General features: G+C 28.0%; 3 protein-coding genes and 2 pseudogenes across 4 annotated transcripts; 2 read left to right on the top strand and 3 right to left on the bottom strand.

Annotated features, from left to right (window-relative positions):
- The first annotated feature begins 2,108 nt into the window (after positions 1 to 2,108).
- Positions 2,109 to 10,215, top strand: LOC145838401 (myosin light chain kinase, smooth muscle-like). The gene is made up of 7 exons (XM_082945987.1): positions 2,109 to 2,213; positions 3,978 to 4,181; positions 5,185 to 5,326; positions 5,686 to 5,888; positions 8,504 to 8,656; positions 8,894 to 9,035; positions 9,958 to 10,215. Exons 1-7 carry the CDS (start codon positions 2,149 to 2,151, stop codon positions 10,090 to 10,092), a joined length of 1,044 nt encoding a protein of 347 aa, XP_082802113.1. The 5' UTR covers positions 2,109 to 2,148; the 3' UTR covers positions 10,093 to 10,215.
- A 6,158-nt stretch (positions 10,216 to 16,373) lies between these two features.
- Positions 16,374 to 17,399, top strand: LOC145839211 (cell cycle control protein 50A pseudogene; annotated as a pseudogene).
- A 5,700-nt stretch (positions 17,400 to 23,099) lies between these two features.
- Positions 23,100 to 45,658, bottom strand: LOC145837772 (uncharacterized). 2 transcript variants are annotated; one of them, XM_082945215.1, is made up of 7 exons: positions 45,571 to 45,658; positions 29,265 to 29,431; positions 28,458 to 28,600; positions 27,832 to 27,921; positions 26,292 to 26,453; positions 25,005 to 25,247; positions 23,100 to 24,099 (listed from the first exon to the last, which is right to left on the bottom strand). In XM_082945215.1, exons 2-7 carry the CDS (start codon positions 29,416 to 29,418, stop codon positions 23,338 to 23,340), a joined length of 1,554 nt encoding a protein of 517 aa, XP_082801341.1. In that variant the 5' UTR covers positions 29,419 to 29,431; positions 45,571 to 45,658; the 3' UTR covers positions 23,100 to 23,337. The 2 variants fall into 2 exon arrangements, with proteins under 2 accessions (XP_082801341.1, XP_082801340.1); XM_082945214.1 differs by lacking the exon at positions 45,571 to 45,658 and having other exon boundaries at positions 29,265 to 29,481.
- On the bottom strand, positions 29,886 to 31,149 carry LOC145837773 (actin-like protein 6B). The gene has a single exon (XM_082945216.1). The coding sequence runs from the start codon at positions 31,137 to 31,139 to the stop codon at positions 29,886 to 29,888; it is 1,254 nt and encodes a 417-aa protein (XP_082801342.1). The 5' UTR covers positions 31,140 to 31,149.
- A 6,576-nt stretch (positions 45,659 to 52,234) lies between the features above and the next one.
- Positions 52,235 to 53,971, bottom strand: LOC145839210 (solute carrier family 2, facilitated glucose transporter member 5 pseudogene; annotated as a pseudogene).
- Between the last annotated feature and the right edge of the window lie 18,118 nt (positions 53,972 to 72,089).

Below are 72,089 nucleotides of genomic sequence, written 5' to 3'. Positions count from 1 at the left end.
TAATTTTATTATTTCTAAGTGCTTTTAAAAGTATATATTTACACTACATTTCAAAACAAGTTTTTATGTTCAACTTATAGTTTTTTTTTTGTAATTTTTATTTAAGTGAAAACTTAGATAAAACAATGCGATTTATTTCCAAGATTTTTTTTCTTTTATTGTTGCACCAAACTTGCAAAAGCTGCTATTGTCTTAGTTTAAATAATAATATATGTGGTTTGACCTTTTTGATACTATATAACACATAGTATGTTTATCAAGTACAATAAGCATTAATAAGACAATGTTTTGTGGTAACATTACGTTTTTTTAACACAAAAGCTTTTTTAAAACAATAAGCTGTTAATTAATGTTTTAAAAAACAAAGGTTAAATGCATGTTAGGTGTCAAAAAAAGTTTAATATTTGTCTCTATAATTACAGTAAAGTTTACATTAAATAAATGTTTTGTTACAAAAAACTTAACAAAAAAAAACTTTTTCTTTAAGTTTTACTGTTTAGCAGCGTGTGTTAAGTGTGCTTAAGTTTAAAAAGTCAATTCAGTGAAAAGTTACACCCAAGTGTTAGTTTTGATTTGATAAATGACAATACTTTGGGGAATGCACTTGAACTAATGTTTGTCGTTTTGTTTAATGCTAGCCTCTAATTTTCCGACAATTACGTTTATTTGAATTTTTGATTTAGTATGGTTTGTATATAAATATTTAATATTTAGAACTATTTTACGTTAGCCAGGCATTTTTAATTTATGAGTAAAGAATGTAAGTTTTTTTTTTTTTTAAGTTTGATTAAATTTCTGAGAAAAATTCTGACGTATTTTCAAACAAACAAACACTTTTTTCAAAGCAGTAGAATGTTGCTTTCTTTGTTTATAAATGTTTATAAACAAAAAAATTAAATTTTCCAACACACTTCAAAAAAAAATTTGATTAAAAAAAGTTACGTTCAACTTTAAACATCGACTTTATTTAACTACCACACTGATAAACAACAGGCTTAGCATTTTGTACTATGTGACGTTCATAAAGGTTGTTGCATAACTGGTTAATTGTAACTTTTGATGCAGCTAATTCGAATTTCGAACTGCGGCTGTGAACTTTTTGACTTGACCGAATAATTATCAATTATGCAGTGAACTCGCGCGCGAATTTCATTGAGCTTCATTTTTCATTAGTGTGTGTAAACAAACTCGGGATTTAGACATTTTTGTTTGGTAAATATTATTCGTACATGTTCGTTTGTTGCGAAAATAATGTTTTCGCTTAGGAAGAAATGCAAGTGTTGGGTAAAAGTTTGTGTATTTTTATTTTTCAAAAAATATTAGATCTAAAGGTTTACCAAATTTGCTTCAATACAACAAAACTTTTAATATATATTTATTATTTATTTTACATTATACAAAAGTTTAAAAAAAAAAACTTAACTTTTGTTTTCCAAAACTACTTACTGTAGTAAATATTTACTGTACTTTTATTGCAGAATATATTGATTAATTTAAATACTTACTCATTTTCAACTCTATTAGTTTTTTAAAGCTTAGTATATTGTTTGCATAGGATGTTAAATGTTAAAACATTATAATACTTTGTTATGTGTTAAGCTTACGGTTAAAACTACACTTTAAATTTACAATGTTAATTTTATAACATATGTGTTTACTTTTGTGTTTAATCTATCAAAGTTTTTGTCGTTAATATTTGTTTTTGTTGAACACATAGAAAGTTTTAGTAAACTGTATCACATGCAAAATTAATCATTAACTTGCAAATAATGTTAAATATTAGCTCAAAGTTAGTCTTGTTTTGAGTTTATAACTGCAGTATGTATTTGAATGCTTTAATTATAAGTGTGTTTTTTAAATAATTTTTAGTATTTTTTTGTTTAAATTAACATAATTTAAAAGATAAATTGAAAGAATTCTTTAGTTAATACTAACATGAATTTATTCAAAATGCAATAATATTATGACAATTATAAAGAAAGTTGGTTCAACAAAACAGCTATCATCGTTTTTTAAATATTTATTGTGTAACAGTTAATTTTAGCATTTTTGTGCTTATTAAACTAAAATAGTAAGTTTTTTATTTTTTTTTCTTTTCAGGTGTTTTGTTTTAACTATTACGTAACAAAAGTTCGTCAAATCTTGAACATGACTGTACTTCGCACAGACGCAAAAGTCACTGATCTTTACGAGTTTAAGGAAATTCTTGGAAGGTAAGTCTAGTTTGTATTTTAAAACTCTTACAAGGTTTACTCAAACCATTTTAAGAAATTTTTTAGAAATAAAATCATATAAAAAACGAAGCAATAGTTTAAGTAAAAGACTATTTGAGTGATATTTAGTAGAGAAAGTAATATAGTTACGCCAAGCTTAAAACCGCTTATATTAGATTGTCCGTGAATAAACGTGAAATAAAATTAAGATTTGTGTTTAGTTCAACTTTTACCCATAAATATTAAGTATATAAACGCACTAAAAGTTACATTTTGCTTGTATAAATATTAAAACTTAACGTGAATTACATGTTTTAAGCCTTTGTATTTTCAAAATTTTATTAAGTTTAAAAAGTACACATATTTTAAAAAGTAATCAAAACTAAAGGTGATTTATACTTTCAAAACATTGTAAACACACAAATGAAAGAACAAAAGTCAAACTTTTATACAAGCTTACTTTGAACGCATATCAAAAGCTCTTACGTTGGTCGCTTTATTGGGTGCACTTCCTAATAAATTATCAACGGCTGATGAAACGAAGTGCATTTGCGCATATTCTAACCGTCTTTAGCATTTGAGTGTTTCCAAATTGATTTCAGACTTTTGCTCTTTGTTTTTTTTGCGAGTTTGAAATGAATTTTGACCATGCAGTGAAATTGGAACAAATTTTGTGCTCAATTATTGTAATGTTAAAGGTCAGTTGTGTGGAATTATATTTTATTGTGTAACAACAAAGTTTTTATATGTGAAAATGTGCTTCTCCGTATAAATGCTAGTATCAAATTTACAGAGCTACTTTCAGTTATAATTTAAAAACTTAAAGAATTTTGGGAATATAAATATCATGGTTTTAGAGTTTTAAGAAGTTTAATTTGAATAAACTTTGTATACATACTTTTGATGTTCTAAAACTATTTATACCTAAAAAGTTCACGATTATAAAAGTACTATATTCTAAGGATACAAATTAAATAATTTTGGACTTAAAAACAATGTTAACCATATAAAGTCATTTTTTATTATTTACACAATTTACAAAAACAGTATTAAACTTTTGGAAAAGTGTTAGTTCGCATGTAAACAATTATTTTTATAACTGTTAGAAAAATTTTTATACTAAAATTAAGATTGTGTAAATACTAAGTTTTTGATATGTAATAAGTTTTTAACAGCCAAATTGTTTGCTATAGTTTAAGTTTTTTAAAATACTTGTTTGAGAATATCATTTACTTAATTTTTAATGGTTTAGTTAAAAGATTTACAAACAAAAATCAAAAAGCTTCACAGCAAACTAACTTTGTTTTTAAATTAGTAGAGGTTTAACAAGTTTTAATATTCATTTTAAACAATTAAATATACCTAAAAAATTTAATGCAAATTATAACAAAAAGTTTTACGATGATGTTGTTCAATTTTTCACTTCATTTAATTTTCTTTTAATGTGCCTGTGAAAACTTTTACAAAACAATTTTTTAACAACACCCATAAAATTTACCCCGTAAACAGCAAAATTTGTAAAGCTACACACCAAACATATTTTTTTTTAGTTACTAACTTAATTTTAATTAGTATATATATAAAACGATTAATGCAAATTACTAAAAAATCTAACTATGATGATTTTTAATTTTTCACTGATTCATGATTATTCACTGATTTCACTGATTCATGATTATTTATTTTTCTTTTTATGTACCTTTAAAAACTTGTAAAAACTTTTCCAAAACATTTTTTTTCAACAAAACTAACCCCTACAAACAGCGGAAGGTTCGGAAAAGTGTCGCTGGTCGTCGACAAGCAGTCGGGCGAGAAGTTTGCCGCCAAGCAGATGGCTTGCAGGCGCGCCACCCAGCGGAAGGAATACGAGGCGGAGATCGGGATCATGAAGGAGCTGGACCACCCGCTCCTTCTGAGCTGCAGGGAGGGGTTCTACGAGGGGAGGACCTGCACACTCGTCCTCGAACTGTTTGTTGTTTATATATTTTTATATATTTTATGAAACTTTGTTTATTACTGTTAAAATAAAAACAACTCTCATATTCACTTGAGTTCTCGAGTTTTTCAGTTAAGTTCTACTTTATACTTTTATAGTTTTTCTCGAGCTTTCAGTTTTTTTTTTTAATTTTTTCATCTGTTTATGATAAAATATAATTAGTGTTTAAAATAAATTAAAAAATTTGACTACAAGCACCTTTAAAAATTACAAACAAAATTAAATCGTTGTATAGCTTAAAGAGTATTTTTTAACAAAAAGTAAAAGTATAAGTAATCGATTTTTTTATTTTTTTAGGTTAACGATAAATAAAACAGTTTGTAAATATTGCCAGGCGGAACTTCGTTCTATTGTGTTTTGGTTATTTTATGGTTTTTGTTTCAACTGTAATCCGTTAAAAAATATTCATAATTTTTATTCCTTTTAAACTTCATATGTAATTTTTTCGTCGGTTTCTAGTCAGGATTTGAGTAAAAGCTTTTGTAGCCGCTAACTTTGTACCAAAATTGTAACATTTTTCGAGTTAAACTTATTAAGTTTTTTGAAATTAAAGTTTAAACAAGTTAAATAGTTTTTACTAAAAATATCAGTTAAAGGCTATTTAACTTAAGGCATTGAAACATTGTTTTAAACATCAAAAGCTTAAAATTCAACTTTAAGTTTAGTTTTCTAACATTTTCAGTTGAAACTATGTAACAAAGTACGAAAAATTTTATCATATGTATGTGTCATTTGTATATGTCATTTATATATGTTCATTATTAGACTTTCGTAAATAAATTTGAAAACTTTATTATCACTAAGTATTTTTTACAAAGTTCCATTTGATTCTTTTATAGCACTTTTTTTTAGTTCTTCTGTACGGAAAACTAGAAAATTAGCCAAAATACCAAGTAAATTTTAAACTTATAAAGCCACAAAAGATTATTTTTACGCCTTTTGATTTTTAATCATTGAAAATTATGTTACAAACAGAGTGACAGGGGGTGAGTTGTTTGATCGTATATCAGACGAGAAGTTTGATCTGACCGAAACCATGGCAACCAAATACCTGAGACAGATTCTGAGCGGACTGGACTACATGCACAACATAAACGTTCTCCATCTCGATCTGAAAGTTAGTTTACAAGAAAAAAATTAACAGCAATAACAAATACTTCTGTCTAACATGAACAACTTTTTGTAATAAATGTCAAAATCACAACTTAGCTTCTCAAATGTTTTAAAACGAGATCATTATCGAGTGCGCTAGAAAACTTATGACTTTGGTACAACTTTTATTAAAACCGTTTAAAAATGTCTATAGCTTTGTAGCGCGCTGATCCTTACTATTATCAACCAAAAAAATAACTTCAAAAGTTAACTTTTTTTAAGGACATTGCAAAGAACTAAAACGTTGTATACTTCATAACTACAAGCTGAAAAAAGCAGCTTACATTTGCAACTATGAAATCACATCTAATTTTTTCTCAACAGCCAGAGAATGTGTTGTGCCTGAGCAAGGACAGATTGGACGAGGTGAAGATAATAGACTTCGGGTTCGCCAGAAAGTACGACCCAAACAAACCCCTGAGGGTCATGTTCGGCACTCCGGAGTTTGTGGCCCCAGAGGTGGTCAACTACGACGCGCTGGGGAAAGGAACCGATGTTTGGAGCGTCGGCGTCATGACCTATATCATGTTAGTTTTTGACCTAAATCATGTTAGTTTTTGACCTAAATTGTGTTAGCTTGAAATAAATGGTGTTCGTTTGACCTACTTATTGTATTAGTTTGATATATATATATATATTGTTAGTTTTTCCTGGATTTAGTACTTTTGAATAGTTGTGGAGTGTAGGTGTCATGAATTATGGTTAGTTGACTTTATGTAACGTTAGTTTTGTTTACGTTGTTTAAACTAACTGATTTGTATTTTTTTATACAACGTTAATCAGGCAAAATGAAAAGCTTTGCAAACATTTAAAAATTAATACTGTCTTATATAAAACTTAAAAATTTTAAGTACTTACTTTGACTTTTAACATCCTAAATTGACCTAAATAAAGTTAGCTCTGTATAAGTTGTGGTAGTTTGACCTGTATCATCTTAAATTGACCTATTTTATTGTTTATATATATATATTATTGCCTCATTTAGCTTTGAACAAATAGTAAAATTGGTAGCGTTGTAAATTTAGATCGTTTTATCAGTTGTTTTGCTCTGTTAGATTGGCCTACATGTTTAATTTGATTTTCTTGTTAATCTTTTAATATTGTGTAAAAAAATAAGTTAAAGTCATTGTTAAAAACCTTTCTTTTTTTTTTTACTTAGAAAACATACATAAAACTGAAAATAATTTTATGTGTGTTCTCTGTTGTTGATTTAAAACCTTAGCAGTTTTAAAACTGCTCAAAAAGCATAATTTAATTTTTGTTGTGTGTTGTAAGTTTGAAAAAAATTGAGTTATTTTATTTAAACTTACTCTATTTTAAGTATGCAAGTATTTTATAAACAGTTTTAGTTTATATTTAGTTAAACGATCTCGTTTATTCAGTAAAAAACTCTTAAATTTCTCATTTCTTGTAAAAGTCATTTTATCGCATATAAACTCACTTTATCAAGCATAAGGCAACAGACAGAGTTTTAATAAGCTTGGTGTTTTTTATTCTATAAAATAGCACTTAGGTTACGAATTTTTTAATATAAAAAGTTCAAAAGCAAGGTTGTTAGCAAAGTACTAAATTTGATTTAACTCCATAAAATTTTAGGAACCATTTTTTTTATTTTTACTTTCAAGTTTTCCAACCTTTTACGTCATGTTTGATTTTGTGGCATTTTTCAAAGAAAAATAATTTTCGTTTTATCTTTCATGCATAATACTGACGTATGTTTGCTCATAGCTTAAAATTAAAGTAAACAACCCGACTCAATTTTTCCGAGATAAAAGACGAGTTTTAGGATTTATTTTCTAAACACAAACAAATAATATTTATTTTCTTCAGGAATGATTGAGTACGTGCTACTGTTAGAATAAAATTGTCGGTGTTTTAAAAGTGATTCAATTGCACGGTAATAGAAATATAAAAACTGTAAACAAATATTGTAATTTTTGTTTACAGTTTATTAAGAAACCCTTATACAACTTCAAAAAAGTTTTTTTCAAGTAGAAACCTATTATTCTGCAAAGCTGAGTTCAATGTTTACTTTTTTTATCTTGCTTAAATAAAAAACGATATCAAATAGCTATTAGCGTCATTTGCTTTCAGTTTGACGAATTTTATAATTTCGAAACAATACAAGTGTTTTATCAAATATTTACTTTTTATTCAAGCTATCATAAAAGTATTTTTAACAAGTCGCCTTGAACAAATATTATGGAAATAATTCAAAGTTAAAGGCATCATTTAACAATAAAAGTGTTAAATCACTTGTAAAAAAATAAATATTACCGTGACTTGTTGAGCATACATTTATGTTTTTTATTATTTGTTTTTGCGAAATTTGAATATTTCCAATTAAAAAAAAGATTTTTATGGATTGTTTTTAATCCGGATAAACCAAACGCTACAAAATTTTAAACATTAAAAAGTATCTACAGAAACTTCTTTTTAGTTTAAACGACAAACTTTTATTTACTTAAAAAATTTTAAAACTTTGACTGTTTTTTTTTTCTGTTTTTATGTACAATAAGCTTTATCATTCAATTTATTTTTTTTTTAATTAATTTTTTAAAAACATAAAACATTACATGTTGTATCTTACTGTTAAAACTTTAGATTTGTTTTATTTTTATTAATAGATTAATGCTTTTCTTAAATATAGTATATCTAAGTATATTTTTATATATATAATTTTTAATCATTTGGATTATATATTATTTAGAGGTTTTGAATTATTCTTAGACTTTGTATTTCGGATTAGTATGATGTGCTTAATTATTAACTATATAAAAAATTCGTTTTCTTCTTAAAAATAAAAAGACTAGTTAATGCCCGTAGAAAATTTTATAAGGTTTTTAGTTGTCATTTAATTCCCTAGTATACTAGCAAAAAAACTAGCAAACTATCCAAAATCAATTTACAAAAATTTAATTAAAAACTTCACTCAGTTAAAATCTTCAAAATGCTTTTTGATTCTTTAAAATTATTGATTATAATCAAATTTTCAATTTAATTTTCAGCTTTTTTATCAACATTAGTGCTACAAAAACTTCAACTTTCCACAAACATAACAAACAAATGTAAAATTAGCTTTGTTACCAGATTCAAAAGTCCTACTAATAAAATAAATATTAAGTTAAAATTTTTTCCACAGGGTGTCGGGCTTGTCACCGTTCATGGGCGAAAACGAGCAGGAAACCCTGAGCAACGTTTCGATGGGCGAGGTTGATTTCGACGACGAAGTTTTCGACGAAGTCTCTGAAGACGCTAAAGACTTCATCGAGCTTCTGCTGCAACCCAAAGAAAAGTTCGTATATATTCTGAATTTTTTAAATTATGCTCAGTTGGTAAAAATTAAGTAGTTAAAACGAAAAACATATATATTTAGTGTCCTTAAAACTTGTAAAATCACTATTTTAAAAAGTAGATTATAAAAGTTTATACTTGATAAATTCAAATCGTAAAATTAAAAAAAAATATATATGTTTTCACTTTTACCTAATGTACATTGGACAATGTTTTCTGACTTTTTCTCAACTGGCAGACAGAGGCCGTCTTGCAAGGAGTGTCTCGCGCATAAGTGGCTGCAGAAGTCAGTTGAGGAGGAGCACTTGAAGAGGGAACAGAAGAAATTGTCGAATGCGAGGAAGAACCTCCGCAAGTTCATCGCAAGGAGAAGGCTTCAGGTGAGTTTTAAAAAGAATGCTTTATATAATTTTTATTGATAAAAAAAAAAAGATTATGTACATACTAATATAATTTTTTTTTTCTTGTACACTAATATTGTTTTTGTTTATGCTAATTCTGTTTTTTTATGCTAGGTTTTATTTATTTATCTAAGTTTTATTTTTTACTTAAACTAATTAAGTTTTTGTTTGTACTGATTTGTTGTTGATTTTTACTACTTTTGTTTTTGTTTCTATAGAAATAATACAAGTTTGTTGTTGTTTTTTAATTAAGCAAAAGCTTAAAACGTTTTTGCTCGAGACCGGTTTAATAAAAATTTCATACCCAAAATACTACATTCAAATAATACTATATAGTGTACAAAATAAAATAAATTTTTGGATGATAAGATTATTTTTTATCTAAACTTTATAAATACAAAACTAAAATTTGTAGTACTTAACTTAGCTATAGTTTAGTTCGTAAGCCATTAAGTTAGTTTAATTCTAATTGAAATTAACAACATTTTACAACATATGCCTCTGCAACCAAAAACCTAATAAGTTATTTTGTTGACAAAATAACTTTTCAATTAATTAAAATTATTTGTAACAAAAGTGTAAAAAAGAGGGGTGCTTTTCAATTAGTCAATTGTTGTATAAAAACAAAGCTCTTTTTGGATCAAGTTTAAGTTAATTTTAACTAAAAGTTTCATTTGCACGTAGTTTGAAGAAATTAATGTTTTATTTATCTTAAATCAACCTAGAAAATTAACTTCTACACCGAAAAACACAAGCTTGGATGAAACTTTGTTTACCAAGTCTTCAAACTAAACAGAGCTCGATAACTGGCATCACTCAAAACTAATAAACTTATACCAAAAACACAAAACTGCATGAATTTAAATTTTCATCTTTAAATAGTATTTTTATTACGTCACAGAGATCAATGACGGCTGTGCGCGCGATCGCCCGCCTCTCAATCAGCATGAAGAGGGCGTCCATGGAGAGCAACTCCTCGAGCAGGGGATCCCCCGCCGTTGACACTCCAGAAAAAATTAAGGAGGAAGTTTTTTAATCGCGCGGCGGCGCAAGGGAGAGTAAATTTGTTTTTTTGTCTGCATCTGGTGCTTTTTACACTTTCTACATGCTTTATCTTTTTCAGTGGTCTTTTGCTATGATTTATAAATTTTAATTATTTTACCCAAAAAAAGTACGGTTTGTATATTATATTTTGTATAAATACTTGAAAATATTTAGTTTTATTTTTAAATCATCAAAACAATTATAATAATGAAGTTTGATTAGTAGAAAAAAAGTTCAAGTTTTGAAAAATCTCAATGTTTGTATTTTGTTTCCAAATGTGCAGTACTTTATTTTGCTTTTGTATATTACTTTTAAAAAATTTTGAATTGATCCAATAAGGATTTTTTGATCAAGTTATTTTCATACCGTTCTAAGTTTAAAACTATTTTGAACTGTTAAACTCACTTTTGCACTAATAACTTTTTGATTAAAAGTTTTAACATGGTTAAATCAGTGTTTCTTAAAAACATCAATATATTTGTTTATTTTTATTATAACTTCCGCTTTTGCTTTCTTTAAATGAACTTTTGAACTTCTGTGCTTTTAATATACTACCAATTTTGTTTGGAATAAGTTTTAAAAACTTTGAAAAAATAAGTTTTCAAAGTTTTTTATACTTTCTTGTGTTTTTTATTTGTATCCTTAACTTTCGCAATAAAGTTTGTCTTGCCTTTCTATAAAAGTCTGTAAAAAAAAAGTTACAACAAAGTTGTTCGTTTATAAACAGTTTTAATAACAATAGTATAAAGCAAAAAAGTTAACAATGCAAAGTTTTATCATGATATTTTTTAAGTAATTAATATGATATTTATTATTCATTTAGTAAAACAAAAAAGCTTTAAACGTTACTAAGTGTAGTAATATTATGTAAACAAAATATTTTTTCATTATCAAATACACCGTTATAACTCTTTAGAATCAAGATTTAATTGATTTGGCTCTAGTTTATTTGATTTTTCTTAGCTGAATAAAAATTAAACGTAGCAAAAAAACTAAGTTTATACAATCTAAAAAGTAGTAAGATAACTGGAAAACTGTTCAAATAAGAAAACACTCTAGAGAAATACTGAATAAGTAAGGACGGCGACTAGCTAAATTTTAAGGTAATTGAAAGATGTAGTGCAATTTTTAAACATTACTTGCTGAAAATTTAAGCTGAGGTATTAAGTCCATCTACAAAACATGTGCTTAATAAAAAAATCAGCCACAAGGTATGTTTTTTAAAAGCAAGCTCACGTTTTTCTATGCTATAAACGCAATTTTTAGAATTTTAGCAAAAAATTTTTTTATTATTTTACAAGTTTGTATAAACTAAACTTACGTCATAATAAACAATTTAAAACGTTGGAAATAAAAGGAAAAAGTTGCTGTAATTCTGTTTTACTCCGTTTGTCTTGTTTGTCATATTTGTCCGTTTTCTCGTTTGTTTCGTCCAAAGTCAAGCGGCTTCAAAAAAAAAAGATGAACAGAAAAAGCGTCAGTGTGTCCGACTCCGATTCGGACGCGCTGCACAGGGAAATCGAAGAGAACCGGCGCCGGTACAAGCAGATAATCCAGGAGAACCTGCTGATGAACAAGAACCTCAAGTACGCGCCGGAAAACGAGCGGTACTGGCTGGGCAAGAGGACGGCCAAGCTGGACCTGAGCTCGTGCTGCCGCCCGCCGATCCGGGAGTACTCGGACCTGATCACTTCCAGGGGCTACGTCGCCAACAGGAACAGCTTTCCGGGCCGGTGGGGAGCTCCGTACGACTACACCAGGTACCTGCCGCCCATCGAGAGGAAGAGTCGCCCCGCGGAAGAGAGGGAGCGCAAGCAGAGCGCGAAGAAGCAAAGCAGCGTGAAGAAGCAAAGCAGCGTGAAGCGCAAGAAGACCGTAGATGAGAATTAGAGGAGGGAAATATTTTGAGAAGTGAAGAAAGAATTTTTTTTGTTGAGCTAGACTTGGAAAAGTATTGGTTTGCGTTTTCAGAGAGTTTATAGAGTTTCACTGATAAAAGAATAATGCATTTCTACTATAATAAATGTGCTGCTTGACTTCAAACACTTGTTTTTATTTTTACTAACAATGTTTTAGTTGAAAATACATAAGTTATAGCTTTGGTTTAAGATTATTGTGTGTTTTAAGCTACTATAAAAAAAAGTTCTAGTTGTAATGGTTTAATTTTAATATCAAAAGTAGTTTACAGACTAAGCAAAAAAAACGTTTTTTAGTACTTAATAAACTCGGTATTTCTTTAGATAAACAAAATTTCTAATGAAAAAAATGGAAATTTTTTAAGCAGAAAATTTGTTTATTTAAACTTCTAAAACAACTTAAAACAATCATAAACAATCTGCAGGTTTCCAAGTAAAAACATAAAGTCTTTATCCGAGTTTTATGCAAAGTTTCAAGTAAATATAAAGCAAACTATAATTACAGTTTAAATCTGTAATAAAACCTATGAAACTTATACTGTACATTTTAAGAAATTTACCTGTTTTCATAAAACCTAAAGTTTTTCAATTGAATTAAAACGCAATATAGTTACTTTTTAATGAATTTTTGTTTTTTACCTTAGAACTCAATAGCTAAGTTGCAAACAGCAAGCTTTGAAACTATGTAGAGTAATTTTCAAATAATACTTAAAATTTTAATTGATACAATTTGACAAAATCTCAAACTAAAAAGATATTTTAATTCTCAACTTCGGTATGACAACAACTAATAAATTTTAAAATAGATTTTTTAATTCAGTTTTTGTTTCTTAGCTCAAATGGTTAACAAAACGTTCAAAACAGATGCAAAGCTTTTATGTTAAAAAGGAACCAGTACTTTAAAGTTTTAAAAAAAAAATTAATCAAAATTTTTTTTTATGTGTCTTTAGGGATATAAGTTAACCGAAACTTTTTACAACATAAAAGTCTATAAATAGTAGCATTCAAAAATTTTTAAACTATGTTATGAATTTATTTCAATTTTTTTGGTAGCTAATTTGTAATCAAGTTTGAAGAAAACTTTGCAATCAAAAACTGTTTAGGCTTTAAATACTTATTTGTCAAGTTTGAGTCTTCTAGTTTAGCAAAAGTGTATGTTTTTTTTTGATAAAATAATAAAATTATTTACGCATTATTGTAACATAAAAAAAAACATCAATATACATTGTTTTTAAATTTAAACTTTTTTTGGCAAGTTTAAGTCTTTAAGTTTAGCAAAAGCATATGTACTTTTTTTTGAAGGAATAATTAAATTATTTACGCATTATTGTAACATAAAAAAGAAATTAATATACATTGTTTTTAAATTTAAACTTTTTTGTCAAGTTTAAGTCTCTTCTAGTTTAGCAAAAGTGTATGTACTTTTTTTGTGAAAAATAATAAAATTATTTACACATTATTGTAACATGAAAAGAAAAATTAGTATAAATTGTTTTTAAATTTAACATGTATTTATGGCTATAACTATGCGCTTTATTGTTAAAGGCTAAACGATGTTTTTACGTACTTAAAAAAGCTCGTAAAACATTTTTGAAAAAGTTTTTAGTATAAATCTTTTATAAAGCAATTTGAAAAAAAATCATTGTGATTTAATTTTTGACAAATTTTTATGACATAACGAGTTTGTTACAGATTAAGTTGATACAAAACAATATTCGGAAAGAAAAAAGCTGTTTTTTTGTTGCAATAAGTAAAAACTAATAATAAACTTTAATTTGTTTATTTTTTTTTTTTTTTGTTTTAGTTGATAGGTTTTTTATTTTGAAGTAGTATTTTGTAGATTAATTCATAGTTTATGTATTTAACTGGAGTTGAATTGCTTTTACCACAACACTAAATAAGATTATAAATTACTTTATGCGTTTTCTTAACACTTAATCTGTTTTTAGTTTTGTTTTTTTTTATAAATACTGTTTAAGTTTGTATATATAAAAAACAAAAACATAGTATAAAATCATGTAAAGCCTTAAGAACAACTTAAAACTATTTGTTTTAAATGAATCAAATCTCAAGTTAACAAACTTTTAACTTAAATGTGTAAAATTATAAATTTTTTATTACTACGTTATACTTTAAGCTCTAGTTTAGCATCTTTACAATAATTAAGTTAGATTTTATATATTCTTTTCTTTGAACGCCTAAGTTGTGTTGTAGAAATTCTTTAACAGGAACTTAAATAAGTGTCATTAACGTAAAATTTAGACTTTTTTCTATTGGACGGATAGTCGTTTTTTATTTTGGAACAGCTATTGTTTTTTTTTTACTAAAAACAAAGCGAGTTTTAGTTTATTTATTTTTAATTATTTACTTATATTACTGCTATAAATACAGAAACAAAATATGTTAAGCAGTTATAAAAACAATTCTTTTCCAATAAAATACTTATATTGCAAGTTCTGGAAAATACCTGTAGATTCGAAATAAGCACTTTTTAATCTTTCTTAATTTGCACGTTTTTTCAAAGTATTAAGTTTCTAGCAAGTTATAAAATGATATATTTTTTTGACTTTATAATTAGAACAAAAATGTTGGAAAATTATTATCATTTCTTTAATTTTTATAATTTATCCCTTTTTTCTTTAATAGTTGCTATAATCATTATGAATTTTAATATTTTATGTAAATCGGTACACAGTTACTTAAACATAATATACTAATCTAAAAAAAAAGTATTTATAGCTATTTTTCTGAAAACCCTGCATAAATTTACTATTTTCGTAATTTTTCGTAGTAGCAAAGTTAATTTAATGTCTTTGTTAATATTAACTTTGCTAATGCCTATTTTTGTTTTTGTTCGTTAATTAGAAGTTAAAGTTAAAATTGAGCTTTTATTCCTTACATTTTAGTTAAGTAGTAGATTGAAAAAAAAGAAAACAATGAATAATACTAGGTATTGAGAAAAAAACAAATTTAAGCTTTGTGTTTCGGTTTTTTGTCAGTCTACATTTTTATTATATTTCTTAGTTTTTTTTTCCCTGCATAAAGCATTTCATGTAAAAGTTTGTATGCTGTTTCTAATAAAATTTTGAAACCATAGCCTTATACTCATGCCATGCTTGCTTCAAACTTTAAACTTACCTGCTTAAACAGCTAAATAAATTTATTTATGTACAAGTTTTTTCAGAGTTCAGTTTCAGAACTGTATTTTTTTCAGAGTTCTATCTGTAGATAAAATGCAGTAGAAAAACGATTAATTAGTAAACAGCTCTGTGTTAAATGTATGTAATTATTTTTACACTCTTTAATGACATTTGTTCTTCATAATGAACTTATAATTGTCTTTTTTTTTTGTTAGATAATTTTGTGTTAAATATTTGCATCAATAATATTCTACCTATGCTTACTATTTGTTTTATTCAAGTTTATTACTTAGATAATTTATAAGAAATATATAGTCAAAATGTAAGTTTTTGTTCTACTATAATAAAAATTTAAGTAGCTCAAGTTTTCCAAGCAAATAGTGTTTAGCTTCTATGGCCTTTTTTTCACACTAGTCCATTAACAATTTAAAGCTTTCAATTTTTCTTAAGTCACATCTGTTTTCTAAAAAGATACAAACTTACATATGTTTCTGTTTATTAAATCAAGATAACTTTGTTTGTTTACAAAAGTTTTATAGAGTGTTTTTTTTTTGAAAAGTGTCTATGTAACATTTCTAATTTAACAACTAAAATGTGTTTGTAGTTTTTTGCATGATCTTTAAAATAATTATTTATAAACTTTCCAGTAATTTAATAAAAACTATTTTTTTTTTCATTTAAGTTAAAACAAAATTAAAATAATATTTACTTTTCCAGAGTTGCCAAAAAACTGGAATCCTAAATAAACCTGGAATTTGAAAATTTAGACTAAAAAAACAGAAAAAACCTAGAATTTTGGAAACTTTGAAAAAAAAAAACCTGGAGTTCCAAACAAAAATCTTTAAAAATCCAGAAAACATGTTCTTTTTACACCCTTATTTTTACATGCAAAGTAATGAAACTTCTATAGGAAACAATAAACTTATTGTACAGTTAGTTTTGTATCTTTTAAACTCTTTTATTAAAAACTAAATTTAAAGTAGCTTATCTTTTAATATTTGTTTACTCTTTAAGACAGTTTTTCAAATTTAAGTTTAATTTTATACAAAAATCGACCAAAAAACTTGTTTTTTAAACCTGGAAGAAATTTACAGAAAACTTTTGGCAACCCTGATTTTACAAGAGCTTATAGTTAAACACTTTGCTGTTAATAACTTACTTTTTAACTTTGCCACACTAAAACGCTTACTTTTTCAGAATTTTTAATAAACCGTCCAATGTTCCGTCAGAAATACACGACGATCAGGAACCACCTCAAAGGCGAAAGCCACGCTCAGGGCCGGGACAACACCGCCTTCAAGCAGCAGAAGCTGTCCTCCTGGCAGCTCGTGTGGGGCCACAAGTCCGTCATCTTCCTGTTCCTCTTCGTGGGGCTTTCCCTTTTGACGGTGGGCGCGGTCGCCCTCCACTCCCACTACAACATATGGGAGGTTACGGTTGACTACACGGACTGCGTTGATGTGCACTCGGGCGTGAAGTGCAGCTCCATGAACGCGTCATGCACATGCAAAGTGGAATTTGATGTTGAAAGGGACATTAACGAGACGGTTTACGTGTATTATGGTTTGGACCACTTTTACCAGAACCTTATGCAGTACGTCAAGGCCAAGGACAACAGCCAGCTGCTAGGCAACGAGGTGGAAGCGTTGTCAAATGAGTGCAGCCCCTTTAAAAATGACACTCAAGGGAGGCCCATCGCCCCGTGCGGGCCAATAGCTAACAGCATGTTCAACGACACTTTTGTGATAGAGGGTGTCCCGATGTCCAGAAAGAACATTTCTTGGGAGCTTGACCGCGATGTGAAGTACAACAACCCTGAACCTAAAAACGACACCAAAACGGCGTTTTCCGAATTCGCCAAGCCACCCAGCTGGAGCAAAAGGGTCGAAGAGTTGGACCCCAGTAACCATAACAACACCGGGTACAATAACGAGGACCTTCAGGTCTGGATGCGAACTGCGGCCTTCCCCAGATTCCAGAAGCTCTACGGGAGATTGAACGATTTGGCCAAGGGAAGTTACACCGTGGAGGTTTCTTACAATTACCCGGTTACAGAGCTCAATGCGAGAAAAAAAATTGTTTTGACCACCCTGGGCATTCTGGGCGGCAAGAACTCGTTTCCAGGGACCTTTTGCGTTTTCATCGGGGCGTTCTGCATTGTGGTGGTGTTTTCGCTGCTGCTGGCAATGAAGTATGCGCCCAGCAGACCGGACAACTACAGGAAGTTTGAAGCTGACTTTTAGAAATGCAACAACGCCCTTGACACAATTTTTGTGCAGTGTTTGATTATTTTTTTGAAGATTTTTTTTTATGCTAACAAGGTACTTTTAAAACCGTAAGATAATAGAGTTTATTTTTACAAAAATTTAAGAGAACAAATAAAGTTTAAGCTTACCTTTTATAAATTTAAACTAACCTTAAAGTTTTTTATGACAATTTTTTCATACTTGTTGAAAAACTATAATGGGCTTTTTTAAATAATGTTTTTTTAACTATTTTATTGATTAAGCTTTTGCTCATATTTTAATTTATTTTTAACATTTTTTTTTATAAGTTATCTAATTTTATATACAACTAACACTTCCATGCCTATTATGGCGAAGTATAATAAATGTTAACTTGCCAAAGTCTAAAATAAACAAGCAACTAATCCTATTATATTAGGTTAAATATGTTTAGAACATGCTGTTATTGTCTAATTTGTTTAAATAACTTACAGTCAACTAAAAATAATGTTAAACAAACAACACAGTTGTATGCAAATAACTTGTGTTTGTTTATAGTATTTAAATTTTATATGACTAATTTTGTAATAGCTAAAATCCAGATAAGTAAAACATTGAGAAACTTAAACCATTAGTGGGAATTAAGTTTTTAGAGAGAACTTGACTTAGTAGCAAAATATAATAGTAGTACTTTAATTTTGTCACAAGTTTAGAATAACAAAAAACTGTTAATTGACTTGTTGTATGAATTTATTTATCATTGCACTTTATTTTTAAAGTAACAACGTTTAGTTTAGGAATAGTAAGAAAACTGAGTTGTTGTACTTAGCAACTGTGTATTTAGACAAAATCTTAACTGTTTTTTTAGGTTTAATATCAGTATGGTTGTTTAGCAAAAACACTTTAGAACATGTATTTTGAACAAACACTTTTCAAAAGTGTTATAAAGTTAAGTCCTCATAAGTATGTGGTAGTTTTTTAATTTGCATTTAACTTGAAAACTAAAACTTCGAACTAACAGTTTTTTTTTTATTTCGAAGAATATTATATCAATTTATAAATTTTAATTTCAATGTGAGCTTATGTTAGAGTTAATAAAGTAAAGCAAATAACTTTATTAGTTACAGAGTTGCCACTTTACCTGATACCTGGAAAAACCTGGAATTTGACAATTTAGGCTGAAATAACCCGGAAAAACCTGGAATTTGAGAAATTTTGAAAAAAACTTGGAAAAACCTGGAATTTTTATCAAAAAACCTGGAAAAACCTGGAATTTTTAATTATTTTAACATTTTCAGTTGTAAAATTTTGATTTGACACAAAAAATCTATCATATAAATAAGATTATTGTCATTATCAAGTTTTTTTTATTAAAAAACACATTTAAGGTGACTTTACAGTATCTTTTCAATATTTTTATACTATTTAACACACAGTATCTTAAATAAAAATTAACTTGAAACTAAAAATAGACTCAAAAATGTGTACTTTTAAAAACCTGGAAGAAATTTGGAAAACCTGGAAAAAAATTTGAAAAAACGAGTGGCAACCCTGTAGTTATCTAATAACTTTTGTTTTAAACTCTCTTAATTTAAAACAAAAAATATAGTTAAAATTGTTAAATTATCAAAAAAAAGAAAAAGAAGTAATTTGAATCGGATACTTTAGCTAATATTTAAAAAGTTAGTATCAAAAATTATTAAAATTTAGTTGTGAATTATTTTTGAAATGGGGATGCGTCAAATATGCACGGAGACATTTTTGCACAAAATTTTTGCAGAGAGTTATAAATATAAAATAAAAAGTAGGTTAAACATTAAATAAAAAATTACCTACTAAGGGTCAGAGGTAACAGTGATAGTAGAAAAAATAACAAAAAGAAAAAATATATTTATCAAAAAAGTCGAATAGGAGTTAAGTTGACAGTGATAATAGAACTAAACAACTAATAATAAGAAATAAAAAACAAAAAACATTTTTTAAAAGTACCGACCTATAGTTAGGATTAGGGTAACAGTCGTAGTTTAATAAATTTTAGTAAAAAAAAAAGTTACCAACCAAGGGTTAGGTTTTAGGTGCAACAGTGTATAATATTTCACATGAATTTGATTAAAAAAATAAATAAATTTTCAACCCGTGCAAAAATGTCTTTGAACAAAACATATTTCGTGCAAAAGTCACCCTTCAGGCATATTTGACACCTAACCATTTGAATACACACAATTCTTAAATTTCATGATAATGTTAAATATGAATTTAGTTAATGTTTAAAATTAGATTTAAGAACTTGTAAAGCTTTCTGAAAAATAACAATTTTTAGTTATTAAAAACAACAGTTTAAAAGATAAATAATAAAGACTTGTTTAGTTACATTAACCATAGCTAATACCTACAGAATTAGTATGGTTACATTAGATTAAAAATAATTTAAAGCGTTTATAACTTTAATTAAGTTAATTACTCATAATGTTAAGATTAAAAAAGTGTCCATTATATGTCAAATAATTTTCTTAAAAACTGTTTAAAGGCGTCACTTCATTTTTTTGGTTGAACTTCAAAGTAGTTTTATTTTTTATTTACCATAAAAATTACATCAACTTTGTAGGATTTTGATTAAAAGACAAACAGCAGACTTATTTTTCTTCCATGTTATTTTACAAGTCTTATAAAATTTCTTATGATATAGTTTACTCCCTTCAATTTAAAAAAGAAAAAAACAATAGTTTATATTCTGTTAAGTTATTAGTTTATCACAAAAGTACTGTATAAAAAACCTTAATTAACTTAAATCCCCTTAGTTATTTATTTAGTAAGTCTTTTGAAAGTCAAAAATACTAACTTTAAATTACCTTAAAACAACACTTCTTGATTTTAAGCTTAAAAGTGATTTAAAAACTTCTGTTTGTTTTCTATAAACTACTAACTTTTTTTCTTTGTTTACAAAAAAGAGCACTGTATACTTAAATTTAAGTACAATTTACTTTTTTAATGTCATTAGTTTTAACCATTTACTTTGGAAAAAAGATAAACAACTAACCTATGCTTGAAAAAATATACGTTTTATTTAATGTTTTGGTCAAACGATTTTGACTGAAAGTAGTAAGTAATGTAAAAAAAAAACATATTTAAGAAATATTTTATTGTTCATTTCGTGTTATAACTTTGAGTTATTCTACAATATTACTTAAACTATTTTGTCTTCAAGTCTTTGTTAAATTTAAGCCTTACATTGGGTTTTCATAGTATAAAGCCGTAGTAGAGTCTTTTAAATGCTTTTAAACTTTGTTTATAGTAACAAAAAAATTACTAAACTAAAACTTTTACTAAAAAGCTGTAGAAACAAAATAGTTTTTTATATCAAAAGTTTTTATAACAAATAGTTTTTTATAACAACAGCAACTGGTAAACAGCTAAGAGAAAAATCTAGTATAAAGAATACACTTTTTAAGGTTTAGACTCCTTAAAACTTATTTTGTGACGATTAAACGTGGTAGTAATAAAATAAACAAACGTAAAAGAAAAATAATTTATAGCAATTTTGACAAAGGAAAAAAGGACAACTTCATACAATTTGATTAAAGTTTCAGTGTTTTTGTAGTAAACTAATCATATATTCTGTTTGACATTCAAAGTTAAATAACTTAATTTTCAGATGATGCAAAAACCTCTAGTAAGTCAAATATTTCTTTGTAATTATCTTCAAGTAATAAGTTACAAATGGCTACAAATCTAAAGCAACAAAATTTTATTCACGTCCTAATAAATGTAAAAACGAAGTTTTCCCTATTGATATTTTAATCAATAACACTAAAATATCAACAACTGAAGTTTTTGAATATTTAGTAATATATCTCTGAAAATTTAAAATTAAATGAACACGTAAAATGTTTATAAAAAGTCGAACAAATTTCATCTTATCAACTATTTAAAAGTTTTAAAACTAATTCAGCTACTATTTTGACAAAACTACTTAAAACACACATTCATCCTGAGTACAATACCCAAATTTTATCCCCTATTCTAAAAAAGAGATTAATAAAATGGAGTCTATACAAAGAAGTTTTACCCGTTTTATTTGTATTCGTTGTACCATTTCCATCAATGATAGCCGTGTTAAACATGGGTTAGTATCTCTAGTTCTAGAATGGGGTTTTGATTTATTAACTCTTCATAAAACTATGGCAAGTATAAGGTTTTTTTAAATCTGTTCCAAAACATTCTGGACTGGAAAAAAAGAGCAAAACTTTTTTTTTTCGTGTTTTGCTTGTATAAAAAGTTTATATTATTTCTTATATATACATGGGCTAGCTTGATGTGACAAAAGCTAATTTTTAGTCACTATGGCTTTTTATAACTAAATTGGCTCACCAAGTACAAATTAGGTAAAAGTGCTGTTTAGTTCTACAAAAGTCATCAGGTAAAGCTGGAAAGACGACCTTTGGTTAGTAATTTAAGAAAAGCTTAATATGTCAACTTTTACTTAAGCTAAAAGGAATAATTAAATGTCCTATTATTCTAGAAATAATCATATTTAGAATTAACTGGGCAAAATATCACGAAACTTGATAAAAGTAATTAATATTACACAAAATATTACTATACCTCACATAACATTTAAACCAAAACAGTTTTAGTTTCTGAATTTTTCATATTTTAGCAGTGCTTTTTTTTTTATTACTGCATTTGAATTGATAAAAATATTCCGAAACGAACTGCTTCAATCATGTAAGCTACCCAAGCATGTGATGTCAAGTCGCTTAAATTTTCAGACATATTTATTTTTACAATGCAAACATAAAACTACTTTAAGTTGCATTTTAACAAAAAAATACATTTGAGCCAGTTGACCAGGACAAGTTTTATGAATAACAGTTTTACGATTACCAACAAACGGTTATGAAATTAGATCACTTATATTATCCTAATGTATCAACTTATTTATGTATTTAAGTTTTAAATACACAAACACTAATTAAATATTACCTTACTTTTACTTTTAACCACAAAAACTAATTTTAAAGTGCTAGTGTGCGTTAAAAATATTTAGTAAGAAACACAAAACAAAAAATAGTTTATTACCAAAAATGAGATAGAAATCACCAAAATGATTGGAAATTGAAAAAAATAGCTCACAGATAGTAAAAAGAATAATATATTTAAATCAGAATCTTAAGTCGCAAAAAAAATTGTCAAAGCTAATACTAAATAAAATATTCAGGAAATGGCATCCTAAGTCACCGTAGGAAAAAGTATTTATGATTCGGGAAAAATTAAAAACAAAAAAATGTATGTACACTTGCACATAAAAGACGTATTGCTAAACATCAATGTAAATATACTAGAGTAAAATTTTTTTGATAGTCAAGTAAATTTAATGCGGAAGCAGTTTTACACGAAAACCAAAACACCAAATTGCATTTGAGTAAAATAAAAACAACGACTCTCAAGATGTGGAAATGTTCCAACAAAGTACTTCATTTTGAAAAGTATAGACATGTCAAGTGTAAGCGTAAATCAATTCAAAAACTAGCAACAAAACTTAATTCAAGACAAAAAAAAGTTAGCTGACAGTGATCACGCTGAAAAACTAAAAACATTATAATAAATACATTATTTAAGGTAAAACTAAATGCATTATATAGAGCTTGCAAAAGTTTTAAAAATATTTCAGAAAAAACATTATATAATATAAAACTAAATGCATTAGATAGAGCTTACAAAATTTTTGAACACATTAAAAAAAAAACATTATTTAAGATAAAACTAAATGCATTATGCAAAGCCGGTGGGTACAGTTTGCTTGAAACAAAACACATACAGACACTTCCAAGCGAAATTTAACGGCATGATTCGAAAAACAAACAACACACGCACACAGAACTGAAAACTCAGTGAAGCTGACTTTCTGTCTGAAAAGTCGCGTGAACGAGCGTGAAAACGTTTGCAGATGTCATTTTCATGAAACCCAACTTAACATGTAATTTTCCCCGGTGGCGAAGTTGGCGTCGTTTTCTGGGCAAAGCGCCGAACAGAACCGATGTTCGTCCGGGTACGCAGACAAGAACGGGTCTTGGCGCTCGGGAACGAAATTTTTCGCGTCGTCTTTTGTTTTGTAAGCGTCGTTCTTTGCATAGGTGCTCACAATCTCAAACTGCTGCAAGTCACGTTCATCTTGGGTTTGAAGCCTCAGTTTCTTAGCAACGGGCGGTTGCATGGCAACAATGTCAGCGAACGAGGTTGGTTTTCTCTTGTTGGGCTGAAGAGCTGCCTGAATTGGCAGCGGTTGCAGCTTTGAAAATTTTTCCTGAAAAGCATGGGATTCAGGTGCGTACACTGAGGATAAACCGTCAAGGTAAATTTGAGATGCGTCGAAAGTCGGTTGTTGGTCCAAGAATACTACTTCGTGCGGTTTGGGAAATGGATCAGTTTGATTATGATAGAGCTCACACTGATCAAGATCGACTATCTCGTTTTCATTAGACTCGACCTCGACTATTTCGTGCATCATTTTGACATTCACAACTTGGCTGACAACTTTTTGCTGGCAAAAGCGGGCATTTTCGTTAACAACTTGATGGCGTTTGAATAGACCTTTGCTTGGCTGCGGAAGAACTTTTTCCTGAACCCAGTTTCCCTTCTGCAGTCTCCTCGCCTCGTCCAAGCTGTCTGCTTCCACTTCTACGGTCAATGGAGCATTCTTGTGCTTGTACTTGATCACCTGTGTGAAAATACAACTGATTCACAAACTGCGCACATTTTACTACAAATTAGTTATTTATTTTTACTTCAATGTCACTATGCCCTCATCCTTTATTTCAACGCCCGATATATTTATACCTTAAACATATTATCAAATATTCCTAATTTTAGAACCCATAGCCTTGAACCCATAAATGCTATTTCTTATAGACTTAAAAGTCTTAATTTTAACTGTTGCCCTTTGTAACTTTATTTTTTCATCCACAACAACCTACGGTGGTCTTCAAACCCTTACTTTTTTAAACTTTATCTAAAACGACAGCCTGTGCAAATATAGCTTGTTCTCATTATATTAATTATAATATATTCAATAAAAATAAAATTTAATTTTCCTCCAAGTACTCAGTTTAAAGCTAGAAATAATTAAAGAGGTGAGTAGTTAAGCGGGAGGTTACTGCACTTACTCAAGCTCATACTACAAAATAACATCCTAAATTGTTAATTATGCATACTAAATTGTCTTTATTTGAAACAAATATTCAAATGTTTAGCTAGCCAAAACCTTAGAACTTAGCCTGAATATTAATCAATGTTAGTTGTAATCCCGACTTCTAGTAAAAACTCTCATAGATTTTACTAACTCACAAAATACAACAAACACAATTTCAAAAGTTATCTGAAAACTTAAAATTAAAAAGGATTGCCAAACTTTTTTTGAGAAACTTTTTCTGAAACGTCTATTTCTAGTTAAAAGCTAATTTTAAGGTTAAAAACTGTGCCAAGTAGTATAACAACATTGAAAATATACTGTGAAGCTACTTTAAATGTAATTTGTCAAAAAATGTTTGATGATGACAAAAAATTATCTACATGATAAATTTTTCGTGTAAAACTAAATACTTAAAACTCAAATCTAAATGCAACCTCGCTGAAGTGATACGACGCGGGCAAGTACTCGTGCAGCAGAAAGTCCCTGACGTCGTTGGCGCTGATCTTGCTAGCATGCTTCTTCCCCGCCACTCTCTTGTTCCTCAGCAGCCCGTTGATCGCCGCCTGTAGTCTGTTCAGCGTGCTGCCCGATTTCTCGTACGCTTCCACTCCAAGCTCGTCGCACACGCGGTGCATTATGCCGCGCGCGTGGTCGTCGTAATTCACGTTGGACTTGTTCTGTCATATGTGTGGTTTTGTTGGATTAGAATATTACTGGTTGTTAAAACAGATCGCTGAATATTTTCGGCAAACTTTTTCCGGGTTTTCGAACTTTTTTTTAGGTTTTCAAAATTTCTTCCAGGTTTTCGAAATTTCTTTTAGGTTTTCAAAATTTCTTCCAGGTTTTCAAAATTTCTTCTAGGTTTTCAAAATTTCTTCCAAGTTTTAAAAATTACACGTTTTAAGGTCTACTTTTAGTTTAAAATTATGATCCAGTTAAAAAACTGTGTTAAACAGCATGAAGACATTGAAAAGATATTTTAAAACTTCATTAAATGTTTTTTATAATAAAAATAATTTTTGATGATTACAAAAAATAATTATCTTTACGATAAACTTTTATGTCAAACTGAAATTTTACTACTTAACATGTAAAAATTATTTACATTTGTAGGTTTTTTAGTAATTTTTCAAAATTCAAGGATTTTTTTTATTTTCTCAAATTCCAGGTTTTTTAGACTAAATTGTCAAATTCCAGGTTTTTTGGCAACCCTAACAAAATCATACTAAAAATATATAATACAAAATATAAGCAAGCTGCTTTCAGAGTTCAATGCTTACATCGTAAGCTTTAATTCAGCCAAAAATAATTAAATTGTCTTTGCGGCTGAATGTAAACAAAAACGGTGAAATTGGATAACATTTATATTCAATGTAAGTTATTATGATTAATTAACGAATTCTGACTTAATTCAACTTCTGCCAAATGGGCTACTTAAATGAAAATGAGTTTGAGAAACCCTGACGACAAAACAATTTTATCTATACGATAAATTTATTGTGTCATATTGAAATTTTACTACTTATGTAAAAAAATTTTTATACGTCCAGGTTTTTCCAGGATTATTTAGTGATTTTCCAGGTTATTTTCAAATTTTCTTAAATTTCAGATTTTTTGCGTTGTAATGCGTTCAACTACAAATGAAACAACTCACTCTGACTGAAACCCTGACTTAATGTAAAGCGTCCAACATGTAACTGAAAACAAATGAAACAACTAACCACGCCGATCTGATGGTTCTTGTGCGAACCCGCGCAAGGAAAATCGACGACCCACTGTTCGACGCCGCACTGCTTCATCAATTCTATTCCTTTCGAGGGAAACATTTCCTTTCTCAGCTTGGCGGACATCTGCTCGCGGTGGTACTTCGTGTCCTCTTCCACCTGTGTTACGTCATAATCGTTTAACGTATCACGTTATGATTGTGTTACGTATTACGTCATAGTTAAATTTTGATCATTATTTCATGATTATACAGGATGGATACTCTTAAAAGCCAAAGAGTGCTCAGGGCAACAGCGAATGAGTGTAGATTATTATTTTTAGCATTTCTGGAAGATATTTATCTTGTGTTGAAATTTTTACAAATTCATTATTCTAAGTTTTATAATCTGTAAATGCCCGGAATCGAAACGGGTCAGCTTTGCGCAGAGTCGCTTTTGCTTGGAGTAAATTTTGCACGAGTGAAAGATTTGCACGGTAATAGTAAGCGTTTACTGACCAAGAGTGAGGGTAAGAAGTAACAGTGTAGTAAAAAAGTTTAAAATATAGTTATACAGAAAGCAATACCAATTGGCAAGGGGTGACAGTAATAGAAAAAAATAGAAAATATTTTTTTATATAAAAGAAAACAAATAAAGAAAATAAAATCTAAAATAATAAACTATTAAAAGACCCGCTTAAAAGCGTACCTTTGTGCATTTTTGAGACCTACCCACCAGGGATAAACTGTTGCATTTACACCGTAACAATAGCTAGCTTTAAACTTAATTGAACTTGAATAACTGATTAATTAGAAGTCTTGAGCAAAACATCGTTTGTATTATCACGTTACCATGAACTTTTATTCAATATTTTGCTAGAATAAACACTAAAAATAAGCTTTTTCTTGATAAAGTACGCACCTTATGATCTTTAAGTTAAAACTTTTTTCAAATAAAACACAAGTAAATAGTATAGAATTGATTTTACATGAAAAATAATAACATTTTCGAATGTCCTGTACAGTACATACATATTCTACGTCTTTAAAGTTATTATAAGGCTTGTCTTTTTTATAAAGTTTAGAACTAGCGTTATTTAGCAAATAATGGACAGGACCTTATTTTCAGCTATTTTTATGTACATGCAGCTAATCAATACAGCTAGATCATGATAAAAAAAGCGTATATAGTATATAAAAACTATAAAATCAAATAAAAGAATATCATTAGATCATGAAATTTTTAGAAATACCATATCAACTTATTCTCTTTCATTCAAAATTAACTTAAATGTGATTAGATAAAAAATTCTTAATTAAAGTTGTGTTAGTCAACATTTCTTTAGTATCAACCTCAAGAAGTCACAAGTGTATCTCAGGCTGAAAATAATTTTTGAGATGTGGTCTTCAGGTTAAGTTTATTTATATAATAGCGTATATTGGTGTTTTATAGACTTATCAAACATTTTGCCGCTGTTAAACAATTACGTTAAGATTTTCTGCAAACAGAAATAATTATATAGATCTATAAACTATTTTTTATATTTTTTCAAACATACCTTATACTGAGGAAACTTGATTATGCGGCGAATGATGATTTTTGCCGGGCATGGCTTCTGTTTGGTTCTTCCGTTCTGCATCGCTTTCTCCTGTTATAACAACAATGATGTGAATATACAAACTTTTTAAAAAGTGCAACGTATTGAACTGAGAACAATTGTTTATTAGATTAATATAAAATTTCCAATCACAAAGCTATACAAAAAAGACAAGCGAAAACAAACTTTAGCCGGTTACGACAAATTTATCTCCACAGTACTCACAAACTTATTATTGAAAACTTTACCAAACAGTTTTTGTCTCAATAGTCAATTTATGTCATAAAAATTTATCTCAGCAACATTAGGGGCATAGGGGGTCCATCTTTTTTTTTAATACTAAAATTAACATTGGCTGGCTTTTATATAAAAGCTTTGTAAAAACTACAAGCTAGTTTTTAAAGAAGTAAAAAACCTTATTTAACTTTTGAGATATTGTAATTTTTGCAAACAGTTTCCGATACAAACGTATAGAACAAAAGTTTTTTGGAGTCAATTTTCTCGGAAATTTTTAAAATTTATCTTCTCCTTCTAAGCCCCCCTATGCCCTTAATTGGCTTTGCCAGACAAACTTTATAACAAATTACCTTTTTCGGTCTCTTGAAACTCTGCTGGCCGAAATCGCACTCTTTCTCGTTCCTCTCTAACACGATGAACGGTGTCTTGTCGCAATACTTCAAGCTCTTGTTGCTCGCGCTGATCAAATCGAAAAATATCTTCTTGTTTCCAACTGAAAAAAATTTATGAAAAAATTATTTTTTTTTTAATTCAAAAGTGCAAGCTAACAGTTTGTTGATACAGATCCTAGCGAAAGTAAGTTTGCTAGCATGTATAATGAAAACAACTTGCGTAGTACTTTATCTTTTCACAATTTAGTCTTCTTTTATCAAGTTTTAACTAAGCTACAAGTTGCTTTTTACAGATTTTAAACACTCAAAATATTTTTTGAGATACACCCGGTCAAAGTCAAAGACTTAAATAGTATATGATGGTGAGGTAATTATCTCAAAAAACGTAGGAGGTATATTTTTAGTGAAATAGTCTTCTTTCGCCTTTATAGTTTGCGCCTCCCATAGGAGCCTAATGTAGTCTCCGACTTTGACCGGCTATATCTCAAAAATTATTTTGAATTATTTAATTGTAAAAAGCAACTTGTAGCTTAGTTATCATTCTTTATTATTCTTATCTATGTTTATTACACTAATAAACAATAATTAATAATATCTCAAAAAATTTACAAATGTTCCAACTCACTCTGTTTGTTTTGTATTCTGACACTAATAAACACTATAAAAAAATATAAAAGTGATAACTCACTCTGCTTGTTTTGTATCCTGACACTAATAAACACTAACTAATAATATCTTTAAAAATTCACAAAAGTTCCAACTCACTCTGCTTGTTTTGTATCCTGACGCTGATGAACCGCTCGCCGTTCGCCACACCAAACAGCCTGCACGCAGCATCCGCCTCGTCACTGCTGTTGTAAACCCCGCTGCTGTTCGCGTTGAAGTATTCCCGTATCTCGTCGCTTTTGTGCTGCTGCATCGTGTGTTTAGTGCTGTCGAAATACTGCTTTTGTTTACAACAATATTTAATTGTTAAAAACATTTAAAAATCCATCCCAAGTACTAAACAGACTATTTTACAACAAAAATAAAACTTTCATCAAGGGACAGCAAATAACATTAAAATTGTAGTTTGCAAAATAGTTTTAAAAGTTAACATAACACATTTTACTAAGTATTTTTTACAATTTCAAAAAAAATCTATGAGCCTCAAAAACATTTTGGTCAAACTATAAATCTAAAAATTAAAAGAAATGAACAAATACATAAAAGAAATATTCATATTCCAATAAAAGCATTATAAAAAAAAATTAAGATACATTTTATATATAAACCACCATTTTTCAAATAGTTCTAATCTTATCTTTGTACAAGTCATTCTACAACATCATTCACTCAAAAACTGTCAAAAAAATCAGAAAATGTTGTTTTACATTTTCAATCAAGTTAGGGGCACTTTTTGTCGACTATGGAGCTTCCATGCTCCTCATACTCCATTTTGGACACCCACAGCTGCTGGAAGGTTCCCAGCGAGGCCAGTATGGACCCTCCGATCCACGCAGAGCACTTTCTCTCCATTGACAGCTGGTGGGCGTGCAGCTTCAGCCTTATCGAGGGCGGAACGTTCCTCTGCAGCTCGTACTGAAGCCTTTCGAGGAAGCCCTGCAGCAGGGAGTTGCCTCCAGTGACAAGCACGCTGGAGTACAAGCTGGGCCTCAAGTCCACATCGCACAAGTTGACCGAGCTCTTCACGAGGTGGGAGGTGCCGTTCATGCTGTTGGCGCCCGCTCCCCTCACCAGCGACGTGTTGAACAACTGCTCCACCACCTGCATCCTCTCCACCCCGTACTCTGCGCTCGCCCCGCACGGGAAGTAAAATGGCCTCTTGTGCAGCCCCATACTCAACTCCTGTTCATTCAGCTCCTTGTCGTTCACGTATGGCACCTGCTGCACAAAATCCCTCAGCACATTTTTCACCTGGTAGTTGTGCCACGACTTGCACACCTCAGCCAGATCCGACTTCTTCTCCCAAGGGTTCTCATCGTCCCCCTTCTTCTTCACCATGTAGTGCGGGTTTATCTCCACCCCCAATTTTTCTATCATCTCCCTGCACTGGTCCATGACAAAGTTGCCGGCTAACGGCGACCTGGCAACAGACTTTTGCAGGACGTAGCCCTCATGGACTGCCACGGCGGAAGTGCACATGTGGCCACTGTCCAGCACCATGGCAGTGGACCTGCCTGTGCTATAACAAGAGAGGACAGGGGTCTTGCAGATAAAAAAGGCAGGGACGTTGAATGTCTCAAACATCAGTTCACATTGCTTCTCCCTTTTTGCTCTTTCATTCCAAGCTGGCTCGCTGAACAAGACAGGATGCCTGGAGATGTCTGTTTGCAGGCAACTGTTGAAAGTGTGCTCCATCAAGTTCTCATAGGCCTCCCAGTTCTGAATTACCCCATGCTCGTTCAAGGGCGACTCGATTTCAACTTTTGCCTGGGGGAAGCTAAGCCTGTTTGAACCTGTGATGTACTTTGACTTCTTGGTGTCCTCACTTTCTTCAAAGTTGCTTCTGACGCCCATCATGGTCGGCACGTCGTGTTTGGGTTGCTCCTCTCCAGCAAAACCAGCCCTGACAGAGTTGGTTCCCATGTCAACCACCACCGCTCCCACCTCGTCTCCTCCGTACGCTCCCTGACTCATTTTTTTTTAATATAAGTCTGAAATATACTTTCATGTAAAATAAAATTACAGGTTATAAAACCTTATTTTTACAGTAATTTTTTTAATAAACTCTTATGTTGTCATGACTAATGTGCAATCAGTTGATAGTTTTAAGAAAAATTACCAGCTTGCCAAGAGCTTCAGTACCTTAAACTTATATAAGATTTTTTTATAATGAACTATACAGAAATCAATATGAGTTATCTTCATATACCTGTAGCAGGATTTCCCAAACTTTTTTCACAAGGGCTCTTTGAATAAATTTAAAAATCGATGGCCACCTTCAATATGATTTCTCTAAGATAACCTTTAGACTTTTTTTTTCTTCATCATCAACTCCAGAATATTTAGTGTAAGTTAAAAATTTCCCAACATCTAGTTCCAAAGCTACTTTTAAAAAGGCTTAAGACCTGTTTTTACACTACATAACTAACTCCAGAATATCTTGTGTAAGTTTTAATTTGTGGTTTCATGGCCCCTTTGCAGCTTATTGGCCCTAAGAGAGCACGTAGGAAAATTCTGATCTATAGGCTAAGTACTTTAAACTTTCAAGGTACTCAAAAATATTACAGTTCATAAACTTAGAACACAATTCTAAAACTTCTACTGTTTTTTTTTTATTAACATTACAAGTATTGTTGAAAAAAGTTCTAAATTACAAGAAGACTAAACTTTCAAAGTTGCAACTTTTTGAAGAAAAAAAAAAGCATGAGTGATTATAAACTAGCCTTAATTACATCAAACTAGTCCTACTTATAAGAAATGAAAAGTAGTTAATTTAATCCAAAAACTGAAATAAAAATTACTGATCAAGCTTAGATACAAAAGTAATAACAAAAGGATTTGATAAAACTTTTTTTTAAGTAGGATTTAAAGTCTAAAATTTATAAAAAACATCCAAACTTTCCTCAGTTTTTCAAAAAAATTAATCTAGCCTGAGTTATTATGAGTAACCTTAGTGTGTGGAAATACTGCATAAAAAAATTGTTTTCAAACTAATTACTCATACATTATTACATGTAGAAAAATTTACTTTAAGAGCATAAGTTAATGATTTAAAACCATTTGACTAAATTAAAAACATTTTTCTAAGTCCTTTAGCTTATAAGCAAGCAACAAAGGGTATTGACACAATTTTGTTTTTAAGTCATAAAAAGTAGGTGACATTATTTTAGTCAAAGCAAACCAAAAAGGTACAAACACACAATTTAAGTCCTTAAGTCACAGAAAGTAGGTGACAAAGTTTAAATCAAATAAGTCACAAAGAGTATTGTCCCAGTTTTAGTTCAAAAAGTCAAAGTTGAACTGAAATTTCAAGTACACTAAGTCAAAAAAGAACTGACAAATTTCAAGTCAAAAATTTCAAAACGAAATTGACAAAGTTTAGTCCAAAAAGTCAAAGTAAAATTAACAAAATTTAGTCCACAAAGTCAAAGTAGAACTGACATGACTTAGTCCACAAAGTTAAAGTAGAACTGACAAAATTAGTCCACAAAGCCACAGTAGAACTGAAGTTTAAATAAGTCACAAAAAGTTGAGACCAATTTTAAGTCATAATAAATCATGTTAAATTTCATGTAAGGATCTAAAAAACATAATAGAAAAAGACAATATTTATAAATATCTAAAACAGAAAACACCAGTAAAATGCTGAAATTTTTTAGGAATATGTATCATAGGGGAGATAATTTAGCAGATTTTATATGCATTTAACAACTAATACATATGTCATTGTATGGCTTCTCAGTCTTACTTACCAAAACCTTTATACTAGGATTACTTTTTTGTGGCATTCTTACATTAAAACTTATAAACTAATAAAGTAAAAGAGGCATAAATATAAAACTTTGTTTTACATTTTTTTACGTAATAAAAATATCTTGTTTAACAATTTAAGAAAGCTATTAACCTACAAAATATTTAAAGTTTTTGAGAAAAATAATAGTGGTTGAGTATATCTAAATATCACTTGTTTAAAATTTCATCATTAAGTATCATAAAACTGCAAAAATCCTGTTTAATTTCTATTTAACTTACAATTTAACTTCACCCCACAATCAGTAAACAAACATGTCAATAAAAGCTATCAACTTAAAGCTAACATTTTATCAACTTTAAACATTTATTGATTGTACTTAGTCAGAAAAGCTATATAGCTCAAAAATAAACCAAACTATTTACTCACTAAGCTTTAATCATTTACTTCACAAAAAATATAAATGAAGTAAACAGATTTTTTCTATGTGAATGAAACATTCATTCACAAAAAAAAAGAAAAAAAAAGCCGTTTACTACATAGATAATCTTTTGTCAAACAAATAATGAAAGATTTGTGAGTAAACAGCTTGGTTGGTATTCCATTAGACAGCTTTTTTCTGGTCTATATAGCTTTTCTAATTTAATAAAATGGTTTAACTGCCTGAAATAATAGATTACTGGCATTTGTTTAGAACCCAGATTTACGGCTTACTTGAATTTTCACATAGATATTACTTATTATGCTTATGTTTTTAAATCAAACATAAAATTTAATATGCTTTTGGCAATGACTTTGTTTTATAATGTGAATTAGAATGTAAAGATTTTATTAACAAACTAGTTCCAGTCATTATAGAGCTTTTACTAGTTTACACTTGATTGCTCTAAACTAGACAATTAGCAAATCATAACAACAAGATTTGTAAAAACTTCATTTATGGCTACAAGCCGTTTAGGACGACTAAAGTAAAAAAAAAATTCCAGCAAATATTTCAACAGAAAAAGTTTGTTAAAGGAATTAAAAAACACAGGGTTGTCAAAAGATTTTTGTAAATTTCTTACAGGTTTTTAAGACAAGTTTTCGGACCATTTTTAGTATAAAATTAAACTTAAGGTAAAAAAAACTGTCATATGTAGTAAAAAGCATTGAAAAAATAAATACAAATTTATAACTTTTTTTGTATAGGTCTAAAATGTTTTAATTTAAATTTATTCTTAATTCTTACAAAGGATTTTTTCTATTAATGTAAGGAACATTTCTTGAATATTTGAAGTTAAATGACCAAAAATTAAGGAACTGATAGATATTAAATAAGTTTTTTTTTAGAGAAAATTGTCAACAAAAAATTTTTCCTCTATAAGTTTGTATTGAAAACTTTTTACACAACTGAAGACATCTTAAAAGTTAATAAATATTTTTTATTCTGTGAAAAATATTTTAAAGTATATAATTAGGGCTTTCATATGAGATTTAATGTTAATTTTTGTAAAAAAAAAAATTAGACCTTTTAATTACCAGTTACTTTTACACATTTTCTAAAACTGAAAATTACTTTAGAGATATAGCAGATGTATATGTAAGTCAGGCAGTTCAATGGGTACTTTACAAGAGAAACAAATTTAAATAGTAAAAAAATACAACATTAATAAAATTCTTTCTTTACCTACAGTTATAAAACAATTGTTTTCAAGTTTTCTCATTGTATTAAATTATAAACAAATCCATATTGAAACTTTTTCATCTCTATCTTTTTCTTTTTTGATTTAAGTTGTTTTTTTATTCATAAAGCAATATTTTACATTAATTATTTAAATACTAAAGCATATTTTTTCTATTGTGCAAGAAACATTTTCAGGAAACTTGAAGCATTAAGAATGAAAAAATTAAGAGGTATATCTTTACAGATTTGTTTTTAGTTTGTGTGAAATTTATCTTTGAAAAAATTTCATCCCATGTTTGTATTGGAAAACTTTTATACAACTGATTACATCTCAAAATTTATTTTTAAAACTTATTAATTGTTTGATTTTCTAAAAAAATATACTAGGGTTTTACTTCAAGCTTTGAAATGGGGTTTGAATTTAATATTAGTTTAAAAAAGTCTAAGAACCGTGTGTCCTTGATATACTTTTATAAAACTCTATTTTGTGCTCAAGTTCATTAAATTATTTTTTATTTTGTAGTATAAACACTATTAGAGCTAAACATTTATTAACTACAGTACCATTTTATAGTTTAAGTAAAATATGAAAATGTCATTTCAATGTATTGTCATTTAACTTTTTATTAGTACATCTAAAATTGATTTGTGAACTGAACCACTTTAACTTAAATTTTGGTAAAAATCATAATGACATAAAACAAAAATTGCAATGTAAAGTTCATTGCTAAACTAAAATCAATTGTAATTTAGTCCTTATAATTGGATTTAGAAGGTCTAAAATGCAACAATTCTAATACTCTTAAAAACTTTTTACCGGTAAAAAAAAAGCTAGTAAGAATGAAATATTAAAATAGTTTTTGAGTAAAAAAATAATTTAATATTGTTGTTATAAAATTTTAATTGTGATTCATGCTGCAGTTTGCCAACCCCTGTGCATTTTTTACAAGCATTAAAAATTGGTTTTGTATAAAAGCTTTGAAGTACAAATTATCAGACTTTTTTGATAGCATACATTTTAAATAACTTTTGATATACACAGGGTTCTCAAGGGCTTTTTGTAAACTTCTTCCAGGTTTTTTAAAAACAAGTAGTTTAGTCAATTTTTATTATAAAATAAAACTAAATGTAAAATGCCACCTTAAATAGATTAACAACATTGAAAAGATACCAAGAGTTTTTTTGTACACCAGGTCCTTAGACGGAACTTTTTGAGAATTTTGTTTTATTGTTCATTAAACAATATACAAGTACTGTAAAGCTACTTAAAATTTGTTTTAGCAAAAAAAGGTACAAAAAACTATGTTTATAATAATTTTTTTGTTTCTGATCTACATTTTGTTACTTTTCATGGTTTTTTAGGATTTTAAGTTATTTAGTTACAAAATTCTAGGCTTTTTTTCAATATTTCTAATATTCCAGGTTTTTTTTTCTGTCAAAGTTGTAAAAATTTTTCAAGGTTTTTTCAGAATTCCAAGCTTTTTGGCAACCCTGTATATAGATAACTACTAAAAAAGTCTGCAATACAAAAATACAAACGACAATATTTTTATTGTCTTTTTTTTTTTTTTGAATGCTTTAAAACTAACTAAATACAGGGATGCCACTGATTTTTGGCATTTAATCTTGAGGTTTTCAAATTTTTTTTTAGGTTTTTAAAAGTTTTTCAAGCCTAATTGTCAAATTCCAGGTTTTTCCAGGATTCCAAATTTTGTAGCAACCCTGTAAAAATGTTTTATTTTTTAATTTAAAGACTTCAAGTTTTAAGCAAACATTTCTTTAATACTTGTGTAAAGGTGACCACTGTATTTATTAGCATCTTCCAGTTTTTTAATTTTATAAGTTTTTAAAAGTATAATTTTCCTTATTTCAGGGTTGCCATTTGTTTATTCCAAATTTCTTTCCTGGTTTTCCTAGCTTCTTCAAGGTTTTCTTAATTTCTTCTAGGTTTTTCAAAAGCAAATCTTTTTTTGATAACTTTTAGTAGTAAGTTATTATCTAGTTAAAGAACTGCTGTTTTATTTTTTCTGCTATTTAATTTATCATTAAATTTTGCTCCTAACTTGATTGATTTTATATTAATCATTTTTAAATAGTAAAATAGCAAGTGAAACTGCTATTTTATTAAAATATATATGTATTGTAACTAATCTAAATAATAGTCTTCAAGCTTTATAAAACTTTTTTTTTAATTTTAAGAAAAAAATTAATTTGCCTGATGTATATAAAACTCATCTTGTGCTAAAATAGAAGAATGACAACATACAAAATGTGCATTGTTTAGTTTACTATATTTTTTGTTAAATTGTTATTGTTTCCATAACAGAGAAGTTAGCTAAAACTACAGATTTATAAGTCATGAAAACTAAGTACTTTAATTTTATCTATTTTATAGAAATTAAGAAAAAACTCAAACTTAAAAAACTCCAGGTTTTTCCAGGTAAAGTAGCAAACCTGTTGTTTCTTTTAAGAAAATTAAACTGAAGATTAAAAATGTGTGAAAACTATTAAAAGTTCAACACTTATTTTTACAAAAATTAACTTTGGCTTTTATATGAAAGCTTTAAGTACATACTACAAGCCAGTTTTTATAGAATTCAAAAGTATCATTTAACTTTTTTATTATTTTATATTTTGTAAAAAGTTTTCAATAAAAACGTATGGAACGCAACGTTTTTGAGGTCAAATTTCTCAGAAATTTTAAATTTCACTAAAAATTTATTTTCTCCTTCATTTTTTAAGCAATCTTCTTCAAAATTTCAGGAAATGCTCCTTATATTGTGAGAGAAAAATGCTACTTATGAATTTTAATAATTTAAAATAAAAATTTTATAACAAAATTTAAAAAAAAGTCTTTTTTTTTTAAAGGTATTTTTACATGAATATTTTAAAACCCAAAGTAACGTTTTTTTTTGTTTTTGTATAAAGATTAGACTGTGAAAGTTTGAAGAAGATTGCTTGAAAAATGTAGGATGAGATAGATTTTAAATATAATAGCTTTTTTTGCTGTTTTAGTATTCCGTTCCCATAAGGAACCCATTATGTAGCCCAACTTTGACCAGTCATATCTCAAAAAATAATTTGAATTTTTTTAATGGTAAAAAGCAACTTGAAACTTATTAAAAAGTCTATAAAATAAGATCAACCTGTAAAACATATGGCCTACCCCCCTATGGCCTTAAATTTGTTTCATAAACTTATGAATAAAATTCTAAACAACTTTTTTATGTGTTTATTATTTAATCTAAAACTGTTTTTTACGTTTAAAACTGTGTAAAATTATAGGTTGATTATGATTTTAGTTGAAAAAAACAAGTTTTTTGGAAATGATGTGTGAATGGCCAGGCCACCCTGTTTAAAAAACAAAGTTTTAACATTTTGAAAACATCTAAGAAAATTGAGATTTTAGACAAAAAAAAATCTTTAATGTTTTTTTTTATTTAAAGTTTACAAACTTTTAAGATATAAATACTAGTTATGACTTTATTGTAATATTAGAAGATAGGAAGCAATAAAGTAATAAATATGTTTATAGTGAAATAGACTTCTTTCACTTTTTAGTTTGAACCTTTTATAAAGAACATACTGAACTCACTAACTTAGATCACTTATACCTTAAATGATACTTAATTGGATTTTTGTTAAAAGGGGTGAAAAGTTTTTAACAGCTAAAATAAAACTTTATAATATAAAACCAACTTATTACAAACAAGGTATGAGACACCCACAATTTAGTCATCAAAATAGAAACAAAATAAAAACTTTTGTTATTTTTATTATTGATCATATTGAACATTAATGCAAGACTTAAGATTTTTCTATTGTTGGTTCTATATTCAAAGGTGAAGTTCCATATTCAACACTATTTAGTTTATTTTGATTTTTTGTAATAATATTGTAATGGTTTGTACAGCTAATCTTATAAACCTCTTAATTTTGGAATATAAGTTTCAAAGTATAAAAACTACTAATGACATCAAAATCAGCTGTTTTAAACAAAATACTTGTATTAACCATATTTTATTGTACACTATTTTATTTACCTTGAATTTTTTATAATATTATTCTAATATTTTGTACAGCTAATCTTTTAAACCTCTTCATTTTGGAATATAAGTTTTAAAATATAAAAACTACTTTTGATTTAAATAAACTAAATAGTGTACATTTAATAATGGTTATTACAAGTATCTTGAAAAGCCAATTATGACGTCAATAGTAGTTTTTTATTATGAAACTTATATTCCAAAATTAAGAGGTCTATTATATTAGTTGTATAAAGTATTACAAGAATATTATTACAAATATCAAAATAAATTAAATAACGTACAATAAGTAATGTTTATTACAAATATTTTGTCTTTACAGCCAATTATAATGTCTATAGTAGTTTATATTTTTTGAAACTTACATTTCAAAATTAAGAGGTTTATATGATTAGCTGTATAAAATATTACAAGAATATTATTACGAAAAATCAAAATAAATTAAATTATGATGAATATGAAACTTTGCTTTTGAATAAATAGCCAACTATAAAACCGTTTATTTAAGTTAATATTTGCCATAGGTTTCTTATCAAACTAATTACATAAAAAAATATATAGGGCTTTAACAATTAAAAAAAAATAGTATAAAAAAACTTGAGCTTTTCTGAGTTAAGTTATTAGCTTGAGAAATACCTTGTAAATACACTACACAACCTTTTATTTTATCGAGAACAGGGTATGGAAAGCAACTTATAGATAATATTAGGCACCATTTTATAAGAAATTAACCATTTTGTTAAACAGTTTTTTAATATTTTTTTACAGTTTCAATAGTTAAACCATAAGTAAAAAAGAACAGTTAAGTAAAAAAATATATATACAGATTTTATTTTGATATACAAATCCATTCATTTTAAATATAATTGGGAATTAAAAGATAAAAATGTAGACTTTAATACAAGTTGAACAACTTTAGTAAGAACAAAAAAAACTTAATTTAAGACAAAGAAAATCTATTTGTACTATGAAAAATTAATTACCTGACCCATTAATATCTAGTTTAATTAACCAAAAAAAACATAAACTATCTTTTAAACAAAAAACAATTGGTGACATTCAATTTGGAATACCCAGTGTTATTGCAGCAAAATAGTAGTATAATTTTGTTGTTAAGATAGTCAAGTTATACAATAAGGTTCCAAAAGGCTAATGACTGGAAGTTCTCTTGGTAGTCTGGTCGTTTGATGAGGGAGATGGAAACAAGCAAGGCTATCTTAGTTTGCTGTGTAAAATATCTAGGAAAATATTCTTAAAAAACAACTTATAATTAACTTGATCGTCTTTATATTAACTATATTTAGATGAGTAAGTATAATTTAGAGTTAGATAGGATAGTAAATATTGATTTTGTATGCAGTGTATGTCAAAAAGATTTTAAATCTCCAAAAACTGATTTTTTTTGTTGTGATAATTGTGAAAGATGGTTCCATTTAAGGGCATAGGGAGGATAAGTGGGTAAAACACTTTTTTCACAACTTGATCTTATTTCAAGTTTTTACTAAGCTACAAGATGCTTTTTACAGATTTTTAAAATTCAAAATAATTGTTGAGATATAGCCGGTCAGAGTCTAAGGCAACAATAGGTTTCATGAGATAAAAGTTCAGGAACTGTTCCTATTTAGAAAATTATATCAGAAAAAATCTTATAAAAATCAAAAAATAATAATTTTTTTTTGTTTTTTTGTTATAAATTTTTTATTTTTTTGTTATTAAAAGTTTTGTTTGACTGAATTTTCTAAATATTGCAAGAAACATTTCCTGAAAGTTTGAGGTAGTTATCTACAAAAAAGTAGGAGGAGATAGATTTTTAAGGATTTCTAGTTATTTGCAATTTTAGTTTGCGCCTCCCATAAGGACCCTGTTGTTGCCTCAAACTTTGACCAGCTATATCTCAAAAACAGTTTTGATTTTTTTAAGTCTGTAAAAGTCATTTTGTAGCTTAGTAAAAGCTATATAAAATAAGATTAAATTATGAAAAAAAAGTGTTTTACCCCCCCCCTCTCCCCTATGCCCTTGAATTGTTGAGGAATATCTGAACATGAGTTTAGTTTTTATACTAATAACAAAGATCCTTTTTATTGTATAGACTGTGTAAATAACCTAAGACTAGTTTATGTTGGGAGTGGTGATTTCTGCAAATCATGTTTTAAAATTTTTATTAATCTAGATCAGGGGTTGGCAGGTCAAAAAAGGAACATTTTTTATGTGCATTAAAAAACATATTTAAAGATAATTTTTTTCAACAAAAATAATTTAGGCGTTAGATTATCCTTTAAAAATAACACTAAAATTTCATTTTTGTTTTTTCAAGAGTATTAATATATTAAACTAGTTAAAACAAAATTTTAATGCGGCCCGCGGGCCGCAGTTTGCCGATCTAGATTCTAGATGAAGCCTATACCAACAAGGTGATTACAAGTTTTATTGTGATACATGTTTTTCCCTTTCAGAATGTAAATAACTTTGATTATGATTGTTTTTGTGAATCTGTTAAACCTAGTATTTCTGAAATAAACAATGAGAGTTACTTAGATTTGTATAGTGTGAAATTAAAAAAAAATTGTACTAGTACTGTTTTTATTAGTATAAGAAGTTTGAATGAAAATATTTATAAAATTGAGGAATTTTGAGTGTAGTTGAGGAGTTTCTTGATGTGATATGTGTGTGTGAAACATGGCTAACAAATCTGAGACCTTTTGTATGTAAGTTGTATGGACATAATTTTGTAAATAAATTGTCTAATAATAATCTAACTGGTAGTGTTGCATTTTTTGTTAGAGCTTGTCACTCTTATGAGGTTGTAGAAGGTGTGTTTTTTGAAAAGTGTAATGAATACAATATGTGGATCTCTTTTAAATTTGAGATAATATCTTTTATAGTCGATAATGTATATAGACATCTAAGAACTGCATTTAACACTTTTAAAAAAACCTCCTCAACGTTTTAGACCTATAAATGAAAAGAATAAATATCATATAACTGGTGGTGGTATAAATATAAACTTATTAATAGAGATCTGCGTACTTGTGACTATTTGGGTTGTATTTCTAGTGCTGGTGCTTTGCAAGTTGTTGATTTGCCAACTAGGCAGTCTGCTGATTATTCCTCTAGTTCTTTGATTGTTCATGCTTATTTTAGTTTTGAATGTGAAAAGCTAAATGTCAATGTGGTGGATTATGATATATCTGATCATATGCTTGATATCTGTGAAAACAAATGCAATAAGTTTAAAAATGAGTATTGTGATATGAAGTTACTTTTGAGTGTGAAATTGAGAAACATGAGTCAGTGTGCAGAAAGTTGTGAAGATATTAAAAAATGTTGGGATGAGTTTGAGAGTATTTTTAGTGGGACAGTATTTGATCATGCGTTAGTCAAAATATTAAGTAAAAAACAAAAACTAAAAGTTAAACCGTGGATAACAAAAGGTATAGTTATCTCAATTAACTCAATTAATAGTCCCTAGTACTCTTTTTATGAAGCTCAGAATTAGCTCTAAATTGTATAATAAATGTGTTGAGTATGGTGTGTTTCCTGAGTTGCTTAAATTTGATGAGGCAATCCTAATTTATAAATCTGGTAAAAAAAATACATTAATACTATTTCTTTTTTATCCACATTTTCAAAATTTTTTGAGCTTTTAGTGGGTGAGAGATTGAAAAAATTCTTTTTGTTGAATGAGGTACTACATGAGAAACAATAGGGGTTTAGAGAAAATAGTACAACTGGACTAACTGTGAATCAGATTGTTGATGAGTTAATTGAGGCTGGTGAGAAAAAACTAATAAATTGCTCTGTATTTTTGGATTTGGCTAAAGCATTTAACACGGTTAATAATAAAATTTAAATATCAAAACGTAAAAGTTATAACATATAAGGTTCAATGTTATACTTACTAAACAACTATTTAAAAGATAGAAGCCAATCAACTGTCATAAATAATGTTAATGTTGAACAAGAAATTGTAAATGTTGGAATACCACATGGTTCTTGTTTGGGTCCTTTGTTGTTTCTTGTGTATATTAATGATATTTTTCCTCTACTGAGATAAATATGAAATTGTTTGCTGATGATGCCTGCTTAAGCTACCAACATAGTGATCCTTAGTGTTAAAATGAAGTTATTTATAAGGAAATGGTTAAAGTTGATAAATGGTTACGTACTAATAAAATTTTTATTAATTATTCAAAAACAAAATTTTGCTTTTCAATATAACCTCAGAAAAGTGTAAATTTAGTGTTAAGACTAATGGTTTTCTTATTCAGTAGAGTGATAGTATAAAATACTTGAGTGTGGTTTTGGATGATAAGCTGAATTGGAAGAAACAGAGTTCTCTGAAATTAAAGTTGTCTAGGAGTTGTAATGTTTTGTCAAAATTGAGATATTATTTGAACACAATTACACTTGAAATGGTATATTATAGTTTGTTTTATCCGCACATCCAATATTGTATATCTGCTTGGGTGGTGCTGCTGACTGTTACTTAAAACCATTTGTTTGTATGAAAAAGAGAGTAATCGGGTATGTTTGTCATGTGCCTGCCTTGACAACAAAAAACCTGTTTAAAAAAACTGGTGTGCTAAAATTAAATGATGTGTATAAATTGCAAATTTGTAAATTGCAGCGTAATATTATAACAGAATTTGATAAAGAGCACAATAGATTTACACTTGCTCTAGCTTTAATCAATTGCACAACACAAGATTTTCAAAGAAAATAATTTTTTAACCAAAAGACTTAAAACAAAATTGGCCTGAACTGCTTTAGGTATTTGGATTCCAAGTTTTGGCCTAGTGTCCCTGAAACTTTTAAAAACTTAAGAAACAACTGTTTTAAATTTAGATATAAAAATTTTTTGTTAAATAACTACAACAAGGAGTAGATCTAGAGTGCTTCAGCATGTATGTTTTGTTAGTGTTGAAATTTGATTCAAGCTAAATGGGCATCAGATTGTGATGTGTTAGGGGTAGGGAGTACTTGGGTTATGTTTGCTGGACTTGTGAGTACATATGATTTGGATGTATGTGTTTTTGCTTCATTAAGAAGGATCTAAAAAAAGAAATAATGATTTTACAAAAAAGTTGATGCCCAAAAAACTGACTTCAACCCCAAAAATCACATATTTTTTGATTTTTTGACTTAAACTGTAATAAAATTACTTATACATGTCCTAGACTTATAATTTATATCTTAAATGAAAGCTTATAATTATAGGCATAAATTAAAGACATTTCAACTGCTTTTGTTGTATTATGATGTCATTATTACACTAAATCAGGGTTTTCCAAAGTGGGCCAAGTGGCCCCTTAGGGGGCCATGACAGATACTCAGGGGGCCAAGAGCAGCAGCAAAGGGGGAAGAGGGGGGCATGAGCAATAAAGGAGCCACAGAGGGAAACTTACACTAGATATTCTTGAGTTGCAGATGAAGAGCATAAAAAAAGATCTTATGTGTATTTTATGTTAATTTAGAAACTTACACTAGATATTCTCAAGTTGCAGATGAAGAGCAAAAAAAAAGGTCTTTGGTGTTTTTTATCGTAGTTTATGAGTAATCTTGTTGAAGGGGGCCATTGCTTTTTCAATTTCTTTAAAGGGGGCTATTTGCAAAAAAGTTTGGGAAACCCTGCACTAAATAAACAAATTTTCTCTGTAAAATAATACTTTTTTTTATTTACATAAAAAGCAAATTCTTCATCTGTTTTTTTTTTAGTTTTTTGATTTAGAATATAAAATGTGTCGAGTAAGCTAGGCAGAAAGATATTACTGATGTAATGTCATTTTAATTGCATGTTGATATATATATAAAATACTTTTTAAATCATCTCTGTTATTAGAAATTATATTATATTATTGTATTATTTATATATTTTTAGTTATCCATTGACTTATTTTTATTTTATTTTGCAGGACTGAAGATCTCTTAGGGGTGAAACGTTGTTGCCTTAGTGTAAATAAATAAATTTAATATTAACTTTGTCTCCAAAATTAAATTTGTTGAAACCTGTTGTGCCCAAGGAATAGTCCTTGCATATACTTATTAAAAATTATAATTATTGAGAGCATTTTATATAAGTAAATACAATAACAACTAACTGCTATAAGTTTAAAACTAAAAAAGATTTGATAAAAAGCTTTGAAATTAGAGATTTGAAATTAATCATAATTTCTAATAACGGAAAGTGATTTAAAATGTATTTTATATATATATACATATATATGATTTTTCCACACTAGTGGGTTTTATTGTTAGGATATTTGATTGTTAGAGTGTTCTCCAAATGGGGTGTCACCAAGGGCTTGTTTATTTATTTAAAAGACAGTTCTTTTTTTCTTATATAGTTTTTTGTTTAATTATAATTTAATAATAATGGGGCAAGTAAAGTTACACATAATGTAACACATTTGATATTATCCAAGAAAACTTTAATCAATTAAAAGGGTAGAGTTTGAGACTGATGTTTTTTTTTAATATTTTAAATTGCTTAAATCTTAACAATAAAACCATAAAGTGTGGGTAAAAAATTAAGCTCAAATCCTCAAGTGTTCATTAGCACTATAACAAAAATCACACCAACAACCCAACCATGTGATTACTGTCACAAGAGTGAACATAAAGCTGACAAACTTTAGTTTGAAAAATAATCTTTGATTTTGTGTTTTGTTTTTTTTTTTCTTAAATAAGTGACTGGTGATAAGCTTGTCTAACTTCTATAGACTAGTGAACCAACTGTATTACAAACACTTTATTAACATGGTTTATTTAAAATAGATAAAAATAAGTAAGTCTGCTGAGTGCTGATTAAATTTATTAGCATAAGTATCTGTATGAACAAGTTCTAAGCTTATGGAACAAAATTCCTGATATTTTACAATTTTTGTTAAAGCTACACCATGATATACTTGAAATTAAATTATATAAAGGTTATTAAAAACTACTCACTAATAAAAATGAAAGCTTTTTTTTTTCTTCAATGAAGATTTTACATTTTTTCAACTAATTACAGAATAATGATACTAGTTTGAGATTCTTAAGCCATTGTTTTTATTTCACCAAATATCAAAGTTTGCAGCATCAAGCTAAATGCAAAACTGCTGCTTTACCATCATGACCCAGCTTCTACTATGCTCTTACATCTTAACATCTAATTTTTTACTTAAATTATCGATTTAAGTTTAAAATGTATAGCTATGAAAAAATTCAAACAGAGCAAAAAAAATTTCTTCGAATTTTGTCTTAGATTTAGCGATCGTATCAAATAAAAAGTAGGTTTAAATTTCGATAGCTTACATCTTTTGCGGGAGTTAAATTATAGCATTTAAGATATTATATCTAATAAAAAAAGTATTTTAACTTCTTTATTTTAACTCTTCTAAAGTTAAAAAAGTATAGTACATTCTTCTTTTTCCTTATACTTTTAGAAAAAATGTGTCTTAATAACACTTTATCAAAATAATCTAGATTCTAGGGTTTAAGGTTTAAATATATATACTTTTACTAGTTATAAGGCTTGTCCTCAAAGGTACGTTAATAGGTATCAAAGGTACTCTATAACTAAAAGGTTTTTTCGTACAACAAGGTCCTTGGAATAAGCGTTTTGAGATCTTATTTTTAGTCGGTTAATTAACTTTGTATATTAGTAGGTTGGTTTATAACTTTTTGTAAGATTTCAAATGTTTCAAAATGTTGTTCTTCGTTAACAAAACATATTAAACGTCTATCAAAAATTTTGTTAAAATATGTAACATAATTTTACCTTACCGTGTACAAATTTAATGCTATAGTTTGTTAACAATAAAACTTTATTAAATTTTAATCTAACTATGTAGGTTTAGTTTTTTAGCGTACTGGTGTTACAAAACAAAAGCTAGATTAAAGACCAAGCTGTAATTATCTATTTTTATTAACTTTTTAAGTTTTCAACCGTTGAAATAAAAGTATCAATTGTAGTTAAAAAGTTTGTTTAAAGTTTGTAAAAAGTTTGTATAAAAGTCTTTGCCAGTGAAAAAGTTAATTTAAAAATTAAATTTATTTTCGTTAAGACTTAGTACAGAAAAATAAGTTAGTTTTATTCAAGGTTCAGATTAGCTAAACTACACAATAAACTACATTGAATTTAATATTATGACTGGAAAAGTATGGAGTTTCAAAGAAAGTCATTTCAAGTTTTTTAATGTTTAACATATATTTTGATACCATTGGAAACCCTATAATAATTGAATAACATATTTTCTATGTCTAACAACATTAATTAAACTTTTATTTCTATAAATAAATCACTAGAATTCTTAAACATGATCTTTTTTTATTGCTAAAAAATATTTACTGAGAATAATGCAAACGTGGAACAAAATACATTCACAACAAAATATGGAATTCAATCAATAACACCATTGTTAATTTTCAGTCTTACTAAATTTACATGCAAGTTAGTTTTTCTAATCACAAATTTTTTATTGCTGTGTGAATCGTTTGTTTAGAACGACGTGAAAGCTGGAGTGAAATATGTCAACAAGTTACAATATTATTATTTAGCTAAGCTTATTTGAGTACGACAAACTTTATTGCTTAACGAAGATCATCAGGAACAAATTGATCTAAAGCTTTTCTATAGACTTAAGTACATAGCTGTTTTAATACACGTAAATAGATATCGTTTTAAAATACATTTAAACTATTTCAAGCTTTACAAGAGTGGCAGAAGTGACGACATACTGAAATGGAAGCCCTCATCAATGAACAGCATAGATTTCAGGTGGAAATAGTTGAACAATCAGGTATCGGTCTGTTGCCCACATCGCAGGAAAATTTATACGACAGTCACTACGATCTGCTTTTCGCTCAGTTGAAAAAGGCCAGTTGGTTTGGAAGTTTTTTAAGGCTTTGTTTGTTTATAAAAAAAATATTTAATATATTTTTTTTGCTGGCATAGCATACTTAAACAGGTATGTTTAAAAATAGCTGGTTCGGTTCGCAAAGTTTACTAAGAGACTTAAGTAACGTATTTAAATTATATTTTTAGAACAAGAAATGATTGCTGCGATATAACAAAGAGAAAAATGTTAAAACACATAAGTGTAAATTTATACTTTTAAGTGGGGTTAAGTACTTACCGTTCTTTAACAACTCTTACCTTTTCATATCCCAGCTATTTTTATTTAAAATGTTTGTTAGGGTGTTAAATCATTTAAAAAATTTTATGAATTCAAAAAAGTTTTGTAAACATCATAAACAAAGTTGCCATAGATTAAGTTTTTTCAATTTTTTAAGACTTTTTACTGCAAACTTTTTATAAGTTTTCGAAAAATTAAAACATAAAGCATAGTTTTAGTTTTTGTTAATTAAAAAGTTGTAAACGCTTTGATATCCTTAAATTGCCACACGTCTGGTGTCGACAGATGAGGTGCAAAAAACTATAGATGCGGAAAGCGCTAGACTTAAGCAAACTTAATTTACAACTGCTCTGTTTTAAAACAAATCGTTTGCCCGCAGTATAACAGGGCGAAACGACAACCATACCGAAACGGCTTAAAAAAAAAATTCTAGATACTCTCAAGTTATTTGTGATTGATTTAACAAATTACAACTAGGTTTATGAGTTCTAGTTTTGTTGAATAAAAACAGTGCACAAAGAAAATGAGAGAGTTTAAGGAGGAAATAATAAAGTGTTCATTTGAGCGTCGCAACGAACCGGCAAGAGTTTTCCCAACTCGTATGACACAGCAAAGATTCTGTTTTCAAGTTGTACAAACATTTATTGATTTTAAATTTTTAAGTCTTTAGAAATGTATAGCTTTGCTTTTGCTCGATATTTTAGCATATTAATAACATTTTTTCAAAAATTTACAGCAAAGAGTTAGTTGTATTTTCTTTATATAAATAGCAGGGAAGTGGATTGTAAAAATCTTAGCCTTCAAATTAAACTAACATTTTACAAGTTTATCCTAAAAAGTTTTAGCTAATCAAAACTACAGTGAGTAAAATATGTAAATCAAAAGAATCTTTTAAAGGTATTAAAGCGCTGCAGAAACAATCCAGCTACGCACCTGATAATTACGTGTTTATTAGCAAACTGTTTAGTACAGACTCTGTTCTAAACAGTTTGCTAATAAACACGTAATTTACAGGTGCGTAGCTGAATTGTTTCTACAGACCGCGATTTAGTTTTGTTCTTTAATATCATGGTTTTTATTTCTTGATAGTTTAAAATAAACTATGAATACTGTTTAACTAATTATTGGTTTTTACTGGTTTAACTACGAAATTCAAAAATTTATGGAACTTACAATATTTTGTATGTATCATGGAAAGTATAAAACATCCAGTTACAAAAGAAACACTATTTCAGTTTGTAGGGTGAACGTGTTTTCGGGCTACAGGTATTTTTACTAAATAAAAATTTAACTTTCACTGGGTATATTTTTCAAGTTTAATAAATTTTAACAAAATAATATAATACTAATAAATCTATTTACTTACAGTCTATTGTGTTTTTTGCTTTAAATAACATTATTTTCAAAAATCATAAAAAAGATTATGAATGTTTTTAAAAACTCTTGCATTTTTAGAAAAAAAAATTAGTTCACATCATAGAATATAGTTTGCCTGCATTAAAAAAAAAAGATGTGAAAGGACTTAAAAGTGTTATAATACTGAGTTATTAAATATTAAACATATATTAATATAGGCAACTGTTGTTGATTGTGTTTGTAGCTTGTGTTTTAGTCATTACACTTAGTGTTGTCAATAAAATATGTTTGATTCAGTAATGAATGTGAACTTTTATTAAGATTTGTATAGTTTTAATATACTATATTTATGTACTATTGAAAAAACAGTATTAAAATTAATAAAACTTTTTAAAGATAAAAGCAATGCTGCAACAAACAAACTATGTAAAACTTAAACAACAATTACAAAAATATAGTAGTTATGCAAAATCGAATTAGATTTTGCAATTAAAAATTCTTACAGATTAGACAAACAAATTAGACAACATGTTTCTTTTTAAACAAAATTTAAGACCTACAAATAAAAAAATCTTAACAACCTTACAAATTGCTTTTATTTCAAAAAAAAAATCCATATATTTTTTATAAGATCCAAACATGGTCAAACTTTCTTAAGTAACTGAATATAAGTTACCAAGTTTAATAAAACTAGTTTCAATATCAAAGCTTATACTAAAAAGTTATAGACATGTTTTAAAGAAGATCTTGAAGTAAAAACAAGGGTTTGGATTAATACCTCCTATTAAAACACAGATAAAAGTCTTAGTAATTATAAGTTTATTACAAAACAAACATATAGAATCAGATAGTCATTTTTAGACATATATTTATACATATAAGAAACGATTTAAGTATGCAGAACTCTTTCCAGAGCTTAAGAGCAGTAACTAATGCAACTACAAAAATGATATTTTTGATTTGTACAATATGACTACTATGTTGTTGCGCAAAGTTTTAATGCATAACATGAAGGTCTTTGTTTTCGGATCTAGATCTTAAAGCTTTGCAATGAAACAACACGCCCAACTATCAAAACAAATGCAATTAGTTAAGTTATATTTTAAAAAAATTATTTGAGTTTTTAATAAAAAGTTAAGTTTTTTTCTAAGGCTTATCTGCATTAAATTTAGCCCATGTATTATCTAATTGCGCTACAAACATATACTACTTTTATTATTATAACTTATTTTATTAAAATTTAATGTTTTAATTTATGATTATTAAATGGTCATAAATAGTGATGTACCGGACTCACTATCCGGGTCCGGCCGGATATTGCCATTTTTGTCTGATATCCGGATCTTGATATGAAAAAAAAGTCCGAATCCGGTTCCGGCCGGATCCTAATTTGAAAAAAAAAGTCCGGACCCAGTTCCTAACAGAGATCTGGATCTAGTTAGTAAAAAAGAGCATACAGAAAAGTATTTTTTCAAAAACAAACCCTTTTTAAATTAAAAAGAGTCATTTTCGTCAGTTATAATTAAACACCTACAGTGATTGGCTCATTTTGAACACGTGACTAATTTACATTTGTTAACATTTAAACTATGAAATAAACAATTTAGAAATGCAACTCTTTACCTATGTTGTAAAATTAAAAACTTAACTACCAAATTGTTAGGCTAGTTTTAAGATTTTTTTGAAAAACTCGAGCTAGTTTTCTTTTAGATTTTGAATGAGTTTAAGCTGATTCAGTTTTCAATATTTTGTGATTTTCTAGTTAATTTTGTTTAAGAACTCGATTTTAGATTTAAGGCTATAGGGGGGTCCTCCTTGATTTTACAAGTTGATCTTATTTAATATATTTTCATCATAGCTACCAGATATTGTTTCTGCGATGTACTTTATATTTCTATCAATTTTCCTTATACTAAACTTAAAGTTATTCATGGTTTTTATAACGTTTATAGAAAAAAAATTTTGAAAGTACAAATGTAAGCTCTACTTTTTATGGGAAAACTAGTGATGTATCGGACTCACTGTATCGGGTCCGGCCGGATATTGCCATTTTTGTCTGTTATCCGGATCCGGCCGGATCTTGATATGAAAAAAGGTCCGGATCCGGCCGGATTCTAATCTGAATAAAAAGTCCGGATCCGGTAGGATCCTAATTCGAAAAAAAGTCCGGATTCAGTTCCGGCCGGATTCTAGTTTGAAAAAAAAGTCCGGATCCGGTACATCACTAGTCATAAACTAAAAACAGATTTAATTCATAAAAAAGTGACTAGCAACAAAAGTACTGAATACTATTACCGAATAACTTACTTAAACTAATACAGATTTTGTTCAACATCTAATAATAAGTTGTTTTATTGACAGCATATAAGAAAGTAGGCACAGTTACATCTTTATGATTATTTGTACTTTTGTTAATAGACCTATTTACGTACATTATAACTCTATTCTAGCGGCCAGCAAACTGCGGCCCACGGGCCGCATCAATTTTTTTTCAAATAGTTTAATATATTAAGGTTCTCAAAAAGCAATATTAAGTTTCAGTGTTATCTTTAAATGTAATCATCGCCTAAACTTTTTTTGTTCAACAAAACTATATTTAAATATATTTTTTAAAGCACATAAAAAACGCTCCTTTTTTGGCCTGCCGAACCCTGCTCTATTCTATAATTATAAAATAGGTAAAATAAATTGTTTAGCAGGTTTGTAAATTTTACTAAAGTGGTACTACATTTTAATTCTAAGTAGTCTAAAATAAACTATCTAACATACAAACAAATTCTACTAAAGAATTTATCATTGAAACAACTTCTTACATGTTTTAAATTTAATCTGTTCTGTAAATGTTTCATTCAACAAGCATTCTATTTAAAAAAACATTCAACTGGTTGAAAAAAAGAGCAAGATACAGTAAACTAATGTACAGATGACTTATGAAAAAAATTCTCATTAATGTGATTGTTATGTCTACAGCTCATAAAAGTTTTAAAATAACATATACTAAAACCTTTTCTGAAAAATGTAGGTTCACTAGCTTACATTTCTACAAACGAACATGCTCTTTTATTAAATAAAAAACTCAAAAAACACATTTAAAATTTCAAGAAAAAAAAACTCTTTGTGGAACTCATAACAAAAATTTACACCTTTTCCTCTTCGTTGAGAGGCTCCGAAGCCACAACATCGCTGGTGGCGGATACGACTACTCCGTTCCGCTTGGCAAACATCTGGTAGATCTCGTTGTAGGTCTTGCCCTTGGTCTCGGGCAGTATCAGCTGCAGGTACACGGTGGCAATGAGGCTGACCACCATGAATATGATGAAAACGTAAGCTCCCATGGCATTCACAAGTGAGGGGAATATTATGCTCAGCAGGAAGTTGGACGACCAGTTGACCATGCATCCCACCGTGGTGGCAGCCGGTCTTGACTCCTGGGTGAAGAGCTCGGCGGTGAGAAGCCATGGGATTGGACCAGGGCCAACAGCAAACCCAACAATGTAGAAAACAACAAAGAGGATTGAGATGGAGCTGACTCCGGAGGATCCTCCATTTGAGTCAAGCACTGACAGGACAATGGTAAGAAGAATGCAGGAAAGCACCATGCTGGCAAACCCGTACACAATCAGCTTCTTGCGGCCCACTCTCTCAATTATAAGAAAAGAAATGATGGTCATGGCAACATTGACTGATCCAATGGCAATTGAAGCCAAGTCTTGGGGTCTGCCTTTGGCAATTTTGGCAGCGTCAAATATCTTGTTGGTGTAGAAGAAGACAGCGTTTATTCCGCCCAGCTGCTGGCAGAGGTGCATCACTATGATTGTAATCAGCTGCCATCTCACAGACTTTTCCTTCAAAAGCTCAACAACTGTCAGGCTCTGAGTCTTGGAGGCCATTTCCTTCTCAGCGTTCATCTCTTCCATTTCCTCTTTTATGTCGTCTGTTCCTCTCAGCTTCATCAAAGTTTTCTCTGCAGCCTTTTTGTTGTTGGTGTCAAGCAGTAGGTACCTGGGTGAGTTGGGCATAAAGTAACCACCAATTACCAGGAACAATGAAGGGAGAAATGTAAATGCCAGCAGTACAGGCCACAAAGTGGAGCTCCCGAGAGCCCCTTCAAGCCCCATAATCTGAGCAAACAGAATACCAATAGTAATGAAGAGCTGGTTCAAAACTCCAATAGCACCTCTCCACTGTTTGGGAGAGATCTCACTTATGTAGGTTGGCACAAGACCAGCGGCCAAGCCTGCATATATACCAACAAATATCCTACCCACAAATATCATCCAAATGAAGCCAATAGCCTTGCTGGAACCAAACAAAATTGCAGCAAATAGGGAGAAGATGAGGTTGAATAGCATCCCGTCTCTTCTTCCAAAGTTGTGAAGAACAGCTGATACAAGCATAGAGCCAATGATTGCAGCAAACGGGAATGCTGCAGTGACCACTGCGTAAACTGTTGTGCGCTTGTTCTCCTCATCATCATCACAACTTTTCACTGTGGTGTTGACTTTGTTACAGGGATAAAAGTTGTAGAGTATTTCTTCTGTGGGGGCGTTCAGCACTGATATGTTGTAACCAAACTGAAAGGCACCACCAACAACTGCCAACAGGACTCCAATTATCAAGGAAGGTGTTTTGAGAGGCTTTTTTTCATTATCTTCATTAGCCTTTCCTTCCTCAGCAGCTATGGGTAGATCTGTAGTCTTTGGTTCTTCAGGTTTCACTTCTGAAGTTTTTACAGGGTCAGTAGTTGGGGGTTTGTCAGGGACAGTAGCTGGAGGTTTCTCAGGATCAGTAGGTGGGGAATTCTCAGGATCAGCAGCTGGAGTATTTTCAGGTGGAGGTTGTTCCTCATCAGCAGGCTTATTCTCCTCTTCCATTATTTAATACTACTCTTCAAGTTCCTAGGTGAAATAATTTTGAGATAATTTTATATAAAGAACTATTATAAAAAACTATTGGAAAGATTACTTCAATATAGTTATTTTAAATATAAGTTGTCACAGTTACAGTAGACTACAGCATTTTTTTGGTACGCACCCTGCCTTAAGTACGCACTTGTCCAGAAATTTTCAATCATCAAGTTTTTCCAGGTTATTTTATGTTTCCAGGTAGAATGGCCAACCTGCTGAGTTAGCCTGAGACTTTCACAACTTTTAAACTAGAGTGAGTAATCCTGAGTAGTCTAAGTGGCCTGAGATTGTGACAGTCCTGTTATTAAATGTTAACAAACTAAACACTTATGTAGTGGTTGCAGAAAAGTGAAAAGAATAATGATAATTGAGCTGTAATGCTATAAAATAAAATAAATCTAGTTGACAAAGTTAAAAAAAACCTACAAATACAACATAGTTATATCATAATTCAATTTAAAAGTACACACATTGATGTTTTGAAAATGTTTGGTAAACACAATGTAGTTTGGTACTTTCCCTCTAACAAAACTAAATATGGAAAATATGGCTTAATATTCTTTATATATCATTGACTGACATTGACTTTCTATAATAAATGTATGTATTAATTATGTAGAAACTTTTTATAGAAAAAATAAATCATTTTAAAATCTATCAAAAAACTATGCAGATTAAAACTATGTATTAAATGTTATTTTAAATAAAAAAACTTGTTTATTTGGCTTAATTATTTGGTGGCTAGTTGTAAGAAGGTAAACAAAAAACTAAATTTTATATTAGATTATGTGTCAAAAAGTACACGCACTACCCGTGCTAAGTACGCACTTTTTGGTTGGGTCAATTTGCTACTTAAGCGGTAGTCTACTGTATTTGTTTTACTCACAACTGAATTTTATGTTTAAAAATGACTTATTTAAAAAAAATTATTTTGTACTTAAACAAATACAATATAATTATACCAACTTTTTCAGAATTTGATTGAAAATTAAGACGCATGACAAAAAATAAATAATCATCTGATACAATTGCCTTATTTAAATGAAAAGTTTTATACAAGTTAAATATTAAAATAATATTTAAACATTGTTTTATGGTTACATGACAATTCAAATTCCAACAATTCAAATTCTTAAAAAAATAGTTAAAAGACATTATCCCAGAAAGTAGTATAAATTAAAATTAAAAAAACATATGTAGATCTTATTTATACCTACAAGTCACTTTTTAATAATCAAAATTTTTTAAACATATTCATAGAAATTTTAGAATTACTAAAAATAACTATGTTTTTTCACTTTATTAAAGCAATATCTCAAAAAATATTTAATGTTTTGCAAAAAGAAAAAAATGGCTTGGCAATATTAACTGGACCAAAATAAGTATACTTTTTATACTTGACAAATAAACATTACTTTTTTAAGGCCATAGGGGGTCCGACTTTTTTTTTTTACAAAAATTAACTTTGGCTTTTATATGAAAGCTTTAAATACAAACTACAAGCCTGTTTTTATAGAATTCAAAAATATCATTTAACTTTTGAGATATTTTATTTTTTGTAAAAAGTTTCCAATACAAACGTGACCGCAAATTTTTTGAGATCAATTTTCTTGGAAATTTAAAAATTCACTAAAAATCTATCTCCTCCTTCATTTTTCAAGCAATCTTCTTCAAACTTTCAGGAAATGTTCCTTAAATTAAAAGTAAAAAACGTTACTTTAGAGTTTTAATAATGTAAAAAAGTAAAAATTTTATCACAAAATCTAAAAAAAAGTGTTTTTTTTTTTCAAAAAAAATATATTTTTACAAATCTTTTTATAAATTTCAAAGTAATGTTTTTTTTGTTATTGTATAAAGATTAGAGTGTGAAAGTTTGAAGAAGATTGCTTGAAAAATATAGGAGAAGATAGATTTTAAATGAAATAGTCTTTTTTGATGTTTTAGTTTTCCCTTTCCATAGGGAACCTATTATGCGGCCCGAGTTTACTAGTCATATCTCAAAAAATAGTTTGAATTTTTAAAAACGATAAAAAGCATCTTGAAGCTTAGAAAAAACTCAAAATAAGATCATCTTGTAAAAAAAATGTGTTTATCTTGTAAAATCTCTACATCACTGTCTATACCTCAGAAGTAAATTAAAATGCTTTGTTCTGTAAAACTGAGTTATAGTAAACACTTGATGCTTATAAATAAGAACCAATGTTAAATTGAATTTAAAAATTCAATTGTTCTATGCCCTTTATTATAATTATTTTTGTTGATAGATTTTCAAACATAATTTAATTTATTGAAGTTACAGTGATATGTTAGTAATTAGTAATATGTTGGTAAGAAAGTATTTACTTAACAACTTTGTGTGTCCCAGGATTTTTTTAAAATATCAACTGTGCATGGAATTGTAAGAGAACAACTGACTTAAGCTACTGTTTATATTCATCCTTGTAGAACTCTAATACTTGATTATATTATTTATTTATTTTTATTTTAGATTTTAATTTTACTATTATAAAATTTAGAACGTTTCAAAAAACTAAGAGTTTTATGTGTAATATATTATCAATAATAACACACTAAAAAAAATTGCTAAAAACACTGTTATGGATGTAGAATTTTTTCACAAAAATTAATACTACCTTATATATAAAATACTAAGGTATAAATATAATGAATAAATCAGATTTTTGAGTTTTTAAGCATTTAAAGGGAAGGGAGGGAAGTAAAGCACTTTTTTTACATGTTGATTTTATATAAATGATCTTTAAATTAGCTAACAGTTGCTTTTTACTGTTTTTTATAATAAAAATAAGTTTTTGAGATATGAAAGGACAAAGTTAGAGAGTTCAACAGGATTGTTATAGAAGAGCAAAGTTAAAAAGACAAAAATAGATTAATTCTTTACAAGTCTATCTTCTTCTACAGCAGGGTTTCCTAAATTAAGCCAAATAGTCCCCAAAACAAGCAGCAAAGGGGCCAAAGGGGAGCCATAAGTAGTAAAAGGAGTCATAATTTCAAACTTACACTAAATATTCTGGAATTAATGATGAAGAGCCAAAAAAAGTTATAGGTGTTCTTATGGTAGTTTTGAAACTTACACTAAATATTCTGGAGTTGACAATGAAGAGCAAAAAAAAAGTCTTAAGTGTTTTTATAGGACGAGTCAAAATTGCACAAGGTTACTAAGTTGCACCAAAGGTCAATTTTGCATGAGAGTTAAAAAAAAAACAGAAAAATATTTATATATAAAAAATAATAAATTAATAAAAAAAACAAAAAAAGCTACCGACTGAGGGGGAAAGGCTTAGGGGTAACAGTGATAGTAAAAACAAAATATAATTAATAAAAAAATATAAGTTACCCACCAAGGGGTAAGAGTGATAGTATAATAAAAAAAAAAAAAACTTTAATTAAAAAAAAAAAGAAAATAAAACTAATAATAAAATTAAAGAATAAATAAAAAATTCAACCTGTGCAAAATTGTCTGCTTGTGCAAAACTGCCTTTGTGCAAATTTATTTTTGTCAATTTTATCCCCTAGTGCAAAAGTGTCTCTGTGCAAAAGTATCTTTGTTCAACTGTGTCTCCTCGTGTAATTTTGATGTAATTTTGACACTTGTGCAAATTTGATAGCTACATGTTTTTATTGGTGGTTTGAGTAATATTGTTGAAGGGGGCCATAGCTTTTTTTATTTCTTCAAAGGGGCCATTTTAAAATAGTTAGGTAAAACAATTGTTCACAATTTGACCTTGTTTAAAAATTTTTTTCTATGCTACAAGATGCTTTTTACAGATTAAAAAAATTCAAAATAGTTTTTAAGATATAGCAGGTCAAATTCGGAGGCAACAATAGGTTACTTATGAGAGGCACAAACTAAAGCAGCATATAACTAGAAATCCTTAAATATTTATCTTCTTTTAAATTTTTTAAGAAAACTACCTCAAATTTTTAGGAAATGTTCCTTGAAATATTTAGAAAATTCTGTCGGAAAAAAATTCAAAAAAAATACAAAATTGAAATTTTATAACAGAAATTTTTTTTTTATTACCTTATATATAAAATTTTATTTTATTTTTAATTTCTTCCGACAGAATTTTCTATATATATAAAGGAACACTTTCACAAATTTTGAGTAGTTATCTTAAAAAACGTAGGAGAAGATAATTTTTTAGTGAAATAGTCTATTTTGGTTGTTTTAGTTTCTGCCTCCCATAATGAACCTATTGTTACCTTGGCTATATCTCAAAACTTATTTTGAATTTTTTAAATCTGTAAAAAGCATCTTGTAGCTTAGTAAAAACTATATCAAATAAGATCAAATTGTGAAAAAAGTGTTTTATCAAACTATTTTTAAATGGCCCCCTTTGAAGAAAATAAAAAAGCTGTGGCCCCCTTTAACAATATTACTCAAACCACCAATATAAACATTTAGCTATCAAATTTGCACAAGTGTCAAAATTACATCAAAATTACACGAGGGGAAACAGTTGATTAAAGATACTTTTGCACAATAACACTTTTGCACAGACACCAAAATTGTCTAGTTTACACACAAAAATTTTTATGAGAGAAAATAAATCTTTAAAAAGTTATAGCTAAAAAATAACTAGTGCAGATCAAAAAATTAAAATCAAAATTTATCAAAAATAACTAAATTATTGGACTTACACTATTATTTTTATGCAGTTTTATCTTATTTGAGAAAAAAATTGTCATTAGATTTTTAGAAAATTCTTTATTTTTTTATACAGATACGTTGAAGTACATTTTTTGTCCCTATTAAAACAAAATCGTTTGTAAATAAAATTTCAGTTCTACTTGATAATAAATTAAACTCTAAAAATATACAATTTCTTATAGTCTATAGTAGTTGTTGTTTACCTGTTCTAATTTTCATTTAATTATCTAAAAAGTTAGGGAAATATTCAGGTATTATAAGATTGTTTGACAAACTTTTTTGATTAAGTTTTCCAACTTAAGGTTTTTTGAGATTTTCAGATAAAATGACTACTTTGACATAAACTACTGACTTACAAAGACAATGATGCTGTAACAAAAATTATCTGAAATTTTAGTTTTGTTCAATTTTAAAAGCAACAAAACTAATTGAAATATTAGAGAGATAGTATATACATGAAACAGGTTTACCACTCTTTAGTAAACTTTAGACTTTAGTAAAAAACTAGTCTAGGTCAGTCATAGTGTTAAGGAAAAATTTTAAATTGATTAATTCAATTCAAAAACAAGTGAAACACTAGGTTTAAATACTCAATAATCACATTTTTTAGGAAAAAAAAAGTTTAAATTAAAACTAAACTGAGATACGCAAGAAAAAAAGTCTAACAAGCTTGAGTTTTTCAAAAATGTTTAAACTATCCAGAGCAATCTGAATGTTACTCTTTTAAGTAAAAAACTGTCAGGTAAAAATTTAAAAATAAATATCATTAAAAATTTATTTGGGTGCTTCAAACCAATTTTTTTTTATACCATATAAATTTGTCTTGGATTGATTTTGCTGAAATGGAATAAATATTATGTTCTAACTTAGGCTTTACTTTTAAAATGTGTAAACTTGTTTGTTTACTTAAGTTTTAATATACGCTTTTTTTATCATATTTTTCAATTGATTACTTTGAGACTGAAATATCACAAAATTGTAACCTTAACAAACAGCATAAACAGATTCCCATGATTGACAATTGTACTAGAATATATTTGCATAAATAGTAAGTTCGTAGCAACTGGAGGATGACAACACCTTTTTTGTCTAATTTTAAAACAAGTTAAATGGTTTGTACAAACCAGGGTTACCAAATTTACTATGGAACACAAAATGTAAAAGGTTATGGATGCTTTTTAACATCGTCGATGTGAAAGAGATCAAGAAAAAACTTTCAATCATCAAACTAAGCTTATTAAAAATTAGTTATTTTAGTCATAAAAAGATAATTATACTAAAGAATCTAAAACGATGAATAAAAAAAAACACATAACACTGTCACCTTGGCACTTGAAATAGATAAAGAAAAACAAGCATCCCCATCCAGTTGCCCATTTAATTAATACAACTAACTGATCTGATAAAACTGCTAACCATAGTTTAAACTAAGCCTTCTAACAACTACAATAACAAAGACATACTTGTCTAATGTTGCTAATACTAAAAGAACTACATAAAAAAAGCCTTATAAAATGGTTTAGATAATAAGTTTAAGATAAAAATTAACAGGACTAAAAGTAACGACTGGTATACTCTTAATTACTTCTTGAAAAAAAAAACTAAAAGAGACATACTCTAGGACCAAATATTTTGAGCGTTTTTTTATCGTTCAATAAGATATAGTAACCACTAGCTGTATTAGTAAGCAGTAAGCACTAACAAAGTGGTCGGCAGTCAGTACAGTAGGCATTCGGTAGTCGCAGGACAAATTTCGAAAGTTTAAATATTCCTATGTTGCAGTACAAATTGACTAGTTTAAACTTTAAATTTTCTGTAAATTTTACGAAATAGTTTTTTTTGCTCTTTACTTAAAAACCAGAAAATTTTGTGTAACTTTTGAATTTGTTTTTAAGTGTACCAAATATTTTGCTAAAACTATATAGATTTCAAGATATAGAGAAATTTTTGAGATTTTTATTTGCGGACTACATTTGTATGTTTTTAGGTCGCGGGTTATTTTTTTCATTGGCAGATATAAATAAATACATGCTCGTGGGCTTCTTCAATTGACCCGTAAACCGCATTTGACCTGCGGGCCGCAGTTTTCCAGCCTCTGCAGTCTGCACTAGCAATTTGAAACAAAGTTCTGTTTAAACAATTAAAAAAAGTTTCTATTACTGCCTCCTCCGTAGTTCGATCCTGTTTTATTAATACTAAGACTTCCGAATACCTTTACAGATAATCAAGTTGTAAATGACCTCTAAAATAAATAAAAGTTGTTTTGTATATAAAAACACGACAATTAGCTGTAGATTTTACACCAAAAGTTATTAAAATTAAAAGAAACATTTTTATTAAGATATTTTTTTTTAGTATAAATATAACTAAAAACATAACTAGTAAAAAACTCAAATATTTCAAAAAACCCAAACATTAAGTTTAAGATATGAATTATAAAAATCATTCATAACTTTAAGTTTTACGCTGAAATAAAACTCAATAGAGATAAACAATTTTTTTTTCTGTTAAAAACTTTTATTAACACACAAATGTTCTAAACGAATATAAAAGTAGACAAAAAGTATAATCTGTTTTTTGATTTTTCCTTTAATACTTCGACAAAAAGTCTTTTGAGAGGTCCCGGACAAAAGTTTTAGAATTTAGCAAGAAACCAGATGTCGAAGATTTTACAGAAAAGCAAGACAAATAACGCCTGAGTAACTTTATTTATTTTTTTAAATATCACTTAATTTTTTTAGTTTTCAAAGTTATAAAAAATTAAATGTGCAAAAGACTTAGTTTGTAAAACAATGATACTGCTATATAAAAGAATAATTATGTTTCTTAGTTTGGTAGTAGTTATTTTTGTAATCGATCTGGCTTAATTTTCCACAATTGGTTGTATGGTGCTCTGAAACAAACTAAACTATTTAAAAAAGAATTAGAATAAACACAAAATAACTATGTACATAACAACTAGACTTAAAGAGCTAAAGTTGTATTACAAGAATAAATAGTACTGTAGTAATTTAATAAATTCATTAAAGTAAGTTTGTTTACAAACTATCAAACAATGGAGATTTTTTATAAAGACTTTTTAGTAAAACACTTTTCAGTAAACACTTACCTGATAGCTAATAGCCTAATAGCTGCAATATATTTCACAAAAATACATATTAACGCTAAGCAAAATTAGAAATAAATCGATAAAACATTAAAAATAATTCTTAGAACTTGATGTGGTATTGAAGTTCTAGATTTAAAAACCATGTAAACTTAATTTGGTACAAATATCTAAAGCAATAACATATACAAAGTTTAAAAATATTTTCGGTAAATTTTTTTCGTATTGTTTAGTATAAGTTACAAAGTCTGAGAAAAATAAATCAGTAAAGTTTAATACGTGTTAAGGTATGTTAACTTTATTTACTTCACTTTTTAGAGGAGTTTAGGTTAAAATGTGTAAACTCGTTTATCTACTAAAGTTTTAAGTTACGCTGAACCTTTCAAAAGCAAATATCTTTTTAAATTTATTACTTCGAGAAAAATTGAGGTGCATATACTTAAAATGTACAAACATGTTTTATTAAAAAACTTCAGGAACAGAGTAAAAAAGCGTTGACAATGTTTCAAAATAAGCAATTAGTTAAGTTAGAGGTATCAAACTGAATAACTTTTAATGTATTAAATTTTGTTGAAAGTTGTTTAAAAATATACTAATTTTAAAATGTTTAGCAAGTACTCAAAACGTTAAAAGTCTAAACAGAGTTTTTAAATTAGTAAAGATTAAATGTTAAAAGTAAACGATCTACTTGAGTATATTTAAAAAAATTATTTGAACATTTGTCAAAATGCGACTAAGTAAAACTGAATAAAGGTTTAAGCCTGTAAAACCTTCAAAGGAATTCAAAAGTACATGAACAAGCTATACATTTAAAAAACAAAAGTCTGACAATTTTACACATTTTAAACTTTTAATCTGACAAAGCTTATGAAATTCATAAGAATAATTTGACAATACTAGCTTTATTTTTTTAACGCTTTAAAAGTAATTTTAATTTTTGTCACATACTGTGTAATTATTTTTAAATAAACAAGAGCTTAAAAAGGTTTTTTTACCATGTTTCGTTAATCATGAACTATAAAACCTGGTTAGTATTTTAAATACGATTATCTAATAAACAAATTTGTATTTAGTGTTAAGTATTAAACTAAACATAGAAATTTTAATTCATTTCTAACCCGCTGTCGCTAACCGGATCGTTCTGCTTATACAATGCTAGGGGTTTATAACGCAACGTACGCTTTAACTTATATAATAGATAACGCTGAAAGTATAACTAATTTAAAGACTAATATGACTTACTTACTATTTACTAAAGGCTTAATAAATAAGTTACATGTACTAATTTTAACGTACTTCGAGTCTGTGTAATGATTATATTTACAATGAAATTGCGAAACGAAAAGATGATATAATACTGTACAACATAAAATCGAATTATCAATTCTTTTAAAAGACTAAAACACATGAATCAAGAAGCTGAAAACTAATAGTCCGTTTAAATTAAATCCATAAAGCAATAAAGAAGCGAACCAAATTTTCTTAAACCAGATTGAAACCATTCACAACTAAGTGCAGCAAAAAGCCGCACTGACTTAAAGTTGCCGCTACGCAGTCACAACTAAAAGCCCATTTTAAACGCTTTTTTTTTCGATTTATACTCCTCTTGAGAGAAAAGAAGAAAATAAATAAGAGACAATTACCGCGTAAGCGGTACACCGCTTATTCATAACAAAAAAAAAACATTGAAGAAAAATTAAACAAAAGATATACAAAACCTTTTAAGACTTTTTCACGTTTTGTTAGTTTTGCAAGTTAGTTTTTGATAATTTCTTATCTTAATTGGTACATATAGTTTAGATCTATAAAGTTAACTCTTTCAAATATGTCCAAGGTTATTATGCAAATTCAACAAAAAAAAAATTGGACAAGTTATTTTAATAGTGTAAAAAACCGTTATTTTCTCCTTGTTTACAGTTAGACATATTAAAAAAAAAACACTGTTAAAATTTAATTTTTGTAAATAAACAACTTACTTTTAGTTACAATTAAATTAAGCTTAGGCAAATTGTGTATCAAAAAAATATTTGTACTAATAACATTTTTTTTACATTGTGTTTAAAGAACAAAGATAAAGTATCAAAATTCCATTTTATCAAATTTCAATTTGTATTATTAATTTACTAAATATTGAGGTATAATTTATTGTCTATCCTAGACTGCTATTATTTTAACTAAAAAAAGTATAGCGTAGCTTTTCATGTTATAACTTTTTTTTCATAATGTACATACTTGAAAAATTTATAAATGTCATAATTATTTTTAACAAAGTTTTAAAAACTCAATATTAGTATAAGTACTTTAGTTAATAGAGATTGAAGCTTTTATTAAAATAAGTGAATAAAGTAAATAGCAAACTAAGATCATGTTTGAATGTTTATTAAATGCAAGTTTTGTAATATATACATAAACTGTCAGGGTAAACAATATACAGAATTCAAGTTAGGAATAAAAATGTTGTAAAATTAATGATAAGCTAAGTAATGTTTAACTATTGTGAAGTGCAGAAATGTAATAAAATATAAAAAACTATAAATAACGAGAAAAGTTTTTATTTTTAATCTAAGTAAAACATTATAAAAATTTGTAATAAAACAATCATATGGCTATGTACCAAACAAAGAAAAAACTTTTTAAACAACTGTAAAGAATAATCTTCCGTACGTTAAGTTTGCCAACAAACTTTTACTACTCTTATACGCACTCTAGCGGGCCGAGTGTGTGCCAGCCTTGCTCGCCTGAACTTCCGGTATCTCCGAAATTCATTTTAATCACTGGCAGCAGATCCATTTCAGTGAGGTAACCTTCATCCTAAGTCGTTATGCTTGAATTGTTTCCATCGCATTGGCACTTCGCGTTGTTTCGATCTAAATATCATTGTTTTGAAATACAAAACTTGCAATGAAAAAGTGTTCGTTCTAAATCAAAAAGTTTGAAAATAGTATAAATATACATAGCTTCAAGTTATTTTAGGTCTGACAAATTCATTTGAATAAGTAAAGAAAATAACTAAAACGGGACAGCAATATTAAAGAATATACAACGTTTTGTTTCACTGAAGCGAAAGTGATTCCTTAAAGTCTCATAAATTTACAATTAGAACTGTTCGTTGTATAAAGCTGTTATGACAAATTTGTTAGCAGCTGTTACTGATCAAAACCAAACTATTTAAAATTTCACTTAAAACTGCTTTATAGGTTTTGTAGCGAGTAAGTTTTACATAGTCATAATAATAAATATATAAAACTTTTATTTAATAATGTAAAACAGTTTTTTTTACAAAAACACTTTGCTGATTTAAGGCGTTTCGCTGCTTATAGAATATGAACAGCGTTACAAAATTGAATGTTTAAAAAAAAAAACAAAGTATTTCCGTACAATAACCAACAAAAATTCTTAAACACTTGATACCAATACAACAAACAACCAACCAGCTTCTCCGCAAGCGCAGTACCCATCGCGGGTCGACCCTCCCCAGTAAGATCGGCGTCTTCCGTCCCTGGAAGTCTAAGATGCGGAATCATCAGAGTCTCCGTTGAAAAAAACTGATCCCCTACATCTGTACTGTTGTTTATGTTCCAGTTATCTTAACTACTGCTAATCATGTGGTTGTTTACTGAAGCTACTGCTTAACTTAACTTTTACTTATACTGTATGCTTTATAAAAATTTAGGGTCACTGAAAGATTAAATTTCTTTTAAGAACAATTGTACTTTAGATATTTATATTGACGTACTAACAAAAGGTTTTGTTACTCTTCATTAAAAATAACAACAACTGTTCAACTATTTATTACAGCATTAGTTTATAACAATACAAATAAAAATGTTTACAATTGTTTGTTTGTGATTGTTTCTATTACTATTTGTTTTGAAACCTTGATATACTGTCGGCATTCCTTGCTTATTTTGATAACAGCTTCAATTTGCTCTATACTGTTTTCGTACGTAACAACTCTTTCATAACTATACGGTAATTCATACCCATTCACACTGATTTCTGACTGGCTATCGTGTTTCATAACTGTTTTTGCTATAGAAAAATAAAAAACTGTGAAGTCATTAATAGGACTAATACCTTTATTAAAATTTCAGAGCTTAACTTAAATCTCTATAAATAGACGATGTTTTTTTTAAGTTTACAATTGTTATTCAGAAACATAAAACAACAAGTTTAAAAATATTTTTTAAGTGTACTGTTTTTTTCTTAATTTTTATCAAACTTGTAGTGATAAAAAGTTTTACGACAAAGAGATCTTAAAAAGATTTTAAAAACTTGTCTAACTACTTTTGCTCGTTTTTTTAAGGTGTTATGGCTTTGTTATGTTTAAAGTGCTTTATTAATGAGAATATTTTTAATTTCTAGTAAACAATGTTGCTTTACTTAGGTCAACATGAGTTTCGTTTTTGTAGTATTTAAAATACAATTTTCAAAAAATTACTAGGCTAAGTAGGTAGATTCGGATGAATTATAAATAAACTAGACATACCCGTTTGGTTCGTAACTTCGCAATAAACGTTTACAGGCTTGTTGTTTCCAGGAAATATAGTATAAGTTCCAGAGGTCATCGTTGGATCAGTTTGGTATAAATCAGAGCAAGTTTTTGGAAGTGAAAGCAATCTACAACTATTCAGTTTATCGATTGTCTCATTCATTAAATTTTGGAGCCAACTGAAATTTTCACTCAGATTGATGTTTTCTTGGGTAAGCTTTTCCAATGACATTTTAAAATTAGCATTTTCTTCTCTGTAACTTTGAAGCTCTGCTTTAACTTCTTGCAATTCTGGATTGCTCAAGCCGACATCGCCCTATTGCCAATAACATGTAACTTTTATAACTTTTTACTATAACTTTAAAAAAACATACCTCAAAAACAAACCTTTTCTCCCTTGTTTCCAGTGGGCCCTCGTTTTCCGGGCGGCCCCTGGTTCAATTTGGGTTCGTGGGGTCCGGACCCACTCAGGTACAGGTTCACATCCGAACTGCATGCGTCACTTTTCACCGAATAAACGTACAAGCAAAGTAGAACAATTGGTAAAATACTTGACATTTTTTGGTCTGATAGAAAAAAAATTGAGAGTTTTCAAAAAAAAAGTTTCACACAAATTTGATTTCATGAAATTAATTGAACTCTTTTGTTTTGAACTAGTTTGAAAATGTAAAAGTTGTTTTAAGAAAAATCCTATTTAATATTTTTTAAATTTTAGCATGTATACAAGTATTTTATTTTATTGTAAAACACCAAAAGTATTTAAAATTACTAATAAAAATTAATAAAGCATAATAATGCTTAAAATGTTAATATAAACATGTAATTTTCAAACAAATTTGAATTTTTGTCAAAAAGCTAGTTTGATGCATTCTAACTTTGGCTATTTATTTACTATTTTAAGTTTTGATGTTTGTTGTAAACTTTAGTAAAATTTTTAAGAAAAATATATTTTTATACTTATGTTTGTAAAAGCAAGGAAACGTACAGTTATCGGAAATACTAGTTTCGATTGCAAATTAATCATTTATAACTTACTAAATTTTATCATTTTACAGTTATTATTTTAAAAGTTTAAAGCTTAATACATCAAATTAGTAAAAATGCACTATTTAACCTAAATAAAATACTCATGGTTGTTTTTGGTTGTTATTGGGTTAAAACTATTCAACAAAAACTATCAGCTTTCAAACAAACTTTTTTTTTAACTACAAGTTTTTAAGATTTTCAAACAAGAGTTTCTACAACTACAGTATATCATTTAAACAGTAACTGCTTTTTAAATTAAAAAAAAAACGCGAATTTATAATGTTATTATTAACAAATATGTTGCTGTGGTAACGAAAATCATGAACCTTCTTTTGTTAGGCGGTTGTTGCTTTTTTTTATTGTCAAAAGCTAATCAAAACACCATAATGTTTTCTTTTAATCTCAAATATACTGTTCACAACTTACTAAAAACCACTGTTTTGCTTGTGTTATCAAGAAGTACTACCCTTTTTATTTTTAATTGTTACGGTTTGGAGTATTAGTTGTTTTTACTAAAGTGTTCATTTAAAAATAAAAAATAAAACAAAGTTCTTAAACGAGTACTTTTATCTAGCACTAAAGTTATTAAATTAATATTCCTGTAACTAAAATAAAAGAATATTGTTTAAACAAATAGTTTAGTCAATAAAATAACTATATTGGCCACAAACGCTTTTAATAACTATATAATTTATTCCTTTTTAACTCTAATTTATTTTTATAAAAGGTAAAACTAATAATAAGCTTGTTTATGTTTACTATTAGAATAAAATAAAAGAGAACTTAGAGCGCCACGATAGTCGATTAAGAATGATTTTGTTAAACACATGATGAGAAGGTTTTATCTAAAACTTTTTTTTATATAATTGACTAACAGGTAAATAACTTTTCAATAAAATAAGTACAAATTAACCAGTTAATTCACACAAAAGGGTGCTTGAAAAATTATGCTTGGAAATTATACTATCACAGTTGAATAGGTGTAGTTAAAAATAAGCAAAATTGGTTTATACTCTGATTTTTTCAACCTTTACCCTAGACTTAAACTTTTTTTCTACGTAGGTACATGAAAAGTTAAAAAAAAAATTGTTTGTACAGTTTATATTTTCACCATGTAAAGCACTAAAACTTTAGAAGGTATGCTTGAAACTTTTTTAAACATCAAGAAGATTACAAAAACATAATCTTGTATTAAACACTTTGTGGTTTTAGTTTAGTTTAAATGTAATACTATTAAGATTTTAAATTAATTTTTTTCTGTATCTTAGAATATTGAAGATGAATAATAAAAGTTTCTTTAATAGTAACGACATTATGCTTGACTAACTTTTGCACATAAAAAATTTAGTTTGATTTCCTAAACAGTGCATTTTCGTTTAATTTAATATTTTTATTTTACTATAACTACTTAGTTATTATATTAAATAAAGTCCTGAGATATAATTCATTTAAAAACATTTTTATTGAGCAAAAAAATAAAATACATTTCAGCTAACCATTATCAAGTACTTTTGTTAGCAACAAATTTTTAAATTAAACTTTTAGTAAGTAAACAGCTATAGGTTTCATCAGAAAAAACTCAATTGATAAAGTTAATTTATAATAACTAGTTAGAGATAGATTAACAGTTGATAATTACATAAATATAAATTAATTAGTATTTGTACTAAGATAGGCGTACACACAAAAATAAAATTAAAACGAACAATAAGTAAAACAATTTAGAATAAAATAAGCAGCAAAAAATATTTTTAACAATTTAAAAAGACTAAATTTATAAGCATACTGTTAAATTAGGTCCTACCGTTAATTATTTATTATAGCACAGGGGAAGCTGTCAAACTTTCACGGTCGTAAAAAATTGCACGAGGTGCACATAATTGCACGAAGATACTTTTGCACAAAGACACTTTCGCACGAGGGGATAAAATTGCACGAAGATACTTTTGCACGAAGGTTCACTTTTGCACGGAGACATTTTTGCACGGGTGAAATTAGTTTTTTCTAATTGTTTAATTAACTTTAATTTTATATACTTTTTTATGTTTATTTTTTTTTACTATCACTTTTACGCCTAACCCTTACCCTCGGTCGGTAGCTTTTATTCATTTATTTTTTTATTATTATAACTTTTATTAGTTATTGTTTCAAATTTATTTTTACTATCATTGTTATCATAGTTAAACGCGATAAAGTAAAACTAAATAAAGGTTAAGCCTGTAAAATTCAAAATCACATACTAAGTGTTCGTACAAGCAAAAGAAAAACTTTAGTGGTAGAACGATTTTAGCTTAACTTCTAAGTTTTATATTAGAACATATGGAAAAAAAACATAAAATAAATTAGTGCTTTGTTAGTAGAAATAAATAAAAGTTCACAATAGTATCACGACAGCAATAAATTGAAAATTTTACGAAACTTAAGCAACGTTTGTTTAGAAGTTTTAGAGCGATTTTATTTAAAATAAAGTTTAAAACTTTTGTTACGATGTTTATAGTAATGTAGCATATATTGTGCATGTTTTTTATCCCAAGAACTTTTATATTTCAGTTGGTTGGTATCCTAAAAATATATGTTTAGTTTTTAAATGTATTCAGCTTAACAAAAGAATTGTAAGTTTTTTGCTTTTTGTTAAAAAACTTTTCTAACTTTTTGAAGCAGGCAAAGTTTTTAAAACTTATCATAAACTTTTTATAACTTGTTTTTATGCAGTTTTAAATATAAGTTCTAAAACAACTAGTTAACTTGTAGCAACGTTAGTAGGATTTATTTTTTTTATTAGCAGGTATCAAACCATTTTCTGAAAGATATTGTAAAAAATAAATCAACACTTGTAAACACGTAGATAATTTTTTGTAATCACAGATCAAAAACATGTTTTGAACCTAAAAGCAAGATAGTATTTTTTATAGTCAGAATATGAAATAAACTTTCTTATAAATAATTTTCAAACAAACGCTCTGGGTCAGAGTTGGTAAAATGCTAATAGTTACTATGGTAATTCAGCAATGAAGCGTATAAACTTTGGTTTGTTTTAAGTTAGTAATTTCACGCTCGAGTAAACAAAGCAGAGCTTTTTAACATGTCTGCTCTGGGTTATTTCTGAAACAACTAAAGCTTTAAAGAAATGTGTTGTTAAATTATATCAATATGATTGTTGCATAAAACTAGTCTCGTTTAAGCTAAAAAAAATAAAGTACTTATTTTAATACAACATTATGTTAAAAAAAGCTTCATAAGTTTATTTTTTGTCTGTTAAAGTGTAATAAAGTTTTGTTGACACAAAGTTCTTTTAGAAGCAAAATAGTTTTAACTGATACATTATAACTTCAAAGTTCCAAACGTAAAAAAAAGACATTTGTACTTAAACATATTTGTAACTAATTTTGATAATTTTCACAAAATTGTAAAAAATAAGAAAGGTTTAGGATAAAAATAATTTAGTATGATACTTATGCAAAGATATAAAAACTTGTAAGTATATGTTCAATTATACGTTCTAACTTTAAACAATTTGTAAAGAGTTTCTTATCAAAATGAAAATCATAAAACAACAAAACACAACTATTTTCATATCCAGTTTAATAAATGCTCAATACAATAAAAGTTTAAACAAGGTATTTATAAAAAGTTTTTAAAATAAGTTTGTTAAAAAATAAAAAGTTAATGATATAGTTGAATATAATTTAAACAATTTATTTAAAAATTGTTCCAAACGCGATAAAGCAAAACTGAGTAAAGAGAGTAACTAAATAACTAAATAAAGGCGTAAGCCTGTAAAACCTTCAAAGAAATTCAAAAGCACATACTTTGTGTCCGTTCAAGCAAAAAAAAAAAAGCTTTAGTGGTAGAACGATTTTAGCTTAACTTTTAAATTTTATATCTAGGTTCCTTTTAGATTAGAACATATGTAAAAAGAAGTATAAAATAAATTAGTGCTTTCTTGGTAGAAATAAACAAAAGTTCACAATAGTATCACGACAGCATTACATTGAAAATTTTACGAAACGTAAGTAAAGTTTGTTTTGAAGTTTTAAAGCGATTTCATTTGAAACAAAGTTTATAGTTTTTGTTACGATGTTTATAGTAATGTAGCATATATTGTGCAAACTTTTTATCCCAAGAACTTTTATTTTTCAGTTGGTTGGTATCGTAAAAAATATATTTTTAGTTTTCAAAGGTATTCAGCTGTGCAGAAGTATTCTAAGTTGTTAGTTATTTGTTAAATAAAGTTTTTCTTGAATAATATTTAGCGTCATTCGTCGAAAAACTTTTCCTAACTTTTCAAAAAGTATTATATGTTATAGTTTATTGAACAACAAACAAAAACCTGGGACCTGGTGCACGCGAAGAGCCTTTCGGTTGTCGAGTCGAACACCAAGGAAACCTTTTAACGATTTGTCCAGAATTAAAACAATATTTTAAACATTTTATAACTTGTTTTTGTACAGTTTAAAGTATAAGCTTTAATAACTAGTAAATTTTTAGTAACATTAATAGAAATTAAATTTTTTTAGTAAGTATCAAACCATTTTCAAAAAAAAAAGTGTAAAAAGTAGAATAAACACTTTGTGAACACAAAGATAATTTTTTTTAATAACAAATCAAAAACATTTTTTTAAAGATAAAAGCAAGATAGTGTTTCTTGTAGTCAGAATATGAAATTAACTTTGTTATAAAAAGTTTTTAAACAAACACTGTGGAAACAACTAAAGCTTTGCAGAAATGTATTGTCGAAGTTTAACAGTATGAGCTTGCTCAAAACTAGTTTTATTTAAGCTAAATAAAA

The sequence above is a fragment of the Thalia democratica genome, chromosome 6 (genome assembly GCF_965202585.1).
Source record: "Thalia democratica chromosome 6, ktThaDemo2.hap1.1, whole genome shotgun sequence".
NCBI lineage: Eukaryota > Metazoa > Chordata > Thaliacea > Salpida > Salpidae > Thalia > Thalia democratica.
Note: the sequence above shows the minus strand (reverse complement) of the source record. Positions and strands in the feature narration are given on the sequence as shown.

What these genes read in the sequence shown, in the direction of transcription:
- LOC145838401 (XM_082945987.1), top strand. Translation starts at nt 2,149, where the DNA reads ATGACTGTACTTCGCACAGACGCAAAAGTCACTGATCTTTACGAGTTT. An exon ending in GGCGTCATGACCTATATCAT is followed by an intron (nt 5,889 to 8,503) that starts GTTAGTTTTTGA and finishes TTTTTTCCACAG; the next exon opens with GGTGTCGGGCTTGTCACCGT. An exon ending in CTGCTGCAACCCAAAGAAAA is followed by an intron (nt 8,657 to 8,893) that starts GTTCGTATATAT and finishes CTCAACTGGCAG; the next exon opens with ACAGAGGCCGTCTTGCAAGG.
- LOC145837772 (XM_082945214.1), bottom strand. Translation starts at nt 29,481, where the DNA reads ATGTTTTTAACAATTAAATATTGTTGTAAACAAAAGCAGTATTTCGAC. An exon ending in GTTTCAAGAGACCGAAAAAG is followed by an intron (nt 27,922 to 28,457) that starts GTAATTTGTTAT and finishes TTGTTATAACAG; the next exon opens with GAGAAAGCGATGCAGAACGG. An exon ending in CGTCGTATCACTTCAGCGAG is followed by an intron (nt 24,100 to 25,004) that starts GTTGCATTTAGA and finishes ATTTTCACACAG; the next exon opens with GTGATCAAGTACAAGCACAA.
- LOC145837773 (XM_082945216.1), bottom strand. Translation starts at nt 31,139, where the DNA reads ATGAGTCAGGGAGCGTACGGAGGAGACGAGGTGGGAGCGGTGGTGGTT.